General features: G+C 37.7%; 8 protein-coding genes across 8 annotated transcripts; 6 read left to right on the plus strand and 2 right to left on the minus strand.

Moving 5' to 3' along the window:
- Positions 1-10,287: 10,287 nt before the first annotated feature.
- Positions 10,288-11,300, plus strand: K441DRAFT_687830 (beta-1,6-glucan biosynthesis protein-like protein; the record flags this gene model as incomplete). Its single annotated transcript, XM_067652129.1, has 4 exons — positions 10,288-10,497; positions 10,567-10,670; positions 10,762-11,167; positions 11,238-11,300. 4 exons carry the CDS (start codon positions 10,288-10,290, stop codon positions 11,298-11,300), a joined length of 783 nt encoding a protein of 260 aa, XP_067502850.1.
- Positions 11,301-11,502: 202 nt separating this feature from the next.
- On the minus strand, positions 11,503-12,441 carry K441DRAFT_723413 (uncharacterized protein). The gene has a single exon (XM_067654090.1). It carries the CDS (start codon positions 11,963-11,965, stop codon positions 11,705-11,707), a length of 261 nt encoding a protein of 86 aa, XP_067502851.1. The 5' UTR covers positions 11,966-12,441; the 3' UTR covers positions 11,503-11,704.
- A 2,239-nt stretch (positions 12,442-14,680) lies between these two features.
- On the plus strand, positions 14,681-16,944 carry K441DRAFT_613083 (putative Xaa-Pro aminopeptidase pepP; the record flags this gene model as incomplete). The annotated part of the gene is made up of 5 exons (XM_067645634.1): positions 14,681-14,919; positions 15,182-15,207; positions 15,346-15,507; positions 15,738-16,696; positions 16,850-16,944. The coding sequence occupies exons 1-5, from the start codon at positions 14,779-14,781 to the stop codon at positions 16,942-16,944; spliced, it is 1,383 nt and encodes a 460-aa protein (XP_067502852.1). The 5' UTR covers positions 14,681-14,778.
- Positions 16,945-17,368: 424 nt separating this feature from the next.
- K441DRAFT_421696 (uncharacterized protein) lies at positions 17,369-18,087 on the minus strand (the record flags this gene model as incomplete). Its single annotated transcript, XM_067641548.1, has 3 exons — positions 17,369-17,431; positions 17,522-17,635; positions 17,893-18,087. Coding segments are annotated over 3 exons (372 nt in total), but the record flags the coding sequence as incomplete, so codon positions are not given.
- A 3,219-nt stretch (positions 18,088-21,306) lies between these two features.
- On the plus strand, positions 21,307-22,680 carry K441DRAFT_566459 (uncharacterized protein; the record flags this gene model as incomplete). The annotated part of the gene is made up of 3 exons (XM_067643744.1): positions 21,307-21,387; positions 21,460-22,022; positions 22,098-22,680. 3 exons carry the CDS (start codon positions 21,307-21,309, stop codon positions 22,678-22,680), a joined length of 1,227 nt encoding a protein of 408 aa, XP_067502854.1.
- A 23-nt stretch (positions 22,681-22,703) lies between these two features.
- K441DRAFT_144112 (uncharacterized protein) lies at positions 22,704-23,389 on the plus strand. Its single transcript, XM_067640150.1, has 2 exons — positions 22,704-23,031; positions 23,116-23,389. Exons 1-2 carry the CDS (start codon positions 22,748-22,750, stop codon positions 23,210-23,212), a joined length of 381 nt encoding a protein of 126 aa, XP_067502855.1. The 5' UTR covers positions 22,704-22,747; the 3' UTR covers positions 23,213-23,389.
- K441DRAFT_437013 (uncharacterized protein) lies at positions 23,359-24,747 on the plus strand (the record flags this gene model as incomplete). The annotated part of the gene is made up of 2 exons (XM_067641659.1): positions 23,359-24,244; positions 24,557-24,747. Coding segments are annotated over 2 exons (1,077 nt in total), but the record flags the coding sequence as incomplete, so codon positions are not given.
- Positions 24,748-25,943: 1,196 nt separating this feature from the next.
- On the plus strand, positions 25,944-28,037 carry K441DRAFT_661674 (uncharacterized protein). Its single transcript, XM_067648909.1, has 3 exons — positions 25,944-26,411; positions 26,634-26,769; positions 26,988-28,037. The coding sequence occupies exons 1-3, from the start codon at positions 26,269-26,271 to the stop codon at positions 27,537-27,539; spliced, it is 831 nt and encodes a 276-aa protein (XP_067502857.1). The 5' UTR covers positions 25,944-26,268; the 3' UTR covers positions 27,540-28,037.
- Positions 28,038-72,089: the final 44,052 nt, after the last annotated feature.

Raw genomic sequence — 72,089 nt, forward strand, 5'->3', positions numbered from 1 at the left:
ATTAACAGTTACCATTATCTAAAAGAGTATACGATACTATACGTATTTCGTGCCCCTGGATCTAACTTACTCGTGCTATTAAGTTAGTATAAACACTAATTAGTAAGCGCGCACAGATCAGCAATCACTCGATACCTCCCCCGAGCGATACTTAACAGCGACCACCCGTTTAGACTCCTAGTACGACCTGCTAGAAGGTTAGAAGTTGGGGATTACGGACTATTACTAACTCTGTATACTTATTTAAGTCTTAGTACGGTTTACTAGAAGTATAATAGACGTGAATATAGACCTATATGGAACCCCCTACCCTTAAACCTTAAACCCCTATCCCTACTACACCCTCCTTTAATACCTCCGACGTCTTTTCAGACCCCTTATAGAGACCCCCTACCCTTCTGCGAACCGTTACGGACTCGTTAATTACCCTTACGGACCGTTATGGAGACCTACCCCTCTATAAACTACTATGGACCTGCTAAGACCCCTTACGGACACCCTTACCCTTTTACGAACCGCTATGGACATTAACCGCCTTTACGGACCACTATAAGACCTCTTCCACCTACTGCGTACTACACTATACTATATAGTATGGCAGACCTAAGGAAGCAAGTTAATGAAGGCTAGGAAAAGTGGAGATAGGGAGCCGACCTTACGTCTATACCTAATGTTAACAACTATATTAAATTCAAAGTTCTTAAATATGAATATTTTAAGCTTATAAACGTTGACCTATAGGAGTAATACTAGGAAGACTTTGCGGATTTTACGGAAACTATCTTTAAAGTATATAACCCTACTACTATTTGTAACCTACGGACCCTCTTATATAACTAAGGTGTATGGGTTAAAAGGAATAAACGAGTTACTGTTATATAGTCCTTATATAATATAATATATAAGAAGGACTAAACGGAATGGACTAAAGAGGAAATCCTAGACCAGTTCTAAGAAACTAAAAAACTCTTTACTTCTTCTAAACTTAATATAATCGCTAGCCTTATACCTAACCTATTTAACTAAATTCGTCCTATAAACCTAAGCAGTTTTAGAATTAATCTTACTGGCTAAAGTATACCTAGTACTTAAGTTACGGACCGCAATACCCCCGTAACCCAAATTACAGACTATAATACCCCCGTAAACCAAAATACGGACTAAACCCCTTCCGTTATTTAAGTTATAGATTCGCAAGCTATATATCCGTAAACTATATATCCGCAAACTATATATCCACAAGCTATAGATCCGCAAGCTATAGATCCGCAACCTACCTGAGTAAAGACCTATAGTAAGGAGCTAGCTAACCTAGCTAAGCTCTACACCGACGAATCTAAGTATAGCGGTGAAAATAATAACTTTGACTTTAAACTGACTATCTTTACGGACCTCTGCCAGAAGGCTGATATTCCTAAATAGGAATTTAGCTAAGCCTACTCTACTATACTGCGCGGCCTAGTACTTAACTACTACTACATTAACCTTAAGAGCAACCCCCTTGGTGTTTCCTTTAATAAGCTATATAAAGCTACCTATAACTACTTTAAAGAACCGGAATATAAGCGTGATATCCTTACCTAATAGAATGCGACCAAGCTACGGACCGTAATCGATAAGAATACTAAAAAATCGACTATAGAGTGCCTGCAAATTCTTATTAAAGACCTCCGGCACCTATAGTACGGCCTTAACGCTAAGCTTTAAACAGACGACTTCCTATACAATAAACTTATTACAGCCTGCTAGGAAGTAGAGCCCTATAAGTACGCCTGTTATAAGCCTATAGACACTTTAACTAGCCTTATTAATAATCTACGCTCCTCTATTATAATATACGAAGTCTTAAACCCACCAGGCAGCACTTAAGCCTTTATTACAGATATTTAATATCCGTAAATAGACTTAGACGTCTACTTTACGGACCGCCGCTACCGCTAGCAGTACCCGCATTAACTAGGCCCTACCCGCAACCCCTATAATAACTCCCGTATAAAAGCATACCCCTATAGACGAACTAGCCAGAAGTGCTTTATATGCGGTAAGGAAGGATATTAGTCTATAAGGTATACCTAGGAAGAATATAATAAGTCTAAGAAGAGATTTGATAATCGGATTAACTAGTTTATCTTAGACTATAAAGGAGAGGAAGCGGAGGAGTCTCTTGATAAGTTAATAGAAGCCCTTATAATTAACTTTGACTTAGATATTTAGGAATAGGAGATCTTAGAGACGTTCCTAACTACTTACGGACCTTTTATAGATAACTAAGCCTTTAATATTACGACCGTATTAGCCGACCGTTTCTTTATACACTTAATTATACCTAAAAACTAGCCCGTAAGCATACCTGTTAGACCTGTTATGGACGTTACGGACTGTAAACAGGACCTATTTGTATATATTACCACAGAACGCTACACCCCTAAAGAATTCTACCCCGTTATAATTGATATAGGTGCCTCTAAGAAGTCTATTATAGGTTATGGACAATACCTTATATATAAGACCACCACAAATAATAATACGGACATTGATATTACGTAAACTAGGGCCGTAAACGTCTAATTCGGCATCGGCTTAACCGCATTAATTGGATCAGTTAAAGTTAAGACTCTAATTAGCCTAGTTAATTTCCACGTGGTAAAAGCGGACACCCCCTTCCTACTCTATCTTGTAGATATGGATAGGTTATAGGTCTACTATAATAATATTATGGACACCCTAATTAGCCCTATAACTGCCCTAGAAAGCAAGTATATTACCCTACTAATTATATAACGATTTAGACACCCGTTCCTTATATAGGGAGAAACTTTACGGACCTATATTTAGAAATCTTTTAACTATAACCCGTGCTACCTTACTAGTACTAAGATCTACCGCCTATACTGCCGTTTTAGCTACTTATTAGCCGAAAAGCTATATAGAGTCCTTAAACGCTCTGGATACGACAATATTAATAGGAAGGTAATTAACCACCTAACTAAATACTACTCCTTTTGCTAGAAATACGGACGTTCCCTAGGCCGATTTAAGTTCACCCTTTATAAGGATCTTAACTTTAACTACTTAGTATATGTAGATATTATATATATTAACGGCAGCCTAGTACTATATATAATTAATAAGGCAACCTATTATTAAGCCGCCCGTTAGTTACAAAATATATCTATAAAGTATACTTAGGATATTCTACGGACCTACTAGATTAACACGTACGTTAGACCCCCTAAGTATATTACCTACAACGCTAGTAGGAACTTTATTAATAAGGAATTCTAGCAGTATACTACGGCTATAGCTATATTAACAAAAGCTGTTCTAGTTAAGGCGCATTAGTCCGTTGGGCTTATTAAGTAAGCTTACCTAGCCTTATAGAGAGCTTACTAGATTATTACGGACGAATATAAGGACATCTGAAAGGAACTGGCTCTATAGATGGCTGTAAAAGCTATTAATAACACTACTGGCCCTAACGGACTAGTACCTACCCTCTTGGTTTATAGAGCCTACCCAAGGATAAGTAACCTAGGCCCTTTTACCCCGTCTATTACGGAACGAGCAGCTATAATACGGAAGGTAATAGCCGAAATAGTTAAATTACGGGCTAAATAAACTGTTAATAACGCCCTATACTACTGTAACGGACCTAATACGACCTTAGTATATAACCTCCCGCTTAACTCTAAAGTCCTTATATAGCGTAAAAGCGGTAGCTAGAATGGACCCTATTATCTACTAGCCGTAAAAAACGAGACGTGCTGCGTATAGCTTCCTAGCGGGCCAACTAGCTTTAGAAGCACGTCCGTAAAACCCTACTTTCGACCCAAAGATAACCATAACGTTAAGCTAGATGAACTAGAAACACCCGTTAAACCAGACGAACCGGAAGCACCCGCCAAACTAGATAGACTGGAAGCACCCCTGCCTTTAAACGAACTAAAAGCACCTATGCCTACTATAGAAGTCCCCCGTAAACCTACTAAACCTACTAAACCTGCTATAAAACGTGGTTGAGGACGCCCCTAAAAGCACCCTATAACTAAGAACCCTATAACAAAGAATTACCTAACCTCCGTAGGAATCTCCGCAAGGCAATCTCCGCCTATAGATATATTAGTTCTAGTATAGGAAACCCCATTTATAGACTTATAACGTAAAGAAATTAACGGACTACTTAAAAAGGGTGTCTTTGTAGTTGTAATAGAAAGAGACGTTCCGCAAGGCGCCCGTATATTTAACTTATGCTTTATTAACGAAATTAAGCACCCTAGTACTAATAAAGCTTTTAAAAAATTAAGGCTTATTATATAAGCCTATAACGACTAAGGAAAGGACTTAGTCCTTATATAATCGCCTATAATTTAACGAGTTAGTTAACGGATTATACTTGTACTTATGCCTAGACTATAGTAAAGTAAACCTATAGCCCTTTACCTACGGGACATCTTATAAGCCTATGTGCAGTCTAATACCTACCTAAGTAGGGATATCTTTATATGGTTACCCCCCAAGCTTAACCTATAACTAGGAATAATTTTATAGGTTATAAAACCTCTTTACGGAGTACTAGAAGCCGGAAACTATTAGTTTAAGATATACCACTAGCATTACGTTAGTAAACTTAAAATAGAATAGTTAACCTACAACTTCTGCCTCTTATACACCCCATTAAACGGCCTTAGTATTATTAGACTCTAAACTAATAATACCCTCTTCCTAGCAGACTAAACCTTTACGGACGCTAAAGAAACTAAACTATAAAAGGTAAAGTTCTTAGTAAAACTATAAGAGTAGTTAACTAAGCAGATTCTAATTAAGTTTAATAGAGGCTTAATTATATAAAAGGGCAACTTAATTAAGCTAACTTAGGAACGCCAAGTATAAAACCTAAAGCCCGTTATAGCAAAGCCTATAGACCTTACTAGTTCCCGCGAAGAGACTTGCAAGACCGTAAATATAAAGGACTAATACGCTGCATAGCGTATAAGAGGCGCCTATATTACTATAGTCTGTTAACCTAAATCTGCCTATAACCTGTCCTTTATGGCCCAGGCAGTAGACCCGTAAGAAGAAAATATTAAATAGCTTAATAAGCGCATCTAGTGGCAAATCAACAATGCAGTAAGAGGACTTACTTTTGTACTACTAGACCTAAATTCCCTTAGCCTACTAGTATTTATAGATACATCTTTTACTAATAATAAAGACCTATTATTATAAATCGGCTTTGTAATTATACTTACGGACCATAATTAGGACGTAAATATACTATACTAGTCCTTAATTAAGTGTAAATAAGTAACCTAAAGTGTACTAGCTTCTAAACTATATATACTAGCCTATGGCTTTAATATAGCAGCCGCAATCAAATCAACGGTTTAGAAGATTCTATAACTAGAGCAGTTACTCCTAGTTTTATACACCGATTTAAAGTCCCTTTATAACTGCCTAGTTAAACTAGGTATAACATAAGAGAAGAGGCTTATAGTCGACCTAATGTGCTTACGTTAGGCCTATAAACGACGTAAGATTACGGAGGTTAAATAGATTAGTAGCGGAGATAACCCAGCAGACGCCATAACTAAGGTAAAGCTGTGTTAAGCTCTTAAAACCCTAATTAACATAAATAAGCTTAACCTAAAGGTTATAGAATGGGTAGAGCGAGACTAACGGAGTATTTACGGTTCAGTTACGGCCTGTTGGAAGGCCGTATGGTGCATTTATAGCCCGTTAAAAGGCCGTATAGTTCATTTTACGGACCATAAGCAGGACTTACGGCCAGCTTGGAGCACTATTTAGAAGGCAACCCAGAAGGCACCTTAGGAGGGATTTCCTATGTATTTTCTTATGTGTTTTATAGTTCTATTAAGACAATTACGGAGGCTATATACAAGTGGTTTCATTTTCCAAGTACCGCTAGTATATAATTACAGCACCTGTCGTACCAACCGCGTGCTTACGCGTTCGGTACGCCGAGTACGCGTTTACGCGTTTGGTGCACTAACCACCCGCTTACGCGTCTAGTGCACTTCTGAAGCACTGACTAATTAGGGGGGAGGCGCATCAGTATATAGACTACATAGTTTGCTTTATACAATCGACAGTTACTATCATCCAAAAGAGCATACGATACTACATGTATTTCGTGCCCCTGGATCTGACTCACTTGTGCTATTAAGTTAGTACGAACATTACCATTTAAGGCAAATTATAGATATAAGCTAAGAACATCGTTATTACTACAATAAGTAAAGAAAATAAGTAGTATAGCTAAAGAAAGAATAAAGATATTAATAAATCTTTATATAGACCTTATAGAATTAGTAAAGAAAGTATAAGAGAGAATAAAAAAGTACTATAATGCTAAGAAATCTAAGGGACTAGACCTTAAGGAGGGAGATAAAGTGTAGCTACTATATAAAAAATTTAAGAGTTAACAACTAAGTAAGAAGTTAAACTATATTAGACTAGGACCTTTTAAAATTACGTAAAGAATTTTACTAGTTATATTTAAGCTAGACCTACTAGCCAAAATAAAGATCTACCCTATATAGTATATCGTAATGCTAGAGCTAGTATATAGGAATATTAAGCTACTAATTTATAAAGTAGATATATATAGAGGACAAAAAGAAGATAAATAGTAAGTTTTAAAGATTATTAGTTATAAGGACATTAATAATAAAATATAGTATAAGGTTAAGTAGATAGGCTATACTAAGACTACCTAAGAACCACTAGAAAATTTAAAGAATACTATAGAAAAGGTATAGGAGTATCGGAAGAGATTAGGTTAGGTAGTATTAATAAAAAAGGATTACTAAAGAATAAGTTACCTAATCCTATAGACCCTATTCTATAAGTTTCTACTCTTTAGAACGCACCTTCTTACGGACCTTTTTAAGACGGAGTAAGTGAGCGGACGCCACAATGCGGGCCTTTAAGGCCTTTTACTCCGTGTTATAAGAACGTTCCAACTTAGTAAGGGCTTAAGATAGTTTACTATTTAGCTATATAGCAGTAGATTAAATATAAAACCTTAAGATAAATTAATTAGGGAACTAGACGACTATTAAGAGTAATAGGTTGCGTATATTTAGCATTAAAGATAAAGCGAATATTACAGGATAAATAAATATTCGCTTTAGTGCACTTTAAGTAAAAAGACGGTTATTATAAAGATAGGTTCGCTAACGCAATATAAACTAACCCCTTTTTTAAACAGTAAGAATACGGAGACGGTATAATCTTACCAAAAAACAATATTGCAGCAATAGTACGAGTATAACGCTACGCCTATAAGGAAAAAGGAGCCTTTAGTATAATAAGTAACGATATTAACTAAATTAATTAAATAGATATTATACCTCTAGTAAACAACCTAGAGATATTTTAAATCTTTAAGGATAAAAATAAAGAGGAGGGAGATAGTGTTATAGACGCTTTAAGCATAATATTATAACTACTTAGAGAAGAGTCGGAAGAAGCTAGTTAGTTAATTTAAGTATAGTCTAAGATAGAGCTAATAGAGCTATATAATGAGAAATAGTAACTAAAGTTATATAATATTATACGCAGTATACGCGGTATATAAAGGGAACGTACGTATAATATATATACTACATATATTACGTATAAGAAGGATTTTATAGGAGTACGGTTATATATTTAAAGGACTATAGTCCCTACCTAGATAGTTCCTTCCTTATAGTAATTCTTAGAATATAATTAGAGTTAATCTATTAGGCAATTACTCTACTAGTTATTATTACGTTGTTAACTTTAACTTGCTTTACCTATATACCTAGCCTAATAACAAGCCTACCGTAGTTCCTGCTACAGGGTTCCGTTACAATAACTATATTTAAAAACGCGTCTTTAAACTTTAAGGCTGTACTTTACCCTCTAATACGTTAATTAGCTAGTTAAATTTACTAAAATATACTAATAAAGGATATTATAATTTAATTATATTAGAAACTATAGCTATAGCTACTATATTAACCCTATTATAGTTATTTAAAGTTAATATATATTAAGAATCGCGTCTAGTTTATAGTAAACGCGCACTTATAATCTCTTAGACGCTTTATAGAGGAATTTTAGGGTTATAGGGGGCTAGGGGGTAGCGCGACGTTCTATTGGCTTAGGAGTTCGCAGGAGTTAGTGCGCGCCGCTAATTGGCTCAGGAGTTCGCACGAGTTGGCAGGGTAGGGCTGTGGCGGGAGAGTTGGGCCATGTAACGCCACAAATTCCTCGGAGAAGCGGCTAAGGCACCTGAGATAAGAGCCATGGGACAAGGGGTAGCCGAGTCACATGACGAATCACGATGTCAGTTCGGAACGCAGAAACGTGGGAACGTGGGAAAGCGGGAACGTGGGAACGTGGGAACGCGGGAACGTGGGAACGGGGAACACGTACTGACGTACCAACGTACTCAGTACATTTCCTAGATGCAGTATTGTGTATTTAAAAGACTACAGTCCCTACCTAGATAGTTCTCTTTTTTATAGTGAATCTTAGAATACAATTGGAGTTAATCTGTTGGGCAACCTACTTCACTAGTTGTGTTTACGTTGTTGACTTCTTGTTTACCTATATACCTAGCCCATTAACAGGTCCACCGTAGTATTTCCTACAAGGCTTCGTTACAGTAAGTGCCCGTAGCGATATTAAAGCCGCAGTTAATTCCTCTAATCCCTGAACCTTAATACCACGCTTAAACTACTCTAATTATTGCCGTAAACGCTCTAGCTTAGCCTATTATACACTATCTCGTCAATTCCGGTGGTTAGCGCAGCCACGTCTGCACGGCCTTTTTGTAGGGGAAGTTTTGGTATTTTTGCTATTTAAGGGAAAGTAAGGTCTTGCAGACGTGGCTGCGCCAACCACCGGAATTGACGAGATGGTGTATATATATTCCTCCTGCGGCATATTAAAACTACTACTAGGCAAAGGAATTATACCTACTCTTGCGAATAGCTTGCTTAAGAAACTTACTATAACTATAGTGGAATTCTTAAGTATATAGGTGCCAGTAACGAATATATGCCTTTAAGACAGTCTATATAAGCTTAATTGGATTAAAGTCTAGTAAGTACAGCGGCAAATAGCGAAGGATATAGCCCTCCTCTTTAATAGCAACCGGAATTTACGCGTTAACGTAAACCTTAAGGTTATCTATCACAATTACTATAGTCCGATTTGGATATCGCTTACGAAGTGCAGGAAACAGGCAGCCATATAGCCACCTAATAAAGTCGTTAATTTTAAAGTAGCCTTTACGGGTTTAATAGCAAACCCAGCCATTAATTATTGTAGCCGCGTAGATACTCCAAGTATCGCCCCTAATAGCACGCCTCCTTACCAACTAGAGCTCGTCCTCTCGTCCGCCAGCCTGTCTTTTCGTTAAAAATAGCCTTATTAAGGAATGCCACAATATCTACCAGAAACTGTCTCATATTATCATAATAGAGCTCCCTCAGCTGTGAGTTACGGCCCTGCGCTATACGCCTGATTGCCTTCCTTAACCACCCTTTCTTCTTTAAGATACGGTGGATTGTAGTATAATTAACCTTAAGATTACGTTCGTGATAAAGCCAGTACTAAATTTCGTCTAGATATTTCTAACCGTCGTAGAGTAGGAGTTTAAGGAGAGCCTCTCTGTTAGCTCTCGTTAATGCCACCGGCCGGCCAGCCTTCCGTACATAAGGCCCGATAGGCTGGCCATATCGCATAAGATAACGTTTAGTGTTATATACAGTAGCTCGACTAACGTGTAGCTGTTCTACGATAGCATCTGGCCGCCAGCCTAACTTAAGTAGACGGACATATCCGCGCGACGAGCAGGGTCGATAGGAGGCACTACAACACCAGGAAACGCGTCAAGATAGGGCAAATAGCAGAGAGACGTCGGCTTCAACTTACTAACTGACGGCAGGGGGTTATATGGACAATAAGGCGCGTTTAACGTGGAAATGGGCTATCTCACGGTTTTACACGTAAGTTTGGGTGCAAAAATTGGGGATCTGCATGCCAAGGATTCTAATGCATTTCGTGAACGACTAGTTAATGGTAGGCGGAGTCTTGCATTGATTACGCCAATTCCAAACGCCGCAATGCCAGAATCTCGAATCTCTAATTCAGGTTCAACTACAACTCCAGCCTCGCCGTTTCCCCCCATCACATCACGCTCGTTTACACAAATACATCAGATCACAATAATCGAACCGCGTGCTTGGTATTGCATCTACTTTACAGACCAAGATCGTGTTCTTCGCCATGCAGTTCCGACTCCTTGCGTTGCTGGTGGCAATCACCCCCTTCGCCCTCGCAGACGTCGAGTTTACGAGTCCAGCAGCGGGCGCAAAATTAACAGGAGGCGGTTCTATCAACATTGGATGGAAGGATTCCGGGAGTGCTCCGTCGATATCGGATCTCAAAACTTACCAGCTCTTTCTTTGCGCAGGGGGGAACGATGATTCCACCTTTGTGAGCACACGACGCGGACTAAAGTGCACTTGAGACTGTTAATGATGGCTGACTCGTGTTTTATAATAGATTCAACTCACTTCTATCACGACATCCGGGACGTTTGCTGCTGGCAACAAGGCGATTGGTAATGTCGGTGCAGGTGTTGGTGCAAGCACACCGTCCAATGCATAGTACGTCTAACCTTTCCAGTATATATTGTCAAGATTTTATCCAAGTCCTTCAACCCTTCTAGATTCTGGACTAATGCATGTCGCTTTATAGCTTCCTTAAAATGATCTCCGTTGCCAAAGAAGGCGGTTCTGTAACCAACTACTCCCCACGCTTCTCGCTCTCTGGCATGACTGGAACCTTCCCCCCCAACGTCCTAGCTGGAGCAAAAGCTGTAACTGGAACCGATGGACCTCCAACTGTCAATCAAGTGGCGAACAACGCGAATGCCGCTCCAGCTGCAGCTTCAGACTACGCTATACCCTATACGATGCAGACGGGCTTGACCAAGTTTGCGCCAATGCAGCCTGTTCCACCGAGCAAAATAACAAAGAAAAATCCTACGCCACAATACCCAACGAGTGCTGTGTCGTTGGCGAGCACCTTCCTGCCTACACCCAAGCAGGTCACAACAATGACGATGAGCCAGACATTTAGTGTTAGCAGTATGGAGAATACGGTATGCTTTGGCCCTCCCTTTGTGAAAAACCAGGAAAGAGCATTTGCTGACCGAATTTATCACTACACAGGTTGCAGCTGCTCCTATGCCTTCTGATGATATGGCCAAGTTTCTTGCACGGTGGAAGGATTGATTATTTCAGCAATCGATCAGCACCTTTACACTCTAAAGGTATAATTTATTATTCGGATACGGCTACCTGGGATTGAGGATTTGGGATACATCGTTTTACTATGGTGTCCGGCGAAAGTATTTACATTGTCGGTGCGTTGCAGGGGGTTGGGCGGCTTGCGGCTTATTTTTAATTCACTTTTGCGGCAAATGAAAAAGGAGGACAATTAAGAAGGTTCATGTTTTGTATACAAACCGGCTTTCTTATTGGTGTAAAATGCTCTGCAAGGAACCCCTGCGACGTACCGACAGTATACAATACTTTCGCCGGATACCATAGTATGACTTTCGGTCTATCATTAGCCGTATTTGTCAATGGGGTCGCGAATACGAACCCGATCACGAATCATCGTCGTCAGCCTTTCGCTACCTTAGGGGTCGTTCGGTTGCACCTCCGTTACGAATATGGAGGCTCCATATTGTAACGGAACCGGAGCTCAAATATGAAAATGAGGGTGTCGTTTGGTAGACTGACACCGTTTGAATATGGAGCTCCTCCATATTGGTAAGCGCGTCAATTTGCAAGCTATACCGTATACAGTAGTTGAAATGAGGTTCTTGGCTCTGTTCTAATATGTAGCCTCGAGCTCCCGTTATATATTCCGTTTCAATCTGGAGCTCTCGCATATGCGCCTAAGTGACGACTTCTTATAATATGGCGACCCCACATACCCCAACCGTAATACTGCTGTCGCATTTGCAAGCCTTATATGATGTTATTATCTTAACCTTTATAATCGCGATGGGCTTGTTTCCGGGGGGCGTTTATACTTATAGTTGTTGATTTCTAGATAAACTTTTTCTACGTTTTAGCTAGTTAGGAGGGCTCTACTTATAACTCTAGAATTATTAATTTAGCAAGAGCTAAAGGATTCAAACCCTTACCTAATAGATACTATGTCGCGGATGCTAGGTACTCTAATATGCCTATAACTTTAACTCCCTACCGCGGCGTACGGTATTACCTTTATAAATAAGTATAGGCAAATATAAGGCTATAGAATGTAAAGGAGCCCTTTAATCTACGGTACGTGGTACTAAGGAATATAGTAAAGCGTACTATAGGAGTTTTTAATAATTATTTCCAGTACTTTAAGGCCAGTAGGCGTAACCTTCCTTTAAGTATATAGGTAGATGTAGTGTACGCCCTAGCTGTAGTTTATAACTTTATAAATATAAATAATTTAGCTAATCTAGATGGCAATCTAGAGGTAGAGGATAGGGTTATAAATAAGGAAGACGCGGGGCTTATAGAGGTAGAAAGTGATATAGTTATAAACCAAATACGCGATAAGATTGAGGAGCTTATATAGAAGAGTTACTGTTAGGCAATTAGTAGGCCAATTTAATTGAGAATATACAGTAGATTTGGGTATATTTACTATAGAAATCTATATAGTTTCCCTCTATATATTGCTTACTGGTTGCTTATATAGAAAGGCTCTAAAGAGCTACTTAGATCTTACCTAAAGCTTACTCTCCTATACGTCCTTCCTACTAGTTAAAATATTATTAATTAAGCTTTGCCAAAGCTCTATAACCCTAGCCGTTATAAGAAATAATCTGGTAGTAGACTCTGTCTTAAAAGCTTATAAAATAGCTAGTTACTCTATAGGATCTAGGTAACTAAACTTATAGATAAATTTTATAGAGGCCTTCTCTTAAGAAGACTTCTAGGCGATTAACTCTTTTATGGCCCTTATTTCTCTTATTACTTTCTCTACTATCTCCTCTAGTATCTCTATAACTTGCCGTCTTCCTTATTAGCGCTTTATATTAGATTTAACTTCTTTAACAGCCTACCTAAGAGCCCGTTTCCATATAGCTAGTAAAGAAGGCCGGCTTAGTGTTATAGAGGATCTCGGTATACTAGAAGGACTAAAGCGCTTAGCTAAAGGTAAGCTTAATTAACGGCTTTTAATAGAGCTGCGAGCTGACTTTAACTTAAAGGCTTTATCTACTTTCTCCTTATCTTCCTTATCTTTAGCTTCTTTATCTACCAAATCTAGCGCCTATAAGGTCACCGCTAAAGAAGCTTAAAATCTATACAGCTCTTAATTACTTCGTTAATCGACCTTATATAACTGCCTATTGCTAGGACTCCCTTAAATAGCTCCTGTAGTAGATTTAGGAAGTTAGGTAGTATATTATAAAACTTTATAGCTTTAGAATGGGCTATAAAGTAGGCCTTTATAACTTCCTTACTAGTAATAGGTACACCTTTGGCTTTGTTTTACCCCCAGCTAGAGAGGCTGTAAAGCTCTATTTATACCTTCTAATCCCTCTTCTAGTTGTTATGCTTGCTCTTAATTTGCTTAATAGTAAGGGGCTGCTGGGTAATCTAACATCGCCTCCTCCATCTTACTTGTCCATCTTAGACGCGCCCTCCTGTGCCCCGCGGGCGTCGCGGGCGTCGCGGTAACTCTGCTGCGACTCGTACGGGAGGTTGGCGAAGGTGTAGAAAACGTTGACGGACGAGAGGGCGTTGGTTGAGGAGGAGGCTCCATTACTACACCAAGGCAGGGAGTCGCGATAGAGGTCTAGTGGCAGAGGGGTCACTCGAATTGCTCACCAAAATTAATCACGCATTGTGCGAAGCCAAATCTGGAGCCTCATCTGGAGGCCCACCGAACGATCGACTCAATTACAGATTCAATTGAACCACGGTAGTAGCCGCCACTAATTATAAAATGGGCGACGCTAAAATACGCACAGATCGAACAGATTCTGTAACGGAGGCAATTTGCAACCGAACGAACCCTTATGTATTTATAGAGGCCCTAGAGCAACATTTAATAGACAGACATCTCATTCTTTGATCTGCACACGAACTTCCGATCGACAGTATTATATACATGTCGGCGCCGGCGTCTATGAGCTCCTGGGATTAACGATCAGGTTCATCTTAGAAATTTTGGCATGGACGGAGAAGGCGTATTTTATTGGAATATAATATAAGATTCAGAATATGCCAAAAACGTAACTCCGCTTGTGACGTTGAGCCAAATTGACGTCGTGAGGGATGCTTAGGATCAGTTAGGCGATATGGACTGCGGGGCTTTATATTTCTCAGTTGAAAGGAAAGCAGAGTGAAATGCACCATGCGAGCTCGTTGAGACGTTTGCTTGCAAGAAATCTCCCGAGTGCTGCTGTCCAGATCATCCATAAGATTCGATCCGTGACTTTCCACACCAAATCGTAACACCGCGTGTATCCGAGGATCCTCTAAATGACAGCCCTGAAACTACAACCTCACCCCCCACCTGACGTAGGTGATAGGGTTATGACGGTCGGCATAGTTATGAGTGGGGCTCCACCGCCTTGTATTTTACCTGTAATCGGGTATTCGGCAGTATTTTGATGTTCTAAACTGTCATAACCATGCCGACCGTCATAACCCTATCACCTACATTATCGCAACCTCATCGCTCCTTTTCAGGATGACAACTACAGAAGATGTTCTTAAGGGTAAATACCCTGCGAAAGCCCATGCTAAAAAGGTTGCGGGGTATATTAAGAGCAAAGGCGGGGATATCACTGGGACGCTTTATCTAGAAGGGCAGAAAACGAGGATGATTGAAGTGAGGTCTTATATGCTTCTCTATCTCGCTTTGTTCTATGCCACATCGCTCTCTGCAAGAGAACTTCTTCTACACGTCTAGAAATATATTATTTCACATGGAAACTGGGAAGAGGAGCGGCAGCATTGTCATAAGCTTGTGGAGTTCTTGAGTCATCGCTGTAACTCGCGTTCTTGAGCAAGCGTTTCTTTCTCTCATATCTTTCAGTATAATTAATACCCTATTCAGAATTAATAAGAGCTTGCTAATCTGGAGGACTTAGGATAATGACGAGCCGATGCCATTTAGGTGAGCCTCCTGTCATCTGCCTTTCCAGTAGTATTCTACTTCCCTCTAATCTTCTATCACCAATCATTTGCTCTTTCAAGACCTGCACTCCTATATTCTGCGTCTTAAGGTATTCCATTGATATTGACTTCATCTTAGACAGCGTCGCTACTTCTATTACTTAACCGGATGTGCACTACCTGATTGCTACTTTACTTACGATATGAAGACTGAGAAATCTACCTTATTCATTCCCCCCATTGATCCGGACGAGGTTATGTGGTCGGGACTGCCAATGACTCCAGAGGAAGCTCTAAAAGCGTGAGTGTTATTCAACTAAGTTTTCGTCGTTTTAACGGTCTCTTGCATGCCTTTGATATGCATTTTATCTCTTTTTAACTAAAGCATAAGCTTTTCACCTCATGTCGAAATTTTAGAGCACTTTTGGGTAAACACAGAATCTCCTCTCCAATATATATTCCCCTTGCAGTTCTATCACCCCTTTTCCAGTCCGTCCCAAAATAACCAGGGATACCTAAACCCAACCACAGCTACGACATCGACGCCGTCCTCCCTACCACCGAAGTGAACGCCGAGCTAACCTCCTCTTCCACGCCCAAAACCACCATTTACGCCATCCCAAACCAAGTCTCCGACCACATAACCTTCCTCTCCTACAGCGCCAAAGACTTCGAGCTCCTCAAGTCCGCCATCGAAATCTGCCGCGTCGTCAAAACCCCCTACGAAATCGCGCTAATCCGCCACGCCAACGCCATCTCGACCGCCGCCCACACCGCCGTCATGCGGGCCGTGTCGACCGCCGCCAACGAGCGCGATCTCGAGGCGCTGTTCCTGAAATCCTGCATCGAGCGCGGCGCCCGCGACCAGGCCTACCACTCCGTCGTCGCTGCCGGCACCGCCGCCGCGACCCTACACTACGTCCGCAACGACCAGCCGCTCGCGGGCAAGCTGAACCTGCTGCTTGACGCCGGCGCCGAGGTCGCATGCTACGCGTCGGACATCACGCGCACGTTCCCCCTCTCGGGCGCCTTCAGCGTCGAGAGCGCCGCCGTCTACGATGTCGTGCTGCGGATGCAGAAGGAGTGCATCGCGATGCTGCGGGCTGGCGTGCGCTGGGACGACGTGCATGCGCACGCGCACCGCGTGGCCATCGCGGGCCTGCTGCGGCTGGGGATCCTGAAGGGCGTGGCGGAGGACATCTTTGCTGCGGGGACCAGCGTTGCGTTTTTCCCGCACGGCTTGGGACACTATCTCGGGATGGACACGCATGATTCGGGCGGGAATCCGGATTATGCGGATCCGGATCCGATGTTTCGTTATTTGAGGGTGAGAGGGACGTTGCCGGCTGGGAGCGTCATTACGGTGGAGCCGGGGATATATTTTTGCAGGTTTATTATCGAGCCGTATTTGAGGGATCCGAAGCATAAAGGGTTTATTGACGAGGGGGTTTTGGAGAAGTATTGGGATGTTGGGGGGGTTAGGATTGAGGGTGAGTTTGGACTTCCTTTCCGATAGCGGATTCTATGTGCTCGGTGGCATTGCTGGTCTCACATTTTGAGAGTCAAGGGGTGGTGGTGGGTAGGGAGAGGAGGGAGTACCAATAGCGTACTGGGCACGGGCTAACTCATCTTTGCTTTGACAGATAACATCCTGATCACCGACTCCGGCTACGACAACCTTACGCCGACTCCTAAGGAAGTGCACGAGATGGAGAAAATCATTCGTGGCGAGGCATGATTGTGCAGTTTCGCTCTGGCATCTGATTGCAGTTCTAATGGATTGCATAGCAACGAGCGTGATGCTGGGGATTGATACGTAGTTGCATGAGCATGACTACTTATAATCACGATAGAACGGCTTACTTGAGAAGATAGATGTGGGAAGGCGATTAAGATGGACTGTTCCTGTCTCCACTCAGACTTTCACGTTTTCTTCCGTGCCGTTGTTGCAATGATCAAGTGTAGCCCATCTAAGCTGGATAAAATAATACAGGTATCATTGAATTTATCGCATTCCTATTCCACCTCATGCACATCACCGTATTGACAACCCCGCATGGAACAAGTTCAATTGCTACAGCTCCTCCCCAAAATCATAATATCCAAGATTGACAGCGAAAATCTAACACATTCACCAAACTCTTTCTAGAGCCAGCTCAAGCACTCTTCCCATCAGCCTCCTTGATGTTCAACTTACTAACATCGACATCGTGGAACGCGCGAACCTGTCACGTTCAATCAGCACCAGCTCCCAACCTCTTCTCCCGCCTTTTCTCTTCAAAGCAAAGAAACCAGGCCGAAAAGGCTAGACTTACATTGATAGCCATTATATCTGGGTAGTAGTCGGCCTTAATACTCTGGGCCATCAAGCTGCTCCCGCAGGTGGGGCAGAAGGAGTGCTGAATACGCTCTTGGGCGAAGGTGTATTTCTACACAACGCAGCGGGTCAGCAAAACAAGCGCATACGGCAATTCGCCTACCCGCTTCTCTCTACTCCTACACATCTCCGTCTTCAACCCCTCTCTCCCGCTTCTTCCCGCTCGCCCTGCAACTCATATCTCCAATCTCTTCCCCGCCATCTCCCAACCGCGCTCCGGAATTGCAGAGAGACAGGGGAAAGGGGGGGAAAGGAAACGGAGCAAAGGGAAAGGAGACTGCACGAAAAAAAAGGAAAACCCAAACCCACCGTCATGGCCCCCTCCCCCTTCTCGAACTCCACGTCCTTGCTCGGGACGTAGATGAGCAGGTAGCCGTTGCGCACGCAGATGGAGCAGTTGCAGCTGCTGACGCTGGACGCCGGGTGGTCGAGCGGCGGGGAGACGGTGGCGCGGTAGGCGACGGCGCCGCAGTGGCAGGACGCGTTGTAGGTTGCCGAGGGCGCGGGTTCTGCTGCTGCTGCTGCTGCGGCGGCGGCGGCGGCCGGGGCTGCGTCGTTGCTGGCGGTGCTGGCGGACATGGTGGGGTGGGAGGAGGGGAGGAGAGGGGGAGGAAGTAGATTAGGTGGAGAGCTATGAGGGGCGGTTGGAGGGGGGGAGAAAGGTTTGGTGGGATTGGAAGGGGGTTGGATAGGCAATTGGTGTTTGTTATGATGGCTGAAGAGGAATTGAGGTGGTTGAGGAATTTAAGTCGGACGGCATGCTCGCGCTGCCTTTTATATATCCCCCATACGAAGCACTATTTCAAAGCATTAACGTTATTTCCACCAACGAAACACGGCTGCTGCTGTCGGACTTTCACATCTTTGCCGCTCCAGAACGACCTTGGTTGGCTGCGGCTGAACTGGCGGGGAAAGAAGGCAAGGTGAGAAGGGCTGAGAGTGAGAAGGGCTGAGGGTGCGAGTCAGAAGAGGGTGCGCGCACCGCGTGTAGTGCTGTCTCCGCGGCCGTCACCCGTATGCACGAAGTCAGGTGTGTGGCGGCCCCCCAATCGAGGTTGAGTGATGGGCTGGATGACTCATTTCTGCCTCACACGGGCTGCAAGGCGTTTTTGGCTTCGACTTCCTTAACGTTATGCGGCAGGTTGGGGAGGGTCAGCCCCCCTTGTTTGGAGGTAGGCGGGGGGAATCGGTGGGTTGATTTGGCCGTAGGCCGCTGCGGGATGAACGTTAAACTTCTAACTTCAGACTTCAGACTTCTCCCATGGTGAGATGGATGGGTCAAGGAGTTGCGGTCAGGCACGGGCAATGCGAAACTTTGCTGTACGTCTTATTCATCTTGCTCGTTCTTATCTTTGTTGGGCGCGGTTTAGTATCAATTGGACAGCTTTACTGCGGTCATACAAAGTACCCCCAAAACACTTAATTAGAGTCCGAGACACCTGCAGCCTACGACACCGTATTCTAGGAGTAATTGCCTGAAAGAGGACATCTTTCTTTTCTTTTCTTTCTCGCATGCGTTGCAGCACAATAGACTGTTGTAGCATGTTAGACTACGGCCGAACTGCCGATCGCAATCCCCCCCAAGCACGTGTAGGCCACCTCTTTGCATCTCGTTGTAAGTGCGTGTTGACCGTGCCGATCAAACTGCGCGAAATTTACCTCTTCTGTGTAGAATTATACCCAGAATAGGTAGAGATACGCTAAAATGGTCGTGCTTGGTACTTTAAAGGGTATCGCCAAGATCAACAGGCGCTTACAACGGGATGGAAAGAGGTGGTGTATTTTTAAGCGGGCGCTTTGCTGTATCGAGCCCACCTTTGACGCGATGGAGGCGGAACGAGTGTGCCGGCGGTTGGCTACTTGGGCTGGGTGCTTGGTGGTTTGCTTGGGTTGGTCTGCTTGAAAGTCGGCTGCTTAGAATTGGACAGGGCTTGGCTACTTGGCCGCGGGTCGGAGATTGAAGGGTCCGTTTGAGTCGTGTGCCCCGCCTTCCAACAAGGGCAAGTTTTGCGTGTATTGCCAATTAAACCCGCCACCACTCATACATAGCAATTCTCTCCTCTAGAGAGCCGAGTGTGCTGTCGATGATTCTAAAAAAGGTCCGATGCTGCGAAGATAGCATTACACTTTTGCGGTAAGGCACGCGACACAAGCAACCTGTTGGGCTCTAGCATCCGGGTAAGATACAAGGTTGGCAGTTTCAGAAGTCCATTATTCTCTTCGTCCTTGTTACTCTGCTTATAAGCGATTCCGATGCGGATCTTGGCGTGCGTCACAGCTTTGTCCGTTCACAGGGGTGGTTTAATTACTTGCGGTCCCAAAGTTCTGCCGGCTAGCAATCTACATGCAATATATTCTACAAAACATCACTATATAATACTAACCTAATGGCTTTACCATCTAAATTAACTAATATTTTACATCACTTAGGGATTTCTACAATACGGGCACGCACCTCCTCCATGTAGTTATCGCCTCTCACTCCTCCTGCAGCACCCGTCTAATAAGTTAACAAATCAATTTCTACTCCCACCTTCCCGCGCACTGCTTTAGTATATTTCATATTGTCTCTATAGGATATCTATCTAATTGGCGTCTTTAAGCTTCTTAGTAACATTATATTACATTCTTATACTATATAAAGGATTACTACTTTCCCTAGTAATTTGGAGTCATACGCAGAGAAGAACTGGCTTCATTTAATAGTATCTGCTTCTTTAGCCTTTATAGATGGGGAGGAGTAGAAGGAAGCATTAAGTTACAATTTGCTGTATAATTTATGTGTATTAATGTCAAGTGACGAAGTCTGCGCGTATATGCACTGTTCTGCACAGCCGTGCCTGGCACAGTCATTCGCTTACCTTTTGTGGGTTTGTGCGGTGGCTGAGTGGTGCGGAGCTTGTCACGTCACAATTAATAAAAGGACATTTGCTGGCAGAATTTCGGGACCGCAAATAATTAAGCGACCCACATCGTTTGTCGGACATTCTTTTCACCCGTTGTTGAGGGCGTCGCCACACGGGCGAGGCGTACCGGATTCCTCCAGATGTCCCCAGCTGTCTCGTCAACACCCACAGTATTGTTTTAATGCTCGCATCTCTCCCTGTGCTGAACCCAGTGCTGAAGCAATGGCAGAACCTGAGCTCCTTGCTGTTCCTTGACCGTCGCTTGACTGGGAAAAGTGGATCAATGTATGCCAAGTATGCCATGTATGCCATGTATGCCATGTATGCCAAGAATGCATGCCAAGATGCGCCCCTTTCGGAGTGGACATTGCGATTTTTAGGACAAGCTTCACTCTTAGAAGCCCTTCTTGCTCACGACCCCCCGGAATCCGCGCGGCAGTGATCGTCATCATTCTGCTTGCATAGCCCTCTCTTGTTTCCTACTTGCTCTTCCTCTACCTTCTATTCCTACATCCTTCTTACTCTCTTTTGCCCGCCTTATAACCCACCACATCCCGCTTCTTAGGGGCCGATACTTGCCGCGTCATCCTACCTCCCGCGCATACAACTTAGCAAAACATCTGAATTTCATTTCAATACCACTACTCCTGTCGACTTCTCTTACACTTTTTACTGCTTTTCTGTCCCGGGGCTGGTCTCCTTGTACTTCCATTATACTTTTTGGATCCTTCTACCGCAGTTGTTTGATCCTGCAAGGGCATCTACCCCCCTGACCACTCGCCAATTCTTGGTCCTTATCACCACCATGGCCATGACGATGAATGTCACGGTTCCCATCGAGGAGCCAGAATGGAACAGCAAGCCTGCGTGGAAGTTGCCAGGATGGGCAGAACCAATAGTGCGTCGTGTCTCGCATTATCGTGAAAACTTTAAATTATCATCCATCGCTAATGCATAGCCTTGTTATCAGATTGTCGCATCTATTTTGCTCACAGCCATGTTCATGACGAGGAGGAGGGGCTTCCGCATATTTGACAAGCCGAGGTCGCGATATAATTCCCTTTTGGACAGTTCCGAGTCGAGTCACTCCTCGGACGAACTACTAGCCTATAACTCCAACGACGACGATGACCTCGACGATTACTTTGCGACTTCAAAGGACCCTCCCAAGCAACGCAACTGCTGTGGGACGGTTATCCATACACCTAATTCCTCGCGTTTCAAAAACAACATTCATAGCCGCATCCTTCAGCGATTTCCCTTCCTAATTGAAATGTTTTATTGGATCATCAACTACGCATTTTACCGCATGACATCGATCACTTCGCAGAGAATATTCGCCAAAACGGGCATTTGGAATGTTGCTCAGTCGCATGGCATTGCGGTGTTGGAGACGGAGCAATTCAGCTGGATCAGCTTTTTATTTCCTGTGCCTGAGAGGAGCGTCCAGCAATGGTTTATGCACGGCCATCAGGATTTCCTTACGGTCTTGAACAAGGCGTACGCGCTGATTCATATCCCTGGAACCGTTGGGTAAGTTTGTTCAAAAATGCCCACCCAATCAGATTAACTGATGTAAGATCTTGGTATGTACTGATACACGCACAGCTTCATCTGCTGGTACTACTACGTCGCTCCGTCCCACAAGACCTTCGCCGTCGTCCGCCGCACGATAACGCTCACAAACTTCTGCGCCTTCCTCACCTTCATCCTATACCCATGCATGCCGCCGCGGCTCCTCCCCGCCGAATTCGGCTTCCTCGACACCGTGCGCCACGACGATGCGCAGAGCGTGTGGATGAGCGGTAAGTACGTGAACACGCTGGCCGCGATGCCAAGCATGCACTTCGGCTACTCCTTCTGCATCGGCTGCACGCTGATTTACCACTCGGGGCTCTTCCGACGCACGCTGGAGAAGGGCGAGAGCCGCAAGTCTGCTTTCTGGAAGCTGTTCTACCTGCTGCTGGGTGTCGGCTATCCGGCCTTCATCCTGACCACGATTGTGGCGACCGCCAACCACTACTACCTCGACGCCATAGTCGCGACCTGCTTCGTTTTCTTGTCATTTGCGTGTAACAAGGTCTTCTATGTCTTTCTCCCGCTCGAGGACCTCCTGCTGTGGGTCATCCGTGCCGATAAGCCGGTGCCGACGACGGGCGATCAGTTCAGGGAGCGCAGGGGTAGGATATGAAGCGCGCTTTAGATCCTCCCCGAGATCCTCCCTCATCTCCGATTCGCATTTCCCTTCAAATACTTATATGAATAGGCTGTACTACTTAGCTCATCCAGCATCCTGTAGCGCGGCGCTTACTTTTTCTGTACACTTGGTTTTTTTTCCTCCCTGCATTGGCATCAGCCTCGGCGTTTTTCCTGCAGCTGCATTTCGGGGCTCTGGTGGGGCATTTTGTTTGAAGTTGTGTACACCGCATGCGTGCGCGCTGCGTGTATGCATGTGTGTTCTGGATAAGCAAGCGTGGGTCTGTTTGGCGGGCTTTGGAGGGAAAAATGGGCAGAATTGCTGCCGCTGGATCGGTGAAAATAGGTATGCTGCTGCTTAGCTGCTTTTTGGTTAAGTCAATCGGCCCGCAAGCGAATGACTAACCACATTCGTGGTGCACCACCATAGTAATTGTAGCGAAGCCGTATGCTTGGTTGCAAGAACCTTGCTTCTGGCGGCGATCGGCCTCCGCAGTAGCTATCTTCGATATTCAAAGTTACATTGAATTCTTCCAATACCTCTTCAATCTTCTTTGAAATCATCTATTCTTGTAATCTCGCGCATTGGGGTTGTCGTGGGTCCAGTAATTTTCAGGTTCTGCAATGTACTTATTTCAACACCCGACCTTCGCATGCGTACCCAACCCTTACAAATATTACCGTCACTCTTCCTAACGGTACGACGAATCATGGAAACCCGCATCTCCTATGTACTCCCACAAAGTGGACCGATGTCGCTCTCTTCTTTCTCGGCAATTTTGTTGCTCACGCTGGAACGGTTCAGAAGAAAGCAGGCGAACCATTCGTTTCTACTCTCCTAGCTATGGTTGTTGTTCTTTTAATTTCTTCCTCCGGTGTTCTGCGGGGATTACTTGGGATCTGGCGGCATGTCAAATTTTGCACATCACCGCTCATAGCCGCTTCCAAAGCCGGTGCACTTTGTACTGTTGTTCGAACAGCTGAGTGGAAACATCAGGACGGTATTGTGATTCAAGGTCTAAGATCTCTACAAAAGCCAGCTCTCGGGGAATTGGTGCCTATTACCTATGAGGTCGAGCCTTCGTCGAATTTCACACCATCCCATAATAAATTCGATATCAGTAGTCGCAAAGTTCATGGCAATTTGGGCAAATGCCCCCTTCCTCTTGGTTACGCTCTCGCAATGCTTCCGCCTGGAACCACCGTTAAAGGGCCGGGTCGGGACGATCCGAAAGATCCGAGTCATTCGACCAGATATGGCACCAAAATTAGCTTCTCTCCAGATAGTATCAGTCCGTCATACAGCCTTTCACACGGCTTAATTGCCATTTTACAGACAATCTCTGCATTCATCACCCTGTATCTCTCAAGAGGAAACCAGCTTCAACATTACGGATACGCTGCGTTTGGCCTTACTGTCATACCATATTTGCTTATATCGATAGTGAACCTACTTAGTACAATCCTTACACCAGATTATGACAAAGTATACTTGATATATTCGGAAATAATGAGAGAGGCAGTAGGGCAAGGGGGGACTTTTGACGGCGTGGTTGGTTGTATCGTCGCCGCTCCCTTGGGTGAAGAGACCTTCGATGCTACATTCGCCGGAGACAACGATAACACAATCATGCAGCCAGTTACTCGAGAGCAAACCGGCGGATCGATCCAAGATGAGCAAACCTTGGAGACTAACACAACCCTGGGAACTGACGCACCATTGGAGACTAAGACGCCGGAGGATACCAACACACCCTCTATCACCACGCAGCGGGTCATAGTGCCTTCGTATCCAAGGAATGACAGTGGCCTTACCAGGGGATTAGTGGCTTCGTATCTAAGGAATAGCAGTGGCCTCACCAGGGGATTAGTGGATTCGTATCCAGGGAATGACAGCGGACTCACCAGGGGAATTCTGGAATTCTACGGCAGTTTCTATGGTAGTATATTCATTGGTTCTATCGCGATAGCGACCATTGGAGGATTGACTAGTTTTCACCGAAAGGAGAGTACAAGGGCACAACAGGCGTGGACTATGACTTGGCTTGCTAGTTGGATCTTTTTCGGTTTGGTGGATTCAGTGGTCCGCACCCAGATTCATCGAGGGCCTCAGAGCAATCCCTTTCTTTTAAAAGTTTTTTATATTTATGGCTACGTAAGTCCGGATAGTGGTCGGATTGACGAGGCACGATATACCACCAGGATGCTGGGGTTTGTTTATAGTCTCTCGGCCTTCACTTCTCTGATTCTGGTTGGCATTCCTTCTATTGGGGGATTTGTTGTCGTTGGCCGGATGCTACGGGCGTACGGCAATTGTACGAGGTTATACTGATAGTTTGCTTTGTGCCAGGTAATATTGGGAACTAATGCTATTATTGAACGGTATCGTGGACGATGGCTGTTTTGTGGGGCCTAAGGGTACTAAAGCAAGACGCTGCCCATTTTGAACGCTATAGCTGGCATTACCAGAGCCTTCCAGTTTGGTTTAGAACATTTGAATTCACTTAAATTCATACATTACAAACCGTTCCATAGATAGGATACCTCCACCCAAGTTTACCAAAAAAGGTTGCAAAAAGGTGCATAGAGGCGAAAAAATCGTTCTGTTTTTTCCAAGTCATTTTGCGTGTAGTTTCAATCACGCCTGCGTACATGATTAGTTTTACCGCAAAATGACTTAGAAAAAATAAGCGATCTTTTCGCCTCTATGCACCTTTTTTGCAACATACTCTTACAAAGGGCAATTCCTGTTAGAACGAACTCGTGTGCAAATTGATCTACGAAGAAAAGAGGCTATATTTACAAGAGGTGGATGAGTCATGGTACCCCTGATCTAACCTTGATATAGTAGTGATCGACACCAGGTCGACAATTCCAATCGTGCCACCACCTCCGTAATGTCAAATATCGAGACGTTGGAAACAATTAAACCGGGAGGGGATTATATAAACCCCATCGTGATAAATTTGAATTCCCCAATGGACAAGAAAACATCCACAAATGACAGGATGCACACGACGTTAAAAATGTATTTATACCATCGAGGACCACTATCGCGAATGTGACAACAATCTTTTAACGTCGAGGCTTTGAATATGGTATTGCTCTGTATATTATAAGTGGAAGAAAAATTAATGATATGAAAATAGAACGATGTTGTTTAAGTTAGACTCTGCCGTGCTGTGGCTATTACATTAATCAGAGAAAGCCCCCCAAAGTCAGCCCTAGTTTAACCCCGCCCACGAGGCACAGAGATGACTGCTTGCTCCTACGCTCGGGAACGGGAACGGGACAACGTTGAGCCTTTTGCATACCGCCATTCGCTCGCTGTGATCTCGTGTTGATTCTGCTTTGCTGCTTGCTTGCTTAATCGCTTGCTTGCTTGATCGCTTGATCGCTTTGACCCCGCTCGTTCTCTGCGCAGTTCGTGTGCTGCTGCTCTCTCTTGACCGTCCTTGACCTCGACCTCGACCTCAACCCCAACCTCAACCCCAACCCCGACGGCACCACCGCCCCGCACCCAATTGCACGCCTCGGACCCCTACCCTTCCTTGGCTGATCGTGCGGAACCAGAAGGCACAATATGGCAACCGTGGAGGCTCCGTCCCCGACCCCGACCGGGGATGTGGATATGGAGGAGAGCAGGGCTGCCGCTGGGGGGGAGGATGTGGAAGAGATGCTGGGGGGCATTGAGCCGGAGGTTGTGAAGCGGACGACATTTCTGGAGTGAGTTTGCTGGTCTCTTTTTTTTTAGGTCTCGGGAAGAGGGGGAGCTGGGGGAGGAACGGGAAGGTTGGGAGGACTGGGAGGACTGGGAGAACTGGGAGAATTGGGAGAACTGGGAGAACTGGGAGAATTGGGAGAATTGGGAAATCAGGGGATTGGGAATTGCTGGACGGACGATTGGACTTTCTAAGGGACACCAAGTTGACGGTTATCTGCATGCAGTTATCTCAAGTCCCCGATTGTGGAGCTGGCTGTTGGCACGGGCGAGGAAGAGACGCTGCTATGGGCGCACCAGGCCATGCTGATTAAGAGCCCGTATTTCGCGGAGATATGTGGGCAGTTCGGTGCGGGGGCTACTGTGAGTTCTCGCTCCCTCTCTCTTTTCCTTTCCGGTCCTTAGGATACCGTCGTGCCCCTACGTCCTCTCCTTCCCAACGGCCTCATCGTCCATCCCTCCATCCCTCCTCTAGCAGAGCAAGAGCAAAGCTCATGAAGCTCCCAACAGCGGAAGAACCCAAACCAGCACAACCCCCTTACCCAACCACACTCAAACTAACCACCCCTCCCCCCCCGCAGCGCCGCCGCATTGACCTCCCAAACGACGACCTCTCCGCCGCAGGCTCGGTCCTTGAATACCTCTACAACGGCGAATACTTCCCGCGCCGCCTCTCCGCCTCCAAAGACGCGCCCCTCGAACCCGACCCCTCTCTCCCCTCCCCTGACAACACTGGCGCCGCGCTTCTCCAGCACGCCAAAGTCTACACTCTAGCCGACAAGCTGGGCCTCCCCGTGCTGAAATCCCTCGCCCACGCCAAGATCCACCGCACATCGTCGACCGCGCGTGGCGAGATCGCGTATGCGCGGTACGTATACAAGGAGACGAGCAAGGAGGACGTCACGATCCGGCGGCCCGTGGCGGCGTTTTGGGCGACCAGGAGTCATGTCCTCAGGCACGAGGCAGAGGATGAGTTCCGCGCGATGTGTCTTGAGTTCCCGCAGTTTGGGTTCGATGTGCTTAGTTTGGTGCTGGATCAGCGGGAGAAGAAGGGGGAGCGCGGGCATGCGGAGCCGGCTGTTGTGCCGGGGAGCGCACATGGGCGGAAGAGGGCGAGGGTTAGTCAGGGGTAGGCGAATTAGTTTGCTGCTCAGGGGGAAGGGGGGGAGACAAGGGGCAAGCTGGAATGATGCGAATTGGGGAAATGAAAAGACTGGCGGGAGAGAGGTCTGGGCTGTCTAGCCCGCTGAGGTGTCGATGTGTATCTGGGTGGAATTTTCTCGGCCTTAATATTTTTAGGGTTTTGTGCGGGTGGAAAAATAGGGATGGTCTCATTTGATTTTCTTCTTGGTTTCGGCATTTTTATTTATCTACCTGTGTATCTGGCGTAGAGCGATTTTTTTCGAGCTTGAAATATATGGGTGGGGAGGTGTATGAATAGTTTAGCTGAGATATACAATGGATGTTCAGCTAAGGTATGTGATGTAATTTTTACCTGTCTATTTGCTTTTATTATTCAGTTATGAGACGGGTTGAGAGGTTCTAGCTCACGATTGACTCCGCGAGACCTGCTTTACTAGAGCTGCTCCGTTTAACATCCAACTAGACTTCACATTGGTTTACCTTTCTGCTACACCACCTCTTTATATCTCCTTGTACGTACCTGGTGATCACGTTAATCAAATGGTGCCAATTTATACCTTCCTATATAAAATTCTGCCTATTCTGGCAGCCATATGTTAAAATGACCCTGCAAGTTAACTCAAAGGTATAATTTCACGCCGTTTGATCAACATTAATTAGCGGGGCTAGCACGTGCTTACAACGAGCTTTAAAGAGGTGGTGCATTATACGGTCTACTGCTCCATTAACCCACCAATGCAGGAGCTTTTGTGGTCAATTTAAACACTTGCAGGTTTGTCCAGGCCTTAGTGGCGGTATCCGCAGCATCAACACTATTTCTGCCACGTACCAGGCTGTAGCTGTTGCTTTCGGCTACATCGTCTAGGCTGAACGTACATAGGGCACGACGCATAACAGTTGCGCTATTTTCAGTTCACCAGAAGATTTGCGATCCTGTTCTTTTTTTTTTCCCAAGCTGCTCTATTCAGCGTGTTTTTGCCAAGCAGACATTTTCAGCTTACCTAGATCTTCCTTCCACCTCTAACTACCTATTAACAGTCTGGATGACCGCGAGGCCATGACGCCTACCGCTTCTTCGTTTTCCTCTTGCACTCGTAGAGGCTTAAAAAGGTAGATAAAACGGTCGGTAGTAAAGGCTCCGGAGGCTCTATTTCTATATTAGATTTAATTAAATACGAAGCTCTATCAAATATATCTTACTAAGCTAACTTTTCTATTAAACATTAGAGGGTTAGGGAGCTTTTTAGATTTTATAGTAGGTATTAGGTTTATTATAGGTATGGGTTAAGCTACCATTACTAATTTAGGGTTTATATTTAACGGGCTAGGTTTATATATAATTATTTTAATTTTATTTATAGGTATTATTATTAGGGTCTCTAATATAAGTGCTTTAAGGTTATAGAGTTCTTTGTAGATTGTTCCTATTAATTACTAGTGCTAAGATTCTAATATTGCTTGCTATTAGGCTAAAGCATCTATAAAGGACTGTTATATTATAGTTAACTATTCCCTAACTAGGGCTATAATGCTTATAGTTAACGCGGTAGGTTTAAGTTCATTTACTATTTTAATAGTAGTTGTTTTAACGTAACGTAATATAAGGGCGCAGAGAGACTTTAGGGAAGATTCGAAAGAATAATATAAATTCTATCTAAATCTAAGGGTATATAGCTCTCGCTAAGAACAAGACGTTATATAAAGAAAAGAAAGGAATAATAAGAGAATTATATAATTAAATAGTTAGGGGCTTAGTAGTCGATGCGTGCGTATGTGCGCATGCGGTCTTTAACAGACTTTGGTAGAATTCGATTGATCTGGTAGAATTCGGTCAAAGCGTCGGAATTTATCTATCGAGTGTTTCACCGAGACATTCCTACTATAACTGGGCTAGTCCCGTTACAACGCTTTTCGATAAAAATCTGTGGACTTCTTAAAAGCGTTTCGTTCTGTATGCCAAAGTTCCGTAGTTATACGCTATAACTTTTTAGATCTTAAATCGGCTATCTTGTTACGGACGCTTTAAGTACGATGTTACGACTACTTGGAGAAGAGACGGAAGAAGCTAGTTGGTTGATTTAGGCACGGTCCAGGATGGAGCCGATAGAACTATATGACGAGGAATAGTAACCAAGGTCACGTGGCGTGATCTATATGATCTGTGGGATCTATATAATCCGTAATAGAGTAGATAAAGTATACGTACATTACGTATAAGAAGGATTTTATAGGAGTACGGTTGTGTATTTAAGGACCCTTAGTCCCTACCTAGATAGTTTCTTCCTTATAGTAATTCTTAGAATATAATTGGAGTTAATCTATTAGGTAACTACTCCACTAGTTATTATTTTGTTATTAACTTCTATACTTATATTTTCTATATACCTAGCCTAATAATAAGCCCATTATAGTTCCTACTATAAGGTTCCGTTATATAATTACTACCTGGTTATAGTATTAAGTATAAAAAGTTAAACAATATGCTACTAAAAGCAGCTACTATAACGCTATTAACGGCGGCAACTATATTAAGGTTAGGTAACGATACTAGTATAGTAGACACTAACTTATAGTAACCTATAACGGTTGGATAGCTATAAAAGATAGTTAACTAGCTAATAGAAAATAATATAATATTAGAAAATAGAATTAACGGGATAGGCGTAGTAAAGGTTAAGTTACTATTAATTAAAAGATACTTAGGAGAGAGATTAAAGCTTAAAGGATTTCTTATATAAATGTACTTTAAGGTCGCGCAGGAAGGAGCTAAGCTGGTAACGCCTATAGATTAAATAGCGTATGCGGGATTGTTCTTAATAGGAAGGGTACTTAAGTGGTTTAAGCCTTACCTTATAGAAATTTAGGTAAATAGAATAATAACTATAAACTAAGAGGTATAGTTTATGTTCTTAAGCTAGAATGGATTTATAAAATAACTTATATAAATGTTTAAAGACTTAGAGGCAATAACTATAACGGAAAGAAAACTCTAAGATATTATATAATAAACCTTAGTAATTAAGTATATAATATAGTTCCAGACGTTAGTAATATAAGTTAAGTGGAATAATAGGGCGCTTATGGTATAGTATAAATAGGGACTTAAGGCTAAAGTCTAGGATGTAATTATCCTAATAAAAGATATAAATACCCTAAGGGAACTAATAGATTAAGCGATTAAGATTAATAATTAGATCTACTAAAGGGAATAGGCTAAGAGAGGCTAGGATAGAGTTCTATAGTTNTATAAGNNNTANAGNACGNAANAACNAAAGCTAAGTTANAAANTATAGTATGGCGCAGAGCTAATAGACCTAAGTAGTACTAAAGAAGCCTATAAGAGATGGAGTAAGAAACTATAGAAACCCAGAGGATAAGAATTAAGTAATTAGAGGTCTAAGGAGCAGAGGCTAAATTAGGGATCTTAGCAGCAGAAGATATTTAGGCGGACTCTATAGTAAGAAAGATGGTTTAAAGAGGGAGCTTATATAAATTGCGGAAAATAAGGTTACTTTATAAGGGATTATAAAGATGGTTAGAAGTACTATATAATAAAGGGAACTAGACTAATAGTAGATGATATATATATATAAAGGGACGATAATATACTGCGAGGAATAAAAGAGTGTTTAATTAAAAGCTTTGCGTTTTATTACAATAATATATACCAAATTTATAAGGACGCTAAGTATAGCGTAAGCTATTGGCTATAAGAGCTAGTACCTATAGGATATAGAGGAACTAATAAACTAGTTTGTAGATTAGATATTAAGGACGATAAATTTAATATAGGCGAAATATTTTATAACAATAAGGTAATAAGAGCAGTTTACTGGGAATACGTAGCTATTAGAGATGTTATAATAGAGGTAGAGGATGATTCCACTATAGAATAAGGAATATTAGTAGGGATTAAGACCCCACTAGATACGATGTCTATTGCTTTATAAGACGCAAGAGAAGTAGGATAGCGAACTACTTCGGCACTTAATAAAGGCAAAAGGCCACAAGCTTAAGATTCTTAAGACAAGATAAGAGATAACCCAATTTTTTAAAATAAGATAAGGCAAGCTTAAGGACCTATAATGGATAATAACCGATAGAGTAGAGTAGCGGCTTAGTTTAGTAATATATAAATAAGCTTAGGACGAAGTTTTCTACAGGCATAAGATTCTTAAGATAAGATAAGTGAGATTTAAGACTCTTAAGATAAGATGAGAATACTAAGTAAGCCTAGTTAGACTAAGGCTGAAGCTAAGCTTAAGTTAGAAGCTAGCTTAGGATTAATAAATCTAAAGGGTTAAGAATTCGGGGTACGAATTAGGACACCTATAGGTAAGAGGTAAGAAGCTTCTTTATAGATTAGAGAATCTATAATATAAATAGTAACTAGATTAAGAGACAGGTATATAGACCTAGAGGATTTACTAGGGGAATATAGTATTTGGCCTAAAGATTAAAAAGTTAATACTAAGATTAAGAAGTAAGAAGACTTTAAGGATTTAGTAGTAAGACGTAAACCAAAAGAAACTATAGAAGAATTTAGGTAAAGAATTATCGTATAGTAAGAATAGAAACTAGATAAGAGATTTAGCGTATTAGGACGTATAAGGGATAGAGCGCTAGTATAAAGAATTACTAATAGGCCTAGGGCAGGTACACTAAGAGCTAAGTGGCTTACTAAACTGGAAAATGAAGAGGATTTAGAAATTCCTATTAGGTTTAAAGAACGATATATAAAGGGCTATTATAATGTAGTAATAAGAAGATATTTCCTTATGGATAAGCTGTATATACTCTAATAGCTATACTAAAAGTGGTATAGGCAGCGACACAATAATAAGTAGGAAGATTTCTATATATAGTTGGATAAAAAAGTTATCTAAGACCACCTAATTATAGAAAAGGCTATAACTTACATTAAAGGAGCCTTAATTATAACGTTAAAGGATCTAAAGGAATAATTAGAGGACTAGAGAAGCAAGAGACGTATCTTAGTACCTATAAATAAAGCCATAACGTTTAGATTAGCATAATAGAGGTTTAAACTTAAGGATAAAGACGAGCCGAGAGTTAACCTAAAGCACTTAGTATACTATACGCTATTATGGATTATATGCGTAGACGATATATATAAAATATATAAAAATCTAAAGGAAAAGAATTGGAAATACCCTATAAGGATATATTGGATAATAGATAAGCAATAATATAAGAATGCTAAGTATATATACGGCTGGTATCTAGTAGAAGTTTAGGAGTTAGGCGACTTAATACTTTAACTAGGAAGATTCCTTACGGAAGAATGCTTAGATGGACGATAGTGGTGAGAATGCCTAGAAAATATGTGTCTATAGTATATAGAGGATAAAAAGCGAACTAAGTATTGGCTAAAGAGTGAGCTAAGCGCGATAGGATTAAGCAGCTAATAATTAGGAAAAGTAGAGGCCTATAAAACTAGAGGGAGCTAGTAGTAGAGCCTTAGACCCTTAAAGGAATTTAAGGATAATACCTAAATTTATAAGTTAAATAGTAAGATTAGTAGTTTAAAGCGTTAATAGATAGTAGAGTAATACGGAACTATATCTTACTAGTAGTAGTTAAGAGAATGGGATTACCTTATAGATAGAAGGAGCAACCTTACCTATTAGTTACAATTTTAGGGGATCTAATAGCCTATGGAGGAGGGATTATTAACCTTAAAATAGGACCTATTTAGCTAACTATTAAAGGAAGACAAATTAAGGTGTTATTTAATATCCTACTATTAGGACGGGATAAGGTAGTATTAGGGATGCCTTAGTTACAGAAATACAATCTAAAGATCGATTAGATTATAGGTTAGGTTAATATTAGAGATATTTAACGCCATAAGATGTAATAATAAGCTAAGTTGGTATAGTACTAAGTCGGAGTAATATATAAAGAAACTAAGCGAGGCTTAAGTTATGTACTAAAAAGATACTATAAGTATAGTAAGAAACTATAGTTACTAAAAAGTGAAAAGCTGTTAAAATATATAGTATAGGACTATAAAATAGAATTGGAACCAGGAATAAGTCTAAAGTTCTTTCTAATCTATAAGCTTACTAAAGAAGAAGGTAGAGCACTAAAAGAGTTTATTTAGGAAAATCTATAAAAGGGATATATTAGACTATTATAGTTATTAGCGGGTTATCTAGTACTGTTCGTACTAAAGAAGAATAGCAAACTAAGGCTGTATATCGACTATAGATAGTTAAATAGTATTACTAGAAAGGATAGGTATCCTTTACCCTTAATTAGCGAAATCTAAGATAGGATAGGTAACGCGTAAATCTTTACAAAGATAGATCTAAGATAGGCGTATTACTAGATTAGGATTAAGGAAGGCGATAAATAAAAAGTAGCTTTTAGGTTAAAGGAAGGACTATATAAACTATTAGTTATGCAATTTAGGCTTATAAACGCACTAGCAACGTTCTAAAAGCGTATTAACAATATATTAGGAGAATACTTGGATAAATTTGTTATGGTATACCTTAACGATATTATTATCTACTTAATAACTAAGGAAGAATACGGGGAATACGTTAAATAGGTTTTAAGGAGACTATAGGAAGAATAGATACTAGTAGTAATTAAGAAATACGAGTTCTTTACCAGGAAGACTAATTTTATTAGATTTATTATTAAACTAGGCCAACTTAGTATAGATCTAAAGAAGATTAAGGCTATAGTGAATTAGTAAGAACTAGAGAACATTATATAGTTGAGATTATTCCTAGGGTTTTATAATTACTGTAGAAGGTTTATAGCATAATAGTTAAAGGATATTAAACTATTTACGCGGTTAATAAAGAAAGAAGAACTATAGGTATAGGGAAAGGAATAGTAAGAACTCTTTAAGAAAGTTAAAGAGTTATTTACCTAGGAGCTAGTTCTTAAGATCTATTAACTAGGGCTAGAGACGGTTATAGAAACAGATGCATTAGACTATATACTAGGGGTATACTTTATACAGAAATATTAAGATAGATAGCACCTAGTAGTATATTATAGTTAAAAGATAATACTACTAGAGTTAAACTATAACATCTATAATAAAGAGTTATTAGGTATAGTTATAGTATTAAAGAAATAGAGAGTATTCTTATAAGGTATAGAGAAACTATTTATAGTTAAGACGGATTATAAGAACCTAATAGGATTCCTAACAATAAAGGAACTTAACTAAAGATAGGTTAGATAGGCAGACATCAGCAAAATGTTTATGCCTCCTGACAGTACTGACAGCTCCTGACAGCTCCTGTCAGGGCTGTCAGGAGCTCCAGGAGACACTCACACTCGGCATCCTGTCAGGAACCTGTCAGGAGGTCGCCCGGACCACCAGGACCACCAGGACCTCCAGGACCTCCAGGACCTCCAGGACCATCAGGACCATCAGGACAATAATAAAAATTCTAGATTTAAAAATAAGGTATATTAACACTCCAGTATTTGCAGCTAGTCAAAAAATATAAAATTAATTTAATTATATATAATCTAAATAATCCAAATCAATCTCTCCTGTCTACCGCCTGTGTCTGTCATGGAGCTCTACGATCGCTCGGGCGTCGGGCGATCGACTGAGGAGCCTCTCGCGGAGGCTCCAAATCGTCGATCGGCGGTGTTCCCGATGATCCGCCGGCCGTGTGCTGATTTCCTAACTAGGCCTAGTGCCTGCCTGCCTGCCTGCCTGTCTGCCTGTCCTACCTGTCCTACCTGTCTGTGCCTGCCTGTGCCTGTCGTGCCTACCTGTCTATGCCTACCTGTCTGTATCTGTAATTCGGGGGAGAGGTCGGCCCGATCGAAGGCTCTGCTTGATTCGATTGCGATTGATTGTATTGATTCGAATCGTTCTCCATGGGCGTTCGTTGGCTGTACGTTTGAACGGTGGTCGTCTAGGGTGCCTCCCTAGGAGGCCTTGATTCGATTTGATTCGGTAATAGGCTGATATCGAGGCTCTGGTTCGATTCGATCGATCGATCGAATCGATCGTGTTCGCTGGCTGGTCGTTCGAACGATTATCGTCTGGTTCTGACGACGGTCCTCTCTTACTTGCCTGCCTACCTGCCTGCCTACCTACTTACTTACCTACCTACCTACCTACCTACCTACCTACCTGCCTGCCTGTGTCAGTATCTAATTTAATTCGGGGGAGAGGTCGGCCCGATCGAAGGCTCTAATTGATCCAGGTCGTTCTCTATGGCCGTTCGCTAGCTGTACATTCGAACGGTAGTCGTCTAGGGTGCCTCCCTAGGAGGCCTTGATACGATTCGGTAATGGGCCAATATCAAATTCGATTAATCGATCAATTNAATCGTTCGTGGTCTTCGCTAGCTGGTTGTTCGAAAGGTTGTCGTCTAGTTCTTGTAACGGTCGTCTGGTTCTGGCGACGGTCGTCTGGTTCTGGCGACGGTCGTCTGGTTCTGGCGACGGTCGTCTGGTTCTGGCGATGGTCGTCTGGTTTTGGCGACGGTCCTCTGCTGGCTGCCGTTCTAGTGCCTCCCTAAGGGAGGATGTAAGGAGGTAAAAGAATGGGGTGACTGCAAAGGGGGTAACTTGGCAGAGGCACGTGTAGGCTATCGGGGAATATAGCGGGGGACCCGATAGCACTGTGTGTCGCGCGCACGCGCACATAGGGTCGTGTCGCATTAGGGGGGAGGTATCCCATTGCGGGGGAGGTATCACAGTGGGGAGGGTGTCGCATTGGGGGGGTGTCTTGAGGGGTGTGCATAGGAGGTGTCGCTTGGGGGGGGTTGGGAGGGGTGTCGCTTAGGGGTATCCTGTCAGGAACCTGACAGGACGATCAGGAAAATTAAGATCCTGCCAGGAGCCTGTCAGGAACGATCAGGAAATACTAGTTTCCTGTCAGGACCCTGTCAGGACGACCAGGACGATCAGGAAAATCAAAATCCTGCCTGCCAGGAGCCTACCAGGACGATCAGGACCTCCAGGAAAGTCAAAATCCTGTCAGGAGGCCTCCAGGATCTTGGCACCCCAACAAAATGCTGATGGAGATGCTTACAGAATACTATTTTAAGATTTAGTATACTAAGGGTATAGATAACACGCAAGTAGATGCTTTAAGTTAGAAAGCTAAGCTATGAAATAATAAAAAGCTATTAGGGGCTTTACTGCGAAAAGATATAGACGGATTGATTAGGTATAATTATCTAAAAATTATAGCAACTTAAGAGAGTAACAAATTAGAGAAAGTCTATAAGATACTAGAAAGCTTTTAGGTATAAAGAATTCTAGAAGTATAACTAGAAGATTTATAGACGGATATATATAAGAATTAAGAAGTAAAGTATATCCCAAGAAGTATAGCAGAGTAATTTATAGAAAAATTCTATAGGGGATTAACCTAAAGATATAATGGAGCTATAGGCTTAGTGTTAAGACTTTAGGAAGAGTATATTATTAATAGAATCTAAAATATTATAAGAAAAGTAATAAAAGAGTGTTTAGATTGCTAAAGAAATAAGCTAATAAGGTATAAGCTATATAGAGGGCTATAACCTATTAAAATACTAGAGAGACTATAGGAGGTTATATTATAGGACTTTATTATTAAGTTACTAAAGTTAAGAGACCCTATTACCGGATAAGATTATAACGTAATCTTAGTAATAGTAGATAAGCTTATAAAGTGGGGATACTTTATAGCATATATAAAAGAAATATTAGCGGAAGATATCGCTAGAATCTATATTAAAGAAGTATTTATAAGATATAGAGCACTAAGTAAGATTATATTAGATAAAGATCTAAGATTTATAGCAGTATTCTAGGAAGTGTTCTTAGTAAAGCAAGGAGTTTAAGCAGTAACTTCCACCGCATATTATTTATAGACAGATAGTTAAACAGAAAGATTAAATTAGACACTAGAGTAGTATCTAAGGCATTATATCAATTATATATAGAATAATTAGGTATTGCTATTACTAGTTATATAGTTTATATATAATATAACACCCTAAAAGGGAATAGGCATATTACCATTTAAGGTAAATTACGGATATAAGCTAAGAACATTATTATTACTACGGCAAGCGAAGAAAATAAGTAGCATAGCTAAAGAAAGAATAAAGACGTTAATAAATCTTTATATAAACCTTATAGAATTAGTAAAGAAAGTATAAGAGAGAATAAAAAGGTATTATAATGCTAAGAGATCTAAGGGACTAGATCTTAAGGAGGGAGATAAAGTATGGCTACTATATAAAAATTTTAAGAGTTAACGACTAAGTAAGAAGTTAAACCACGTTAGACTAGGACCTTTTAAAATTATATAAAGGATTTCACCAGTTATGTTTAAGTTAAACCTACTAGCTAAAATAAAGATCTACCCTATACAGCATATTATAATGCTAGAACTAGCATATAGAAATATTAAGCTATTAGCCTACGAAGTAGATATATATGGAGGATAGGAAGAAGATAAATAGTAAGTTTCGAAGATTGTTAATTATAAGGATATTAATAATAAAATATAGTATAAGGTTAAGTAGATAGGCTATACTAAAACTACTTAGGAGCTACTAGAAAATTTAAAGAATGCTATAAGAAAGGTATAGGAGTATTAGAAGAAATTAGGTTAGGCAGTATTAATAAAGAAGGATTGCTAAAAAATGAGTTACCTAAGGGGGACCTAAGAAGAGCAGTTGCCGAGCTACTTAGATCTATTTCCTTCTCTATTAGAAGAGAATCCGTTCTTTTATTACTAAGTTCCTATAAACCTTATTTTATAAGTTTCTACTCCTTAAAACGGACCTTTTTATAAACCTTTTTAAGACGGATTAACTAAGCGGATGCCGTAAGATAAGACTTAAGGGCCCGTTGCTAAGCATTAGCAGCCTTCCGTTCTACGTCATAAGAACGGTGTAACTCCGCTAGAGTAACAGACAGTTTATTATCTAGCCGCGTAGCAGCAGATTAAATATAAAACCCTAAGATAAATTAATTAAGGAACTAGACGACTATTAAGAGTAATAGGTTGTGTATATTTAGTATTAGAGACGGAGCAAACATTACAGGACGAATAAATATTCGCTTTAGTGCACTCTAAATAAGAGGACGGTTATTGCAAAAATGGGTTCGCTAACGTAATATAAACCAACCCCTCTTTTAAATAGCAAGAATATAGAGACGGTATAATCTCACTAAGAGATAATATCGCAGCAATAGTGCGAGTATAATAAGCAGTTAAGAAAGAAGAAATTAATTTAGGTATAATAAGTAACGATATTAACTAAATTAATTAGACGGATATTATACCTCTAGTAAACGACTTAGAGATATTTTAGATCTTTAAGGATAAAGATAAAGGGGAGGGAGATAGTGTTATGGACGCTTTAAGTATAATATTATAACTACTTGGAGAAGAGACGGAAGAAGCTAGTTAGTTAATTTAGGTATAGTCTAGGATAGAGCCAATAGAACTATATGACGAGGAATAGTAACTAAGGTCACGTGGCGTAATCTATATAATCTATAGGATCTATATAATCCGTAATAGAGTAGATAGAGTATACGTATATTACGTATAAGAAGGATTTTATAGAAGTATAGTTGTGTATTTAAGGACCCTTAGTCCCTACTTAGATAGTTTCTTCCTTATAGTAATTCTCAGAATATAATTAGAGTTAATCTGTTAGGCAACCACTTCACTAGTTATTATTTCGTTGTTAACTTCTATACTTGCATTTCCTACACACCTAGCCTAATAACGAGCCCATCGTAGTTCCTGCTATAAGGTTCCGTTACATATCTAGCGCGTACTAATCGCTAATATAAATACCTACTTGCGATTACCTAGCTCTATAGTAAAGGCTTAGGCCTATAATTAAGGAACTAGTACCTTAACCTTACTACTAACTCCTAAGGTAATTCCTTTTTAGTTTATATTATATTAATCTTTTATAGAGACTTTATACTTTATAACTATAGCTATATATAAATTAAACTATTCTTAAATAATTTCCAGATCTCTAGCGTCCTTCCTTTTTTAATTAAAGCCTCTAGCGAATCTAGCCTTAAGTTTTAGATAGTTATTAAGGAAGTTCTTATACTAATATTAGCTAAGATTAGTAGGTTTCCCTTTTGATTTAAGAATATCTTTAGCCATAGACTTAAGGTGTTTTACCCTTAATGGCTACTTCTAGCTTACTATCATATTAATCTATTTAATTAAAGAGTCCTCCTTAATAGCTAAGAGCTTTTACTAGGCTTATAAAGTTCTACAGCTTAATATATAGCCTCTTAAACGGCGTTATAAAGTAGTATATGGTAACTGGAAAATTTTAGCAATTTATTAAATAGATTGGTTAGGGTAGACTTGTAAATACGCTATCGTAAGCGTCATTTAATCTTCTTAATTAAGATCTGGCGATTTGGTAGCCGTAGAGTCCATAGTTATAGTGTAGGAAAAGGAGTATACATTAAAAAGGGGGTGATTTGGATCGCGATTGCTAGGTAACTCAATTGGGAAGCTAGTGGCTATTACGTTAATAAATACCCCTATAAGGTTACAAAGTTATAGGGGCTCTATTACCTAAGCAATAAAGATTTTAGGCGGTCTATCCCTAAGACCCCCTAAAGGCCTAAAATCTTAGCAACCTTATAGGCACTTTATAGAACCCGCTAGTCTTAAAAAGGAAGGGAAATCTATTTTTACTCCTTCCTCTATATATTAGTATGGCTTAAAGAGATAAGGCTTAGCGATATTATATATATCTTCCTTAGGGCCACCTACGCCATAAAGATAAGATAAGAAATTTTATTAAAAATTAGGTAAGACTATCTTTTTCATGCCCGATATAATATCTAACATAGGTAATAGGGTTATAACGGCGATAGGGTTATAATAGTCGGCTACTACCGCCTTCCTAATGTAGATGGAACACTAAAATACTGCCAAAATACCTTAGTAGCCGTTGGGTCGTGCACGCCGTTAGGTTATATACGCCGTTATACTGTATATAACCTAACGGCCACTTCTAAGGCATTTTGGTAGTATTTTAGTGTTCTATCTATATTAGGAAGGTAGTAGTAGCCGACTATTATAACCCTATCGCTATTATAACCCTATCTATCCGCCGAACTTTTATAACTGTACCGTGCATATTAAACTATATAGTAACTTTAGTAAAAAATAGTAATATATATTTTAAAACTTTATATAGCGCCCTACGCAGCTATTACGGCCTTACAGCGCTCCTTTATGCTATCCCTTCCGCTAGTATATTTTGTCCTACTATTATTAATAAAAGCCGGCCAATAGAATTAATAGGATTAAGGTTCCGTAATAAAAATATAAAGCCGTAGAATTTGCTAATTTCTATATACAATTACTATATACACTTAATTTTTAGAGTTAAGTCGCTTTAAATAAGGAAGCTAATACTTATCCTTTCTATAGAACGGAATTTAGCAAATAGAGCAGCTAAATATAGTTCTTAAAGCTCTGCGAGGTCTCTTCTAACTCTTACTATTATAAGGTTTATAAATTATATTTAGTAAAAGCTTTAAAAGAGCCTTTTTATGTCCTTTATATAGCGTTTAAGTCTCTCTACCTACCTATTACGGAACGTGGGCAGTGGCTACAGAGCGTATATATTCGAGGAGTCTATAAAACGTTACGCGATCGATCGTAAGGGTTAAGGGCGTAAGGAGGTAATATACCTACGTGTAGCTAATATAAGCTATACATAAGGTGTACGTAAGAGCACGGGGCTCTCCTATGGAGGCCCCTATAATGGGGTTTTATAATACTACCCTCCCTCCTATAGAGGCGGAGCTCCGGCGACGCTGTGGTTACTATATATATATAAAAGGGATACTTAAGGTATAGAAAAGAATAAAGGGGGGTATTGCTAAAGGTTTAAAATAACGTTATATAATAAGGCTTGGCATTTAAGAATCTAACTAATTAAATAACTTTAACCGCCGGTTAAAGTTCCTAGACATTTTAACAATATTCCGGTTATATAATTATACTTTACCGCAATCTAATAGTAATTTGCCCTTACGTGGTAATGTATAACTCTATAAGGACCCCTATAGAGGATTAGGTATAAAATCTCTGCTTAGGCCCAGTTTCTATAGGTTCGCGTAGTAAAAGTTGCTAATTAGATCCTTTATATTTTTTTAAAGTCTTCCTATAGTTGCCATTTTGGCTAATTTATATTAAATCCTATATATATAGCTCTGTAGTAGAGCCGTTATCCTCTGCCTTTACTAAAGTATTTAGAGTTAATAATTCGTTTAANNGTNNACTCCTNNTAGTTNTTATCTTNNTTCTNATCTNNNATTANTACTAGTAGGGGTTTAGGCTATATCTGCCCTAGTAAGGGGTTAGGCTAATAGAGGTATAGTAGCTATAGGTAAAATATAGGCTATATCCCATAGGTGGCTAGGGTAAGTAGAAGTTCTAGCTTATATACAGCTCCCCTATTAATAACTCGTTTAATTAAATAGGGGCCGAGGTTTTTATAATTAAGTAACTTTATAGGCCTCTGCGTAGAGATATTACGTATATTTAGCTATACCTTGTCGCCAATACGCATCTCCGGTAGTGGCGTTCTATAGCAGTTAGTAAAGTAGGCCTACTTTACTTAAGCCTAGGCCATTTCTCCCTTATAGTAGTTAAGTAGATTTTTTATACGGTCTATATGCTAGTCGGTAAGTAGCATCTTAAGGCGTTTTTAATATAGTAGTTTCTTATTAATAGGTTCTAGTGGCTCTATGCCGGATTAGGGGTAATAACCCTTATTTGCAAAGAATGGGGTAAGTCCTATAATAGTTAAGACATAGTTATTCGCTATAAATTTACTTAGTAGGAGGTAATCTACCTAGTTATTTTAACTATAGGTACCTACCTGTCGTAGGTACGCTTTTATACTAGCATTAGCGTTTTCTAGTTGCCTAGCAGTTTTATAGTAGAAAGATATAGATATCTTAATGGAGATGCTAAGGCGTTAGCAGATTCGTCTTTATATATTAGAGTTAAATTATATACCTTAGTCGGACGTAATCAAGTTAGGTAGCCTATATAGTCGGTAGACTTTATAGAAAAAGGCGTTAGTAATATTGCTAATAGCTACGCCTTTGGTTAGGACGTAGTAGCGCTCTTTTATAAGTTAGTATATTATTATAAGGATATTCTTATAGGTACGGCCATGTCGTTTATAGGGTAGTAGGTTAATAACAAAATCTATAGCGATATCTGCCTATTATTATATAGGTACTAATAGAGGGTATAGTAGTCCTTAGTACTTTATATTAAAGGCCTTAGCGCGCTTATAACTATAGTAGGCGCCTATAAAGCGTTTAACTAAGTCTATTATTTTTGGCTAAAAGTAATATTGGCTAAAAAGCTCGTAGTTTCCTTCTTTACTTAGGTAGCCGCTTAATCGGAGGTCGTAGGCTATTTAGATTAGTTGCCGTTATAGATTTTCTAAGTTAGGGATAAATAGGTGACCTTTATAATAGAGCCTGTTTTCTTTTACTTTTAAGGCTACTATATTAATTTAGCCTAAGCTTTAGAGGTTAGTAGGCAGTATATAGGCGCTAGTAGTCTTTATAGTAATAAGTTAATATAATAATAATAGGTTAACAGAAGTGTTATATACTGTAGTAATAAGCTTATTAATTTTAGGAGGTAACTTTAGTTCTATAGTATAAAGCTAAGGTATAGTTAGCTTTATTATAGGTAGTATACCTAGGGCCAAATTTCGTGCTTTTAGGATTGTCTATTATTAGAACTAATTATAGGGGTTATTTTTAGACTAAGGAAGGTCTTATAAGCGGCGTGTTAGGCTATTAGGTTTAATACCTTATACTCCTAGTCTATATATAATTTTAAAGTTAAAACTAGAGAGGAACTCGTTCTAATATACTTAGCATTAGTTTAGCTACTTTATAGTTATAAAGTACTTAAGATTATAATAGTCTGTAAGGACTTTAGTTAGCTAGTTAGGCTTTACTAAAAAGAGTTCTGGTTAGAATTCTTTAAACGCTTATATAATTATAAGGAGTTCTTTATTATAGATCTTATAGTTATACTTTTATAGTATAAGCTTAGATAAGTAGAATATAACTAGGTAAAGAAAACCGTTATTACCTATTTAGAAAAGGACGCCTGCGTTAATATAGTTTCAGAAGTTAGTTTTAAGATAGAGTTGTTGTCCTAATATAAAGTAGGCTAGGATAGGTGCTTTAGTAAAGGTATTTTTAAGGTCTTAGAACGCCTTCTTATATTCAGGCGTCTAGGTAAAGCATAGGTACGTTTTTCTTCCTTTTGCAGAAAGGCCCTTCGTTCGCATTATTGCTATAAGTAGTGCTACTATACCTAAGAAGTTGTATATAAATTTCTAATAGAAGTTAGCGAAACTAAGGAAGGCTTATACGTCCTTAATACAGTTAGGGGCTTATTATTTAGTAATTATATATACCTTCTTAGGGTCTATACGGATATCCTTAGTAGTAATAATTAGTTTAAGGTATTTTACTTCTGTAACTAAGAATTTATATTTCTTTAAGTTAATATAAAGTCCTATATCCCTAAGGCGCTATAAGACCTTTTAAATATGTTTAGTATATTTAGAAGGGTTATTGCTATAAATAAGTATATCGTCTAGGTACGCGGAGTAGAAGTCATTAAGGTAGTCCTATAAGGCGTTATTAATATAGCTTTAAAAGGTGCTTAGGCCGTTATATACGCTAAAGGGTATAATAGTATATTTAAATTAGCCAAAGCGCAATATAAATATAGTTTTCTATTTGTTACCTTCCCGTATTTAAAGATAATTAAAGGCGGCGATAATATTAAGCTTAGTATAAATTTTAGCTTAGCTAAGCCGCTTAAGGGTCTCCCGTATAAGCGGTACTAGGTATTAGTTTTTAATTATAATAGCGTTAAGTCCTCTATAGTTAACGTAGAATTAAATACCTCTTCCTAGCTTCTTAGCGAGAAGGATAGGGGCAGCTGTTAGTAATATACTAGGACAAATAAACCCTTTATTAAGGTGCTTGTTAATATACTTTTTTATAACTAAAAGTTCGTTTTTTAATATTAAGTAGGGTCTCTTATAAGGTAGCGTTTTTCCTTATTTAATATTAATAGTATAGTTATTAGGTCGATATAGGGGGAGTATATTTACGCCCTTTTGTAAGTATATATTAATAAAGTTATAGTACCTCTTAGGGAGGAGCTTACGGAGTTCTTTATTAGTAAGTCCTTTTTTAAGTTTTATAAAATTCTTAAAGTTTAAAGGTAAAAGTTTATAGAGTTTTATAGGGGCGTCGTCTTCTAGAAGGTTAACTATGTCTATTTTATTACTATAGAGGATATAGTTTTATTCTTTATTAAGCTTATATAGTTATAATTAGGAAGCTATAGCAATGGTCTAGCCTTTCCTATATACTATACGGTAAAAGGCCGCAGCACTTACGTAGTAGTAGTTAGTTATAGGTGGGATAATAAGGGATTTCTTAGGTTAATATCCTAGTAAGTAAATAGAGACGGCTAGGCTATGTCCTAAGCAAGTTTCTCTATAGTATTTAGAGTTAAAGGTTACTTATCTCTTTTCCTAGTTAATAGTGGGGTTATATTATTTAAGCTAGCTTATTTTAAGAATAATAGGGTAGTTAGTAAGTAGTATAATATAGGCCTAGAGCTCTTCCTGGTGCCTATTTATATCTAAGTAAAGTTATACTATATAGGTAATCTTCTATACGGTATAACTACTATTAGCGAGTTGTAGGGCGCGGGCTTTAATAAGGGGTAAGGTAGGTAGGTTATAAGTACGTATAAGTTAGGTATCTATAAATTAGTTAGTAGCTCTATAGTTAATTATAAAACGGCTTTTATATTATTTTATAATAGTAGTTCCTATTATAGGTAAAACTATTTATTTCCGTTTATTTATCTTTACTAAGTTATCTATTAAGTAGGCCGATATATAGATCCCTCTATTATTAGGGCGTCCTAACCCATAACTTAGGGCTAGAATTTAGCGTTTTCCGTTTCCGTATCCGATTTTATTGCTATTACTACGTCTTTATCTTATATAGTAGTGGCATATAGTAACGTATTTAGTATTTAGGGCATTAGGTTAAATATTAGGCGGCGGGTACTAAACCTAGCTATTAGGCAGTTTAGGTTATTATAATAATAGCCTTTTTAACGGTATTTATAGCAGCGTCCTAATTTTTAAAGTAGCTTGCGCTCTCTATCTAGGAGTTTTTATAAAAAGGTTAGTATAAAGAGGTTAATATTGGCTCTAGTGGCACCTAAGGTAGTAGGCGTTAGTGGTTTAGTATATATAGGTTTAGTAGGCCCAGAGGGCTTTTATAGAGAGGTCTTTAAGTAAAGGTTAGTAGTAATAATCTAATTTAGTTGTTATTTAATCTTCTATAGGGCTGCTACTATCTTATAAATATCGTTATAGTTATAGCTAGCGGCTACGTAACTAAGGCAATAAGTAACTTTTTTAAGGAGATTCTCTTAGTCTTTAGTATTGTCTTAGGTAAGGGCTTTAGTATATTTCTGGAATTTAATATAGAACTTATTAAATAATTTAGTAAGGCTTATCTTTAGGGTATATAGTTTAGCTCGGTTAGTAGCTAGTAGGTTATAGTTACAGTATATTAGGTTAAGATTATTAAGGACTTTTTAGTAAGACTACTACTTTTAGGGGCTACTAGTCTCCTATTCGGCGAAGAGTCTATTAAATAGTATACCCTTTATTCGCCCAATAATATAGCCAATCTTAGTATCTTCTATAGGAAAAAGGTAGGTACTCTAAGTTAGTTTCTTGCGGATTTATATCTTTTAGTAGCTATATTTCTTACAATTTCCTTAAAAGACTAGGGGATTAGGGTAGCATATATTAGATTCTATAGTGGCAGTTTAGGTCTAATTATTATAGCTTTTATTATCGCTGCTTTAGTAGGGGTTTCTATTAGGTAAAGCCGCTTAGCACTAACCCTCTATTAAGTGTTAAGTAGGTAAAGTTACTAGAGGCGTAGAGACTTAGGTGGTATTGTATATAGTAAAAAGGTATCTAGTATTATTATAAATGTGCTCATTAAGCTAAGATTATAGGTATTTAATTATACCTTCTTTTTTAGTAACTGTAGCAATTAGTATAATCTTATTCTTCTTTAACTATTAAACGTTGCGTTTAAACACGCGGAGGTTATCTTTAGTTTCTTAATATATATTATTAGCGAGCGCCTTATAAGCTTATAGGTCTTAGATAATATCACGATCTTAGGTAGTACGCATCTTAGCTTATATAAGCTTTAGGTAGTAGTTCTATAGAAGGCAATAGTATTTATTAGGGTCTTATACTACTATTTTTATAAACATCTTAGCGTTTTATATTTTGATTTTAATAGGTAGTAGCCCTTTTATTTACTTATCCGTAGTTATATAGTTAATAAAAGATAAGACATTATTAGTGTTTATCTTCTTAGGGGTTAAGGCTAATAAATTAAATTCTTTTAGGATTGGTTGGCGTTATAGGTTAAGTATAGGTATTAGATTATTCTTTAGGTTTAATATAGTAGCTAGTAAGAAATATTGTCTTACTATTATGGGTTTCTTAAAAGTATAAAGTAAGGTAATTTATAAATACGCTACTTCTAGTAGCGCCTGCAGTATTATAAAGATGTAGAATTAGTTATAGGCTAAGTATTAGTAGTAAAAAGGCGCAACGTAATGTTATGGAATGTAGGTAGTGGCTACAGAGCGTATATATTTAAGGAGTCTACAAGACGTTGCGCGATCGATTGTAAGGGTCGAGGGCGTAAGGAGGTGATATACCTACGCGTAGCTGACATAAGCTGTACGCGAGGTGTACGCGAGAGCACGGGGCTCTCCTATGGAGGCCCCTGCGGTGGGGTTCCGTGACACTACCTTAATATAAGTAAAGCAGAACTTCTGCTTTATAAACAGCTTTATAAGCTTATAATTATTAATAAGGTATTATAAAATATTACTTATAGAGTATCTAACTGGTGCCTTTTAATTATACTCTTATAAGACGTAAGTTAACTACTTAAATAGAGTCTACCGAAAATCCTTTTAAAACTGCTTATACGTATTACAAGTATTATTAAAAAAAGGTATAGGAGGAGAGTAGAAAGCAGTTAATAAGGATAATATTAATGGGGGGGGGTGCGCTAAAGGCCTCTAAGTCTTTATATAAGGCCGCTAAGTGTTATAATAAGATTGTCTCTAATTAGTAAGATTAACCCCTAGTATATAGTAATTGTAGTCGTTTATAAAGGTAGGAATTGGCAACTTTTAATAATGGTGTTTCTAGACACCTTACGCGTTTATTTAGCAGAGCTAGTAGTAAAAGTAGGACGCCGTTAAGGGGTAATAATAGATTTCTGGCCTGGTGGTAATATATAATATTAGTAGGAAATATTAGTAAGAAGCAAGGTATAACTCTTACTATTATTAACTATACTTATAAAAAGGACGACTTAGGCGTTCTTTTAAGCAAATTTTATTACTTTTAAGTCCTTTAAGGTAGTTCTGTATAGAACACCCTATAGTAGCTAAGCTATATAGTAGAGCTTAAGATAAGAGAGTCTCTTATTAATTTACTTAGTAGGAATCTTCTTTCTACTCCCTCTAGCATTAATTAAGATATTACCTTTAAAGTTACCTAACTCCTTACATTTTATTTTAGTTATTTAAATAGTGCCTATACCTCTAGTTCCTTCTTTATAAAGCCTAATAAGAAGTTTAACGCTTATAAATAGGTTATTAAGCTAAATAATATAATGCCTAGGGGGGTAGAGAGGCTTATTTATATCTATATTATATTAAAAGAGTAAATTAAGTATAACTATTTATATCTTTAAAAAGCCTTTCTCCTTTATAAATATAGTATTAAGATCTACTAGGCCCTTTTTATTACCTTTAGTATACTATAGCTAATTAAGAATATAACCCTTATTAGCTAACACCCAAATTTTAAAGCCTTTAAGTATTAGTTTTAATAAAATATTAATAATTTTAGGGGCGTGTCCTATAAAGTGTTATATTGTCTTATTAACTATAAAATAAGTTTTAGGGGTATAGAGCTTATAATACCTTAATTAGAGATATTTAGAAAGGTTATTAACTCTATTAAATATAGTATATAGTATTAAATCTTTCTTTAGCTAAGGATCCGTATACCTAAAGTAGCGATTAAGTTACTAAAATCTTATAAGGCTTATATAGTTTTTAACTATATAGTCTATACTAGCTAGCTTTAAATTACCCTAGTAGTCCTTAATAGTAGATTCTACGGTAATGCCTATATAAATTAGTATACTAAAGTAGGCGTATAATTCTTACCTATTTATTAGTTTCTATAGGCGTATATACTTAGCTTCCTCTAGAGAATAAAGCTCCGTATATTTATTTATCCACTCTATAAGCTTATTTATTATTATATTAGTAAAAAAGAGCTTAAATATAGTAAAGGGGTCGTGTAGATTAAGGTTAGAAGGAAGATTTAGGGTGTTATAGTTGTTAAAATCCTTAATATATAGAGTCTTAAAGGGGGCAACGGCTACGGCTATGGGGGGGGGGTCTTTTACTTTCTAAGTTGGTGGAATAAAGTCTATATTATTAGAAGTATAATTAGAAGGCATAGTTAATTAATATAGATTAATTAAATTTATATAGGTAATACGCATACTTCTAATTTTAGTGTTTTAATATTCAACGCACGGTCTAACTCTTATAGGACACCACTAGCGGAAGGGATATATTAGTAAATTAAGTTAATCTATAGTAATAGGAAAGGGTAAGAGAAGGAGGGAAGGAAGAAGGTATATTATATTATATAAAAAATAGTATGTTAATTGGTGTATTAAATTGTCAATGCGCTACAGGGGGCCCCTACTACAGACGCCACATTTACAAAAGCTAGGCCAAATACCATAGTATGCCAATAGAGAACCGCGGCGCGCCTGGCGTCAAATCAAATATTAAGGACGTGGAGGAGATTTGACCTCAGGTCCACGCCACGCTAATCCAAATAGATTACCGTGTGCACGGCGTTATAGATGGCAAGAAGAGTCCAAAAACATAACAATTCGACCTTATATAACTATAACTTGCTTAGCCTTATTAATGCTCAAAAGAATAGGAAAAAGTATTTAATATATTTTAAAGGTGCGAATTTAAGGAAAGCCAATAAGTATAGAAAAGTATGGAATGCGGTTTAGCAGCTATGGCCGCTTACTTAAATTAGGCTTCTTTCTAGCAAGGTACTCGCCTCGATATTGGTCAGATCGGCCTTTACTAACATTAACATCCGACGACCACAATGTCGCAATGACCATTAAATGTCGCTTCAACACCCAGGATCGGGGCATTTTTGACAACGGTTATAAGAGCCGTCGTAGTAGGCTGTCCTATGGTAACATTGCGTCGGCTAGTTATAAGATCTACACTAACGCAAGACTTTCTTAATGCGCCTCTCGCACTGTTCAAGCCGTAGCCTTATTGGAAGACAATTTATTAGCCTCGTGCCACTTATTGTCGCCTTCAAGACTCAGATCACTTAGAAATATTCTACAGTTCTATCCCGCCGGCCGTCCTAAAGTACCCCAATACCACAGTCTCCTTGCAACGCGCAGCCACTCCTAGCCCTAAAATAGATGCAGAACGGCGTACTCACACGCCCATTCTGCCTGATTTGTTAAGCTCGCTTACACCTTTTATTACTATGGCTTTCAGGAGCCCAACTGTCTCAAAGCCCTACACCAAATTTCTCCACTTCCGGCACAGCCTGGCTCAGCTTAAGCAGCTAAATAACATGGATATCGCTAAATATTTCTCCTTAAAGAGAAGGTGCTCAGTTCTTCGAACCCACAAAATGTAATAGCACGGTGCAAGAGATTGCGTTATCCCGTGTGGGCTATTCTGCAACCGGATTGGTTAGTTATTACCCACACGGATGGCACTTAAGTGGTCCGGTCAGCACTAGCGGGTATAAATCAAACTATGGTAGGAACTGGCACGAAATGCGGTACGTTTAAGGTATTTTTAGTCGCTTCTTCCCCATATAAAGGTGCTGCGCCACAATAAGTGTCGGACGGACAAGTCACTCATAAGAACTCTGTCGATTAAAGCTGGCTCTAGAAGCTCTCTATATACATAAGGAAGGGGTAGTAGTTAGTGACCGTGTCAATGACCGAGTCGATGACCGAGTCAAAGGGTAGGTAAGATGACAAGAAACAGGGTAGTGAGTTATAAGGTGGTACCGACAGTGACTTCAACAGTCGACAATAAGTAAGTAAGTGTCGATGGGATTCCCTGTGACGGTATAGTGACACGACAGGTCTCTATAAACAACATACCTATTATGGGGCTTCGAGTCAGGAAACAGTGATCTATTTAGATTGGCGCCTATTTAGAGCGGCCGGCTAGCGGCTCTTTGCATTAGCTATAGATCCGCCGATTTTATAGCCAGCATGGCGTGGATTTAAGGCTGTGGAGCGCTTAGAGCGCCGGATCTATACCCAATTTAAGGAGGAGGCTAAGGAGGAAGGAGCGGTAAGTTGTTAAAGCGTATAAGGAAGCCAATCGGATGCTTCTATAATAACTTAACCACCTATAGTATAAGTAGTTACCATAGAATTTAGGGGCTCTGGTTATTCCCCTACCACTATTATTGCTTACCTTAATCTATATTAACTTTTTAACGTTTTTAATCGCGATATAGCAGGTATTTCCTTCGCGATTAGGCCTACCTACTAATAACATTATTCTTAGCCCAAAATCCATTAATTTAAAAGCCGACGATTTAAAGAAATTTAATAAGTTTAAGCTCTATAGTAAGCAATATATTTAATATAAAGCTTTAATAAAGAAGCTAAAGGCTACTAAGTAAAGGACCTCGCCAATATAGAAGTGGGGTAAGGATATTATCTTATAAGGAGCCACCGAATCTACTACCTTCTTCTACTACTAGCTTTATAAGAAGTAGAGCTAAAGGTAAAAGCTAATATATATTAAAAGGAAGGTATATAGCTTTAGATTATCTATAAGGCGACTATAATATAAATAGATCTACTAGTAAGCTTAAATAGAGGCTTCCTTCTAAGTCAAATTAGCTAATAATTAATAAGTATCCGGTATAGTAATCGCTTAAACTTAATTATAACTTTAAGAACTTTAAACGGCTTCTAATTTAGTAGATTATTTGCTATTATATTACCTTCTTTTAATTTAAGAATAAGTATTTCTGTTAACTCCTTAACTTCCTATACTTAGGCCTTAAGAGGTTGCTTCTAAAGGCAGTAAATATAATTTATAGTTAGGTAGTATAAGAATATAAGAATTAGAAGGCATAATTAAGGAGAGAGCTTAAGGAAGCTTAAAGCGCGATATTAATATCCTTTAACTTATAGACGTTACTAATTTTATTAATAAGAGAGGGAGGCGTTAGTAGGCTGTTTTAGGCCTTTAAGAGGTGCTTAGTAAGCATAGTAGTAAAAACTAAGCAGCCGTACTTATCGTGTTATTTAAGGAGTACGATATCTATAGAAATATTAGGTATTTTATAGCTAATAATACGGAGTTAAATAATACGTGTATTAAAGCAATCCTTTAAGCTCTTTATTTAAATATATTAGTAAAGAAATAAAAGGCCCGTTAACTACGTTACTTTAGTTATATTACTAACCTCTATACCTAGGCCTTTATTATAAGAAAGGATTTAGAAAAGATTTATAAGGTACTAGCTACTACCTATTATAACCTTAACTTTAATAAAGTAGAAAAGCTTTAGAGAAAGCGCAGAGCAGTTAGATTGCTTTATAATATTATCTATTTTATTAGGTAAACACCCTAGTATTACGGCATCTTTAGGAGGATTTAATTAGGAGGCTTATTAGCTAAATTTAATAGCTTAGAAGTAAGTATTAAGATTTTATATAAATATTTAGTGTTAAGATTTAAGCTTTAATTTTCCTTCTAACGTTATAAGTTAAGGATTTAATTAGCTTAGTCTTAGATTTTCTATTTACTAGTAGAAAATTACATAGGAAATCTCTACTAGTCGCAATATTTTCTACCAGTTATAATATTTAATTTAACTCTTAAATTAATACTAATCTTTTATAGGCTTATTTAAAATAACTAAATATAATAGAACTCTCTCTTTATAGCTATTACTCGCTTCCTAAATTATAAAGGACGTATCTAATAGTTCTGCTATAACTATATTTCCTCCTCTAGCTTAAAGCCTCTCTTAAAGGATAATATACTTTAAAATTACTACTAGAAGGAGCTTAAGTATCTATATAATTATTTAGAGACTTTTTATAAGGCTATACTTATAGTAGAAGGCAATTATACTAGGCTTGCTAACTACTTTTAAACGCTTAATTAGCCGTTAAATTAGCTTAATTTTACTAAATAGAAGTTTTTTAAGCTCTTTACTAAAATATAAAAGGTTAATTGCGTAGAGTTATAGAGTTATAAGTACTTAGCTAGCTGCTTAAAGGTAGCTTAGGTAAAGTATAAGAAATACTATAAGAAAGCTAATAATACTGCAGCTTACTATATAGACATTATCCTTAATCTAACGCTTAAGATACTATAGTTTAAGCAGTAATAGAAGGATAAAGCTTAGAAAGATAAGTGGATTATTATAATTAAGGCTTCTATAAGAGAGCTTTAGCTTAAATACAAAGGTAACTACGTTTCTACTTTATTAAATCTATCTAGGAGAGCTTCTTTAGAGTTATAAGGCAAGAAGATCTATCCCTTCCCCTAGTGACGCCCTATAAGAGTTAGACCGTATATAGAGTAACAAAACTCTAGAATTAAAAGTACGCGTATAATCTATATAGATTTAACTAATTATATTAATTAACTATACTTACTAATTATACTTCTAATAATATAGACTTTATTTCACCGACTTAATATTTAATTCTACTAACTTAGAAGGTAAAAGAACCCCCCTTATAGCCGTGGCCGTTACTATCCTTTAAGCCTCTATATATTAAGGATTTTAATAACTATAACACCCTAAATCTTCCTCCTAATCTTAGTATATATAACCCCTTTACTATATTTACGCTCTTCTTTACTAATAAGATAATAGATAAGCTTACGGAGTAGATAAATAAATATGCGGAGTTTTATCCTATAGAGGAAGCTAAGCTTATATGCCTGTAGAAACTAATATATAGGCAAAAATTATATGCATACTTTAGTATGCTAATTTATATAGGTATTACTATAGAATCTTCTATTAAGGATTACTGGGGCAATTTAGAGCTAGCTAGCGCTAGCTATATAGTTAAAAACTATATAAGCCTTATAAGATTCTAGCAACTTAATTACTACTTTAAGTATACGGATCCTTAGCTAAAAAAAGACTCTACTCTATAAACTATATTTAATAGAGTTAATAACCTTTCTAAACACCTCTAATTAAGCTATTATAGGCTTTATAACCCTAGAACTTATTTTACGGTTAATAAGATAATATAACGCTTTATAGGACGCGCCCTAGAAATTATTAATATTCTATTAAAACTAATACCTAAAGGCTTTAAGATTTGGGTGTTGGCTAATAAGGGCTATATACTTAATTAGTTGTACCACACTAAAGGTAATAAAAAGAGCCTAGTAGATCTTAATACGACGTTTATAAAGAAGGAAGGCTTTTTAAAAACGTAGGCAGTTATATTTAATCTACTTATTTAGCGCAATCTAAATATAAATAAGCCTCTTTATTCTCTAGGGCGTTATATTATCTAGCTTAATAATCTATTTATAAGTATTAAACTCCTTATAAGGCTTTGCGGATTAGGAATTAGAGGTATAGGCACTATTTAAATAACTAAAATAAAGTGTAAGGAGTTAGGTAACTTTAAAGGTAATATCTTAATTAACTCCGGAGGGAGTAAGAAGAAGATTCCTACTAAGCAAATTAATAAGAGACTCTCTTACCTTAAGCTCCACTATACAGCTCAGCTACCGTACGGTGTACTGTATGGAGCTACCTCAAAGGACTCAAACGTAATGGAATTTGCTTGGAAGGACGCTTAAGTCGTCCTCTTTGTGAGTACAGTTAACGACAGTAAGAAATCCACCTTGCTTCTCAATTACTTTCCCGCTGACGTCATACATCGCAATAGGACAGAAATCTATTATTACCTCTTAGAGGCGTCCCGCTCTTACTAGCAGCTCTACTAAACAAACGCGCAAGGTGTTCGGTAATGCCGTCGTCAAAGACTTGCCAATTCCCACCTTTATAAACGACTATAATCACTACATGCTAGGGGTTAATCTTACCGACCAGAGACGATCTTATTACAATACTCAGCGGCCTTATATAAAGACTTGGAAGCCTCTCTGGCACTTCCTAATTAACGTCATCATTGTCAATTGCTATCTACTCTTCTCCTACTATTCCTCCTCTAATTATCATCGCGATACACATAAGCAGTTTCGGAAGGATCTTCGGCAGGCTCTTTTTGAGAAGTCAGCTCGCCTCCCACGAGAGTATAATCAGAAGGCGCCAGTCAGATACTCTACAAGTGATATTTTGTGGTATCCTGTCGACAACCATAAGCTTGTAAAGCTGTTTACAAAGCAGAAGTCCTGCTTTGCTTGTATTGAGGCAGGAAGGAAGACTCGGGCGCAGCATAGAAGACGTAGGAAGGCTCTCTTAGAGCTCTCACCAAATACAACTCATAAGGCTCGTAATAGTAAGAGTTGGAAGAGGCCTTGCAAAGCTCCGAGGACTACATTCGGCTGCTCTGTTTGCCAAATTCCATTCTGTAGAAAGGATAAGTGTTGGCTACCTCATCTTGAGCGACTCAACTCCGAAGATTAAGTGTATATAGCAATTGTATATAGAAATCAGCAGATTCTACGACCTCGTAGCTCTCATCACGGAGCCTTGATACTATTGATTCTATTGGCTGGCTCTTATCGATAATAGTAGGACGAAATGCACCAGGGGAAGGGATACCTCTGCCTAAGCTTATAAACGTCTTAAAGTCTCTAATTAAGTAGAGCCCTCTTAACCACCGCTAAAGGATTATCTATAAGAATATTTAGAAACTAATTATAAGCCTATAAGCGAGAGTAAATACTTTAACGTTATATAATACTAGATAGATCGCTCTAAGAGCCAACTAAATCTCACTCGCTTTGCCCTTAATATTCTTACGGTGCCTCCTATATTAGATAAGTATAAGCGGCTATTTAGCAGCTGTAAAATTCTATTAGAGGATTGTCGCTTATAATTATAAATAGATATAATTAAGGCAAATAAGTGTCTTTGGTACTCTTACGGGCAGAGTCTATTTGGACTGGACTGGACTAGATCTAGGCTCAAATCCAGTCCACACCAGTTCTATTGCGATTTGGCTCCAGGAGCGCCATACAATCTATATACTATTTATAGTAAGTCTTAGCATCCTTTGGTGTTGCAGTAGGAAGTTATATAAAGTACTAAATTTGGCCTAAATTGTTTATATTACTCCTTATATATTACTCCTTAAAGGCCTTAATCGTCTTAAATGCGTCCTTATTGTTGCCTTTATCCTTATTATCGCCCCCACCCTTACTACTAGCACGCTCTATCATCGCCAGAACCTTATTATCCTCCTCTATATCCTCTTCCTCCACCTAGGTAGTGGCGGCGGTGGCTATATCCGCAGCTTAGCGCTCCTTAATATACTCCTTAAGCTGCTCTAGTATAGGGTTATATAGAGGTAATAGGTAAGGCTCTCCTTCTACTAATCTAACGCCTTTATTATTAAATGTACTACTTCTTAGGTGCCCGTAGCTCTAGCAAAGCCACTTATTTACTTTAATTATATCTATCTTTAGGCGCGAGTGTTGGTTTTTAAGGAGTATCTTATAACTACTAAATAGGCGTTTATATTTGTTGCTTATAGGTAGAGGAGTAAGTACGTTAAGGGCGAAGCGGGCGAGGTTGGGTTAACTATAATAGATCTTAAGACTGTAATCTAAAGCTCTTACCTTTATAGTCTTTAAATATGTCCTAAATCTTCTTTTTAACCTTATTAATCTAGGCCTTCTTATTCTTATCTAACCCCAATTTCTGGTAAAACCATTTTATTTTAAATGTTGGATTTATTATAATGGCGGCGTAGTAGGTAGGTGTCTTATTAGCCTTCTTAAAGTACTTTTTATACTTCTTTTATATAGCGCTCACGCAGCCAGATAGCAGCTTATAGTTTTAATTATTAGGTTAATGTGGAGCTGTAAGCTTAAGAAACCGATCTTTAGTGGTATAAAGTTTATTAGTAAGCCAATCTAGCGTCTAAAAATGATTAGTAAGGCCTATATAATTACCCTCTACTATAATAGTCGCCTTATAAAAAGATTCTAGGTGCGCATAAAGGTGTTTAAGCTTTTTCTATTAGTGGGGCTTAAGGTAGTCCTCCTTAGTAAGAGGCTTTAAGTTAGTAGATGGAACGTAGTTATTATAGAACTGAGTTATACATTCGCGGCAATTTAGAAACTAAGTAATTACTATAAAAAGTAAGTTCTAGCGAGTTTAATTATTTTAAATAAGCTAGTAAATTATTAGTGTCGCTTTTAGTAGAGTATAAGAAAATAGAAGATTATAATTATAAAGGTAGCTAAATACGGCAGAACTAAATTCTAATAATCTAATTAGTCTGGCAACGGGCTAGGTAGTAAATATTACTACTTTTAAAAATATTACTTACCTTTAAGCAGTTATATTTTGCTAGATCTCCTTTAATTTTAATACTCTTAAAGAACCTACGCCTTTAGGGAGTTATTTAAATATACTAAATAAGATTATAAAGTAATTTAATAGACCCCCGCTTCTTCTAGAGCTCCTAAACCCTCTTAAAGTCTATCTTATAGTACGTAAAGGCCATTTCCTTATAAATATTTTTAGCGTTTTTTCTAATTATAAAGGCTTATGTATAGAGGTTAATAATATAGCTAAAGCAGCGTAGTTAACGAGTGTTACGGCACTGGTGGAAACTGGTAAATTACGGCTAATAGATATTAGTAAATTATAGCAAATAGTTATAGATAGTTTTATATAGTTTTATATAGTTCTAAATAGTTACCGTTATATAACTAGAGGATCGTATATAATATTAAGCGGCACTACCCTTCGTCTCCTTTCCTTTCTTTAGCTTTAGATTCTTATTTATAGACTACCAATTATATAGGCTTACGCGTCCCTCTTGCCGTACTCATGCCTTAATTAACTAAGTCGCTAATATTATCTAAAGCTTAACTACCTCTTCTTCTTAAGAAGGAACTTAAAAATATTTATGGACTATAAATAAGAATAGAACATAGAAACAGACCTAAAGACTATTATTAGAACTTAAAGAATAAAATAAAACTAGAAGAATAAAAAAGAATAATAAGATTTATAAAACACGTATAGACCAGAACCCCTATAAAATCCTATTAAAAGTTACCCTAATAACTGTACCATAATGCTAAAAAATATAGCAGCTGGTAAAGCAGCTATAGGACCCTTAAATACCTCTAATAGTAAAATAGTAACTAACTTAAACTCCTAGGTGGAGCTTATAGCAGCTAATACCAAAATTAAATAACTTTAAGAGCTGCTTAAAGCTAGAGAACCCCCTATAGCTAGTAAAGAGTTATTAGACACCTAGAGACTTACTATAATCTTTAAGGCTCTAGCCTAATATATAGCATTAGCATTATTACGGTCCGCAAAGGTCGCGGACCCCCTATTACTTATAGATGGAACTAACCCTATATTTAATAATTAGAAGCTTTAATTATAGGATAAGCTTAAAGTTAATATCGACCACTTCTCTACTACTTAGGCTAAAATGGCCTACGTCTTTAGCCGTACCGGCGGGGATGTATAGACGTACCTACGTCCGCGGTACGCACAGAATTCGGCAAATCCCTTCCTCTCTAAAGAAAAAATAATTATCTACCTATCTTCTATTTATAAGGACCCCTTTAAAGTATAAAACGCCCGACTTAATTATAAAAGCCTAAATATAAAAACGATAGAGACCTTCTTAGCCTTTTAGACCCGCTTTCTGCACCTAGCTAGCTAGGCTTAAATTCCTTAGGAAGATCTAATACTAGGCTTATTTAATAAGCTTACCCTAGACCTATAGCAAGCTATATTACTAGTTTTTACTACTATATAGACGCTAAAGGAACTTATAGACTAGTGCTTAGCTATTAACTAAGGCCTCTGCCGAATTAAGGCACGTGCTGAACGGTATAAAGCTAGAAACCCTTTAAATCAGACTATAAGCAATATAAAAACAGCCCGTAATGCCCTAGTACAATTAGTAACCTCTATAGCACTACCTATATAGCCTGCCGCTAATTTAGTAGCTAGCTATACAGCTAGTCCTACTATAGGTCTAGTAAATACTCGGCCTATATATAGTAACCCCCGTATATAGGCCCTTAGTAATTAAGGAGCTTACTTCTCTTACGGTTAGAAAGGTTACCGTGTAAAGGATTGCCCAATAGGCGTAAAAGCGGACGAGGTTCTATTAATTTAGGAGAATAGCGCGGAGTTAGAAAAAGAGGAACCCTAAAGGAAGACTCCTTTCTAGGGTTAAAAGGGATTAATATATTAGATATTAATCTAGGTCGGCTAGTTAGTAGAAGAAGCTATACTATCCCTTATACTTTATTCCGTAATAGATACTAAGTTTTAACCTCTGCTTTAGCTAACTTTAGAGTAAATACCTTTACCTTAATAGATACCTAATATGCTGTAAAGCTAGCTAACTTTCTAAATGCACCTATTAAAGAACTGCCTAAACTAATTCCTATCTATGGGTACAATAGGCGGATAGGGCCACCTATTATAACTATCTTGCGAATTTACCTCTATGTTAATAGATAAAGGCAGTATAATATCCCCTTCCTTATTACGGACCTAGGTAGCTATAATATAATCTTAAGGTAAAAATGGCTAGCCTATTTAGGCTTATAGCTTAATATATAGAGTAGACGGCTTATCTAGCCTAAAACTCTACCCACGACCCCTTCCTTTATAAAAGAAATTAGTATTATAATAGAAAACCTTATACGGCCCTAGATTAATACTATTTACTAAGCCAATACTATGCGTAGAGATTAGGCCTTTAAGAAAGATATACAGCTTAATTTGTAACGGATCTGTATATTACGTCGCCCCTAGACTACCTATATTACGCCACCTGCATTAAAGACCTAGGAAGTTAGTAGTGACCTAAAAAAGCCCCCTATAGAAAGCTTAGGCCCTATACAGCCATAAAGAACAGTAAGAGATATTGGACGTTATACTAAACTAATAAATTGGAGGGATAACCTATGGAAGATAGAATAGGAGCTAAGAAAGATTATAAACCCTAAACCGCAAAATATAGTCCGAAAAACGGCTGTAAGGAAACTAGCGGACCTCCCACTAGTTAATATCTGCTATATTAATGCCATAGGATTTTACCAGAACTTAGTTTAGCCTAATACCGTTGCCTTTATAATAAGCTTATATAAAATTAATTAAATAATTAAGGAAAAGGGAAGTAAGCTTAGCGGATAAGAAAGCGAGCTTATAGATAAAGAACTAGTAGAATAAAAGCTACCCTATTAACACCAGAAATTTAAGGATATATTCTCTAAAGCAGTGTCTAATATACTTCTACCTTACTAACTATATAACTATAAGATTAAGATTAAGCAGGGTAAGGAAAACACCCTTAGCTTTAGCCCCCTCTATAAGCAGTCTATTACCGAATTATAGGCCATAAAGTAGTATCTTATTAATAACCTAAATAAGGGCTTTATTAAGCCTAGCTAAGCCCCTTTTACCTTATCTATTCTCTTTATTAAAAAGCTAAATAAAGGACTCCGCTTCTATATTAACTACTATAAGTTAAATAATATAACCCGCAAGGACCGCTATCCGCTACCCCTACTTAATAAGACTTTAGCCTAAATAAGTAGAGCTAAGGTCTTTATAAAGCTTAATACCCGCTAAGCCTTCTACTAAATTAGGATAAACCTTAGGTCTAAAAATCTTACTATATTTTAGACCTGTTTATAATAGCTTATATAAATACCTCTAAACTAAAGCTTATAGAATGCTATTTTACAAAGATACTAAGCTAAGGAGAAGGAAAGGGGGTCGCTAGGGCTAGTATAAATAAATAAGTAGCGCGAGCCGCTAAGGCGCTAGTAGTAGGCGAGCTAATAGTACGCGATAGTATGTAATAGTATATAATAATATAAGATAGTAACAGGTGGCAGAATATAGCAGAACTTGGGCAGAATTTAGCAGGTAACGCGCTCTAGCGCCGTCACATTACCCCCCCCCCTCCTAAAAAAGCCTGCCCTTAGGCGTTGTCTAAGCTCCCTATTATTGTTTAAATTGTTATAGTTATCTAACCCCTCTTTCTAGCATTTAATCTAGTTGTCTAATTTACGTAGTAGTCTAGGGAGGTTAAGGTAGGCTATATAAACGTCCTGTAGCTTATAGGGAGAGTACTTAAAATTAGATACGGGGTACTATTCTAGGTCTTTATTATGGCCTACCTAGCTTATACGGTATTTTAAGACATTATAGTCCTTTTTTACTGCTAGGATTTTTTTAACTTTCTATTTCTCGTCCTCTATAATCTAGATTAGCGGTAGGGGGTCGTTATACTACCTAGGTAGTAGATTATTTATAGCCTTTTATAGTTAGTCCGGGGAGAAAGCGGGGTGGATCCTTATTAACTCTAGTAGCTTAACCTTAAAAGAGTGTCCTACCCTTTAAAGAATCTTATATGGGCTAGCCATTTAGTAGTCTAGCTTATGGCTTAGCCTTTAGGTTTTCTAGTTTTTTATTAACACCTATACCTTATCTCCTACTTAAAAGTCTACCTTATAACACTATTAGTTTATATCGGACTCCTTTTTCTCTTACGCCTTTTTTATAATGGTTTAAGTAGTCTCCTAGGCTCTATATATTCTCTTAGTAAATGCCTAAGCCTCTTTATAGCTAAGGCGTTTACGGGCCGTAGCGGGTTTAGTAGGTCTATCCTAATTAAAAGACGTTTATAGTGTATACCCGTGGAGCAGTTTAAATAGCGACATCCCTATACTATTATAGGGGAGGGTAAGCTACGCGTAGTTTATTATAGGTAGTAGTTCTAACTAGTTATCCTAATAGTAGTCTATAAAGGGACGTAGTCGCTAGTTAAGGTACTAGTTTATAATCTTGGTTTAGCCGTTAATTTAAGGGTAAAATGTAGTAGAGAGCTTAATTTTAATTCTAAGGATATAGTAAAATTCGTTTTAGAAATCTGATATAAATTGGGGACTATAGTTAGAGATAATTAATTTAAGGGCGCCGTAGAATTAATAGATATTATTAATATAGAGGCGGGCCATATCCTTCGCTGTTATAATCTTAAAATAAGGGAGGGAGACGGATTGCTTATATAGTCGGTTAATTATAATAAAGGCCGTATTGTGGCCGTGGGCGTCCTTTAGAAACGACTTAAAGTCTATTATAATATATTGCTAAGGGTATTCTAGGACTAGTAGCGGTCGTAACTATCTAGAAGTTTAATCCCTAGGGGCATCTACGCGTTTATAGGCGTGGTAGTTTTTAATAAATTAATCCATATTTAATAAAAGTCTTTACTAGTAGTAATGGGGCGTTAGTAGTTAGCAGGTCTTATTTTAACTAGAGTATACCGTAGAGACTTAACAGTAGGCTTTATAAATTAGCTTTATCCGTAGGTTGTTAATATCTAGAACTATAAGCTGTTCTTAGTATAGAAGTAATTCTTCTTTTATTTCTAAATTAGGGTTACCTTTTATGGCTTAGTCGCGGAGGGCCTTTAGGGAGTTAGCTATGCGGTTCACGGTTAAAATGCAATTAATTAGCCCTATTAGTTTGTCTAAGACTTCTTTTATAGGTGCTAAATTATTCTACTTAGAGTCTAGCTTCTTAAGGATCTGCGGGTTAAGCGGTTTAGGGTAAAGAAGGGCGCGTGTCCGGTATTAGGCTTTTAGCTTATTTTAGGGTCCTACATCTTATTCCCTTTGGGTTAATACATTAGCCTAAGAGTTTTATTTACTAGAACGATATATAATTATAAAGAAGAATTAAAAGAGTATTTTAGCCTAGTAAGCTTATTATTTAGTAAGCTGCTTTATAGTTATAAAGTACTCTAAGGCTTTATAATCTGTGTATATTTTAATCTAGGAGTTTGCACCTTTAAGCTTTACGTATTATTAGGATAGCGATTAGATAATAGCTAGTATTTCTTTATTATATACCTTATAGTTACACTTAGCTAGGTTTATTATTTTTAAGAAGAAGGTAATAGGGTACTATTTGCTATCTAAATATAGTTATAATAGGATTCCCGCTATAACTTTATTAGAAGCATCCGTTTTTAGCATTAACTTAAGGTCCAGGTTATAGTAATAAGGGATTAGAGAGGAAATAAGCCGATCTTTTAACTCTCTAAAGGCTTTTATATGGTTATTATTAAAGATAAAAGGCGTATCTTTCCGGGTAAGTTGTATAAGAGGCCTTGTTATAACTCTATAGTTACGGATAAACTAGTAATAGAAATTATAAAACCTAAGGAAGGACTAAATCCCTTTTACTATATAAGGGGGCTTCTAGTTGCAGATTACCTCTACCTTCTTAAGGTTGACCTTAATTTCTTCTATAGTTACAATAAACCTGAGGTACTTTATACGTTTTACCCTAAACTTGCATTTCTTAATATTAACTTATAAGCCTGCATTCTATAGTCTCTCTAGGACCTTCTTAATATAAACTTAATATTTAAGTTCGTTATTTAAGTATATAAGAATGTCATCTAAGTATAACGTATAGAATTCGTCTAGGTCATTAAAAAGAACGTTATTTATATACCTTTGGTATATAGCTAATCCGTTTATTAGTCTAAAAGGAAGAACTTTATATTTATAGGAACTATAATAGGTATAGAATGTTATTAAATCTTTAAATACGGGGTTTATTCTAATTTAGTAGAAAGCTTAACGGATATTGAGTTTAGTAAAGATCTTTACCCGGCTTAAATATATAAGGGTCTTATTAATTAAAGGAATAGGATACTAATCCTTTTAAGTAATAGCGTTTAGCTTTTAATAGTTAATGTAAAAGCAAAGGCCTCTATTAGGCTTTTTTATAAATAGGATAGGGGAAGTAAAAGGGGCTTAACTTAGCTCAATAAACCCTTTATCTAGGTTATTAATTATTAGTAAAGGGGGCTATAACCTAGTAAGTTATTGGCTTTTAATTAAATCTTATAATTATATGTCTGGTAAAGGGGTAACTTATTTAAAGCTGCCTTTAAGAATATATCCTTATAATTTATATAAATAGTAAAAAGGAGGCGTTTAACTAGTTTCTCGTTAGTCTCCTTAGCTAGCTCTTCCTCCCTATTATTAATAATTTAGTTAATTTTATATAGGCTTGCTATAAAGACCTTATTATCCTTTTAGTATATATTAAAGTGGAACGCTATAGCGCTAATTGCGGCAATGTCTACGGTAGGGGGGTTATATAATAATAGGGGTGTATATAACTTTGTAGACTTCTAGGGTATTAGCGTTATTATTACTTCTTTTAGCTTCTATTGTATCTTTTAGAGGTTATCCCTTATATCCTATTAATGCGTTCTTTTCTATACTGGTTAGATCTACGTAATTTAGATATCGTCTATATTACTATCTATCCTACTTATTACGGACGCTTTAAGTACAATGTTACGACTACTTAGAAGAGAGTTAGAAGAAGCTAGTTAGTTAATATAAGCACGGTCTAGGATAGAGCCGATAGAGCTATATAACGAGGAATGGTAACTAAGGTCACGTGACGTAATCTATATAATCTGTAGGATCTATAGGATCCGTAATAGAGTAGATAGAGCATACGTACATTACGTATAAAAAGGATTTCATAGGAGTACGGTTGTGTATTTAAGGACCCTTAATCCCTACCTAGATAGTTCCTTCCTTATAGTAATTCTCAGAATATAATTAGAGTTAATCTGTTAGGCAACCACTCTACCAGTTATTATTACGTTGTTAACTACTATTCTTTGCATTTACTATATACCTAGCCTAATAACGAGCCTACTATAGTTCTTGCTACAAGGTTCTATTATATAATTACTACCTAGTTACAGTATTAAATAACAGAAAGTCAAATAATATGCCACTAAAAGCAGCCACTATAACGCTATTGACGGCGGCAACTATATTAAGATTAGGTAACGACACTAGTATAGCAGATACTAACTTATAGCAACCTATAACGGTTAGATAGCTATAAGAGATAGTTAACTAGCTAATAGAAAATAATATAATATTAGAAAATAGGCTTAATAAAATCGGAGCAGCGAAGATTAAATTACCCTTAATTAAAAGGTACTCGGGTAAAAAGTTAAAGCTTAAGGGATTTCTTACGTAAATGTACTTTAAGGTTATATAGGAAGGGGTAAAACTACTAATACCTATAGATCGAATAGCCTATACAGGACTGTTCCTATTAGGAAGAGCACTTAAGTAGTTTAAGCCTTATCTTACGGAGATAGGCAAATAGAATAACGACTACTAACTAAAAGGTGCGATTTATATTCTTAAGCTAGGAAGGGTTCGCAAAGCGACTTATATAAGTATTTAGAGACCTAAAGGCAGTAACTATAATAAAAAGAAAACTCTAAAACATTATATAACGAACCTTAGCAATTAAGTATATAACGTAATTCCAGATATTAGTAATATAAGTAGAGTGGAATAATAAGGCGCTTATAGCATAGTATAAATAGAGACTTAAGGCTAAAGTCTAGGATATAATTATCCTAATAAAAGATACGGAAACCCTATATAAATTAATAGATTAAGTAATTAAGATTAATAATTAGATCTACTAAAGGGAATAGGCTAAGAGAGGTTAGGATAGAGTTCTATAGTTATATAAGGCGTAAAGCACGCAACGACCAAAGCTAAGTTAAAAACTATAGTATAGCGTAGAGCTAATAGACCTAAGTAGTACTAGAGAATTTAGAAAGTAGAATAAGAAATTATAAAAACCTAGAGGATAAGGATTAAGTAATTAGAGGTCTAAGGAGTAAAGGCTAAATTAGGGATCTTAGCAGCAAAAGATATTTAGGCGGACTCTATAGTAAGAAAAATGGTTTAAAGAAGGAGCTTATATAAATTGCGGAAAATAGGGTTATTATATTAGAAACTATAAAAGTAGTTAGAGTTACTATATAGTAAAAGGAATAAGATTAGTAGACAATATATATATAGAGGGACGATAATATACTATAAGGAATAAAAAAATATTTAATTAAAAGTTTTGCGTTTTATTATAATAACGTATACCAAATTTATAAAAACGCTAAGTATAGCGTAAGCTATTAGCTATAAGAGCCACACTTAGCGAAGTATAAAGGAACTAATAAACTAGTTCGCAAATCGGATATTAAGGATAATAAATTTAATAAAGGCGAGATATTTTATAATAATAAGGTAATAAAGGCGGTTTACTAAAAATACGTAGCTATTAGAGATGTTATACTAAAGGTAGAGGATAATTCTACTATAGAATAGGGAATATTAGTAGGGATTAAGACCCCGCTAGATACGATGTCTATTACTTCGCAAGACGTAAGAAAAGTAGGTTAGTGAACTACTTTAGCACTTAATAAAGGCAAAAGGCCGCAAGCTTAAGATTCTTAAGATAAGATACAAGACAACTAAGACTCTTAAGACGAGATAAGGTAAGCTTAAGGACCTATAACAGACGATAACCGATAGAGTAGAGTAATAGCTTAGTTTAGTAACATATAAATGAGCTTAGGACGAAGTTTCCTAAAGGCATAAGATTCTTAAGACGAGATAAGTAAGATTTAAGACTCTTAAGATGAGATAAGAACACTAAGTAAGCCTAGTTAAACTAAGGCTAGAGCTAAGCTTAAGTTAAAAGTAAGCTTAAGATTAAAGAATCTAAGGGATTAAGAATTTAGAGTACGAATAAAGATACCCATAAGTAAAAGATAAGGGATTAGAGAATCCGCAATATAAATAGCAGTTAGGCTAGGAGACAGATATATAGACCTAAAAAACTTACTAGAAGAACGTAGTGTTTGGCCTAAAGATCGGAATGCTAATTCTAAGATTAAGAAGTAAGAAGACTTTAAGGATCCGTTAGTAAGACGTAAACTAAAAGAAACTATAGAAGAATTTAAGTAAAGAATTATCGCATGGCAAGAATAAAAACTAGATAAGAGATCTAGCATATTAGGACGTATAAGGGACAGAGTACTAGTATAAAGAATTACTAATAGGCCTAGGGTAAGCACACTAAAAGCTAAGTAGCTTACTAAACTAGAAAACGAAGAGGATCTAAAAATCCCTACTAGGTTTAAAGAACAATATACTAAAGGCTATTATAATATAGTAATAAGAAGATACTTCCTTACGGATAAGCCGTATATACTCTAACAGCTGTACTAAAAGTAGTATAGGCAGCAATATAATAATAAGTAGGAAGATTTCTCTATATAGTTAGATAAATAAGTTATTTAAGACCACCTAATTATAGAAAAGGCTATAACTTATATTAAATGAGCCTTAATTATAATATTAAAGGATCTAGAGGAACAATTAGAGGACTAAAGAAGTAAAAGATATATCTTAGTACTTACAAATAAAGTTATAACATTTAGATTAGTATAATAGAGGTTTAAACTTAAAAATAAAGATAAGTTAAGAGTTAGCCTAAAGCACCTAGTATACTATACGCTATTATAGATTATATATATAAATAATATGTGCGAAATATATAAAAACCTAAAGGAAAAGAATTGGAAGTACTTTATAAGAATATATTAGGCGCTAGATAAGCGATAATATAGGAATGCTAAGTATATATATAGCTAGCATCTAACAGAAGTTTAAGAGTTAGGAGACTTAATACTTTAACCAAAAAGATTCCTTATAGAAGAATACTTAAACGGATAATAGTAGTAGGAATACCTAGAGAATACGTATTTATAGTATATTAAAGATAAAAAGCAAACTAGGTATTAGCTAAAGAGTAAGCTAAACGTATAAGGATTAAGCAGCTAATAGTTAGAAAAAGTAGAGGCCTATAGGACTAGAGGGAGCTAGTAGTAGAGCCTTAGACCCTTAAAGGAATTTAAGGACAACACCTAAATTTACGAGTTAAGTAGTAAGATTAGCAGTTTAAAGCGCTAGTAGATAGTAGAGTAACGCGAAACTATATCTTACTAGTAGTAGTTAAGAGAATAGAATTACCTTATAGATAGAAGGAGTAACCTTACCTATTAGTTACAATTTTAGGAGATCTAATAGCCTATAGAGGAGGGATTATTAATCTTAAAACAGGACCTATTTAGATAACTATTAAAGGGAGATAAATTAAGATATCTTTTAATATCCTACTATTAGGACGGGATAAGGCAGTACTAGGAATGCCTTAGTTACAGGAATATAATCTAGAGATTAATTAGATTACAGGACAGGTTAATATTAGAGATACTTAATAATATAAAATGCGATAGCAAACTAAGTTAGTATGGTACTAAGTTAGAGCGATATATAAAGAAACTAAGCAAGGCTTAAGTTATATACTAACAGGCTTGTTACTCAATCAATTCAATTCAATTGAGGCCTTGAATTGATTGAATTGAAAGCTTTGTAAGCAGAAGGTTCGGTTGATTGAATTGATTGATTCAATATTGAAACGATTGCAATTAATTGCAACTACGTAGTAGTTAGTAATTATCACGAGTCTCGGCATAGTGTTGATGCAGGGGGGCCTACCTGGCGGCGCCCGAATCGCTTTCTACCGTCGTTTCCGTCGCTCCTGCCGTTAATATAGGTCTATCGCGAGTCTTGGCATAGTGTTGAGTTACTATCCTGTTGTGTACCCCCTGTTCATAGTGGTAATAGAATTGATATTGTTGGTGGGCAAATCTAGTTATAAAACTTTTCTTACCTGTCAAGATCCCGGCGATAATGTGATAGTGTAAACAACGAGTAATGCTCGGGTAACCCTTTTTTGGTAAGGGGGTCTAAGAATAATAAGGTTTAAAGCATTATTATATGTTATGTTCAGCATATTTCTATATAATATTAAAAGATTCAATATTTATCAATCAATTCAATTCAACTAGAACCTCTATATTGATTGAGTTGCCAAGCCAGCGAGCTCTCAGTTGATTGAATTGATTGAGACTTGGCATTCAATTCAATTCAATATTAAAACCTGGGTGATTGAATAACAAGCCTGTATACTAAAGAGATACTATAAGTATAGTAAGAAACTATAGTCACTAGAAAGTGAAAAGCTAGTAGATTATACGGTATAGGATTATAAGATAGAGTTAGAACCAGGAATAAGTTTAAAATTCTTTTTAATTTATAAGCTTACTAAAGAAGAAGGTAGAGCACTTAAAGAGTTTATCTAAGAAAACTTATAAAAAGGATATATTAGACCATCGCAGTTATTAGCGGGTTATCTAGTACTATTTATACTAAAGAAGAAAAGAAAACTTAGGTTATGCATCGACTATAGACAGTTAAATAGCAGTACTTAAAAGGATAGGTATCTTTTACCCTTAATTAGTAAAATCTAAGATAGGATAAGTAATATATAAATCTTTACAAAGATAGATCTAAGATAGGCGTACTATTAGATTAGAATTAAGGAAGGTAATGAATAAAAAGCAGCCTTTAGATCGAAGGAAGGACTATATAAACTATTAGTTATATAATTTAGGCTTATAAACGCACTAGCAACGTTCTAGAAGCGTATTAATAATATATTAGGAGAATACTTAGATGAATTTGTTATAGTATACCTTAATGACATTATTATCTACTTAATAACTAAGGAAGAATACGGGGAACACGTTAAATGGGTCTTAAAGAGACTATAAAAGGAATAGATACTAGTAGCAATTAAGAAATGCGAGTTTTTTTACTAGGAAGACTAATTTTATTAGATTTATTATTAAACTAGGCTAACTTAGTATAGATCTAAAGAAGATTGAGGCTATAGTGAATTAGTAAGAACTAGAGAATGTTACACAGTTAAAATTGTTTCTAGGGTTTTACAATTACTGTAGAAGGTTTATAGCGCAATAGTTAAAGAATATTAAACCATTTACGCAATTAATAAAGAAAGAAGAACTATAGGTATAGGGAGAGGAGTAATAAGAGTTATTTAAAAAAGTTAAAAAGTTATTTACCTAGGAGCCAGTTCTTAAGATCTATTAACTAGGACTAGAGACGGTTATAGAAACGGATGTATTAGACTATATACTAGGGGCGTGCTTTATATAATAATACTAAGATAGATAGTACCTAGTGGCATACTATAGTTGAAAGATAACACTACTAGAGTTAAACTACGATATCTATAATAAGGAGTTGTTAAGTATAGTTATAGTATTAAAGAAATAGAGAGCATTCTTATAAGGCATAGAGAAACTATTTATAGTTAAAACAGACTATAAAAACCTAATAGGATTCCTAATAATAAAGGAACTTAATTAAAAATAAGTTAGATAGGCAGAAATGCTTATAGAATACTATTTTAAGATTTAATATATTAAGGGTACAGATAACACAAAAGTAGACGCTTTAAGTTAAAAGGCTAAACTATAAAGCAATGAAAAGCTATTAGGGGCTTTACTACAAAAAGACACAGACGGATTAATTAGGTATAATTATCTAAAAATTATAGTAACTTAAGAAGAACTAGATAGAGTTTATAAGTTACTAGAAAGCTTTTAGGTATAAAGAATTCTAAAAGTATAGCTAGAAGATCTATAGATAGATATATATAAAAATTAAGAAGTAAAGTATATCCTAAAAAGTATAGCAGAGTAATTTATAGAAGATTTCTATAAGGGAATAACTTAAGGATATAATAGGGCTACGGGCTTAGTAATAAGACTCTAAAAAGAGTATATTATTAATAGAATCTAGAATATTATAAGAAAAGTAATAAAGGAATATCTAGATTGCTAAAGAAATAAACTAACGAGGTATAAGCTATATGGAGGGCTATAACCTATTAAAATACTAGAGAGACTATAGGAGGTTATATTATAGGACTTTATTATAAAGTTGCTAAAGTTAAGAGATCCTATTACTGGATAAGATTATAACGCGATCTTAGTAATAGTAAATAAGCTTATAAAGTAGGGATACTTTATAGCATATACAGAAGAAATATTAGTAGAAGATGTCGCTAAAATCTATATTAAAGAAGTATTTATAAGATATAGAGTACTAAATAAGATTTATAACAGCATTTTAGAAGGTATTCTTAGCAGAGTAAGGAGTTTAAGTAGCAACTTCTACCGTATATTATCTGTAGACAGACGGTTAAATAGAAAGATTAAATTAGACGCTAAAATAGTATTTAAGGCATTATATTAATTATATATAGAATAATTGGATATTGCTATTACTAGTTATATAGTTTGCATACAATATAATACCTTAAGAAGGAATAGGTATATTACTATTTAAGGCGAATTATAGATATAAGCTAAGAATATCGTTGTTACTATAGTAAGCAAAGAAAATAAGTAGTATAGCTAAAGAAAGAATAAAGACGTTAATAAATCTTTATATAGACCTTATAGAATTAGTAAAGGAAGTATAAAAGAGAATAAAAAAGTACTATAATACTAAGAGATCTAAGGGACTAGATCTTAAGGAGGGAGATAAAGTATAGTTACTATATAAAAATTTTAAGAGTTAACGACTAAGTAAGAAGTTAGACCACGTTAGACTAGGACCTTTTAAAATTATATAAAGGTTTTTACTAGTTATATTTAAGTTAAACCTACTAACTAAGATAAAGATCTACCTTATATAGTATATTATAATGCTAGAGCTAGTATATAGGAATATTAAGCTACTAGTTTATAAAGTAGATATATATAAAGGATAGAAAGAGAATAAATAGTAAGTTTTAAAGATCGTTAGTTATAAGGACATTAACAATAAAATATAGTATAAGGTTAAGTAGATAGGCTACACTAAGACTACCTAGGAACTACTAGAGAATTTAAAGAACGCTATAAGAAAGGTATAGGAGTATTAGAAGAAATTAGGTTAGGCAGCATTAATAAAGAAAAATTGCTAAAAAATAAGTTACTTAAGGGGGACCTAAGAAGAGCAGTTACCGAACTACTCAGATCTATTTTCTTCTCTATTAGAGGAGAATCTATTCTTTTATTACTAAGTTTCTATAAACCTTCTTAAGACGGATTAACTGAGTAAACGCCGTAAGATAAGACTTAAGGGCCCGTTGCTAAGCTTCGGCAGTCTCCTGTTTAGTATTACAAAAATAGCGCAACTTTACTAGGGTAATAGATAGTTTATTATCTAGCTATATAGCAGCAGATTAAATATAAAACCCTAA

This window comes from Cenococcum geophilum (genome assembly GCF_001692895.1).
Source record: "Cenococcum geophilum 1.58 unplaced genomic scaffold K441scaffold_27, whole genome shotgun sequence".
Lineage (NCBI taxonomy): Eukaryota > Fungi > Ascomycota > Dothideomycetes > Gloniales > Gloniaceae > Cenococcum > Cenococcum geophilum.

Coding starts and splice junctions, on each gene's coding strand:
- K441DRAFT_723413 (XM_067654090.1), bottom strand. CDS start 11,965: ATGCGAGAGCTCCAGATTGAAACGGAATATATAACGGGAGCTCGAGGC.
- K441DRAFT_144112 (XM_067640150.1), top strand. CDS start 22,748: ATGAATAGGCTGTACTACTTAGCTCATCCAGCATCCTGTAGCGCGGCG. Junction 23,032..23,115: donor CGCTGGATCGGTGAAAATAG/GTATGCTGCTGC, acceptor GCACCACCATAG/TAATTGTAGCGAAGCCGTAT.
- K441DRAFT_661674 (XM_067648909.1), top strand. CDS start 26,269: ATGGCAACCGTGGAGGCTCCGTCCCCGACCCCGACCGGGGATGTGGAT. Junction 26,412..26,633: donor AAGCGGACGACATTTCTGGA/GTGAGTTTGCTG, acceptor ATCTGCATGCAG/TTATCTCAAGTCCCCGATTG. Junction 26,770..26,987: donor AGTTCGGTGCGGGGGCTACT/GTGAGTTCTCGC, acceptor CCCCCCCCGCAG/CGCCGCCGCATTGACCTCCC.